At 37.2% G+C, this 72,089-nt stretch overlaps 1 protein-coding gene across 4 annotated transcripts; it reads right to left on the bottom strand.

The window, feature by feature from the left end:
- Positions 1–26,064: 26,064 nt before the first annotated feature.
- CPSF6 (cleavage and polyadenylation specific factor 6) lies at positions 26,065–53,720 on the bottom strand. Of its 4 annotated transcripts, none has more exons than XM_020888738.2 (11): positions 53,509–53,720; positions 45,570–45,779; positions 44,042–44,145; positions 40,560–40,705; positions 39,483–39,656; positions 39,243–39,353; positions 38,286–38,790; positions 36,111–36,226; positions 35,236–35,389; positions 33,193–33,385; positions 26,065–26,491 (listed from the first exon to the last, which is right to left on the bottom strand). In XM_020888738.2, the coding sequence occupies exons 1-10, from the start codon at positions 53,566–53,568 to the stop codon at positions 33,196–33,198; spliced, it is 1,770 nt and encodes a 589-aa protein (XP_020744397.1). In that variant the 5' UTR covers positions 53,569–53,720; the 3' UTR covers positions 26,065–26,491; positions 33,193–33,195. The 4 variants fall into 4 exon arrangements, with proteins under 4 accessions (XP_020744397.1, XP_020744398.1, XP_020744399.1 ...); XM_020888739.2 differs by having other exon boundaries at positions 33,193–33,382; positions 53,509–53,717; XM_020888740.2 differs by lacking the exon at positions 39,243–39,353 and having other exon boundaries at positions 53,509–53,711.
- Positions 53,721–72,089: the final 18,369 nt, after the last annotated feature.

A 72,089-nucleotide genomic window follows, 5' to 3' on the forward strand; every position in this document is an offset into this window, starting at 1 on the left:
CTTAGGAAGCATTACTATATATAAAGCTAGTGGCGATGATGGAATTCCATCTGAGCTATCTAAAATCCTAAAAGATGATGCTTTAAAGTTCTGCACTCAATATGGCAGCAAATTTGGAAAACACAGCAGTGGCCACAGGACTGGAAAAGGTCAGTTTTCATCCCAATTTCAAAGAAGGGCAGTGCCAAAGAATGTTCAAACTACAGTACAATTGTACTTATTTCACATACTAGCAAGGTAATGCTCAAAATCATTTAAGCTAGGCTTCAACGAGATGTGAGTCGAGCAATTTCAGATGTACAAACTAGATTTAGAAAAAGCAGAGGAACCAGAGATCAAATTGCTAACATCTGTAGGATCATAGAAAAAGCAAGGAAATTCCAGAAGAACATCTATTTCTGCTTCAATGAGCACACTAAAGCCTTTGACTGTTTGGATCACAACAAACTGTGGAAAATTCTTAAAGAGATGGGTATACTAGACCACCTTACCTATCTCCTGAGAAACCTGTATGCAGGTCAAGAAGCAACAGTTAGAACTGGACATGGAACAAGGGACTGGTTCAAAATTGGGAAAGGAGTATGTCAAGGCTGTATATTGTCATCCTGCTTATTTAACTTATATGCAGAGTATATCATGTGAAATGCTGGGCTAGATGAAGCTCAAGCTGGAATCAAGATTGCCAGAAGAAATATCAATAAACTCAGATATGTAGATGACACCACCCAATGGCAGAAAGCAAAGAGGAACTAAAGGGACACTTGATGAAGTTGAAAAAGGAGTGAAAAAGTTGCTTAAAAGTCAACATTCAAAAACTAAGATCATGGCATCCTGTCCCATCATGTCATGGCAAATAGATGGGGGGAGAATGGAAACACTGACAGACTTTATTTTCTTGGGCTCCAAAATCACTCCAGATGGTGACTGCAGCCATGAAATTAAAAGATGCTTCTTCCTTGGGAAAAAAGTTATGACAAACCTAGACGGTGTTTTTAAAAGCAGACACATCACTTTGCTTACAAAGGTCTGTCTAATCAAAGCTAAGGTTTTTCCAATAGTCATGTATGGATGTGAGAATTGGACCATAAAGAAGGCTGAGCAATAAAGAATTGATGCATTTGAACTGTTACGCTGGAGAAGACTCTTGAGAGTCCCTTGGACTGCAAGGAGATGAAACCAGTCCATCCTAAAGGAAATCAGTCCTGAATATTCATTGGGAGGACTGATGCTGAAGCTGACGCTCCAATATTTTGGCCATGTGATGCAAAGAGCTGCCTCATTGAAAAAGACCCTGATGCTGGAAAACACTGAGGGCAGGAGGAGAAGGGGATGACAGAGGATGAGATGGTTGGATGGCATCACTGACTCAATGGACAAAAGTTTGAGTAAACTCTGGGACACAGTCAAGGACAGAGATGTCTGGCATGCTGCAGTCCAGTGGGTCACAAAGGGTCAGACATGACTGAGCAACTGAACGACAGCATGGGTCACTATGCACCAGCATCCTGGCAACAGAGAAGAAAAACTCTTCCCCCTGAACAGGGATTCCCACATGCTGCAGCAGCAACTGTCTCCAGGCTGGGTTCTGGAGAAGGACTGAGGCTTAGCAATAGTGACAGCAGCTATGATGAACAGGTCATTTTCTTGAGCTGTCTGCAATGTCCAGTTTCAGGATGAAGTTAGAGTAACTATAGGTACTATGGACTGAGTAATTATCCTTGGATTCTTTTAACTTCAAAGGAAGAAATGTTTAATAAAGAAGATAGAACACAATTTCCTGTTAATGTGGCCAAGTGTGATCTTAATTAGGAAAACATCTCTGAATGGTGAAGCCCAACACTAAGGCAGGCCACCTTTCAGGATATAGAAGTAGCTATAATTCTATTGAGTTATCTACCTGTAACTCAGGTACTGGATAAATATCCTTTCTTTTCAATCTCATCTTACCATGAAGAGGTTATCTGTGGCTGAATTAGCACCATCAGAGTCCACATGTCCTATAAGTGATATAAACTTGGCTCCAGGCACTTTATACATATTTGCCCAAGTAACCTATCTAAGAAAAAAGAAGGAACGATTGAAAAGCTGCACTAATCTCTATGATCCTGGCCAAGATCATTCTCATGAAGTTATACTTTATAAAGTACGTGCTCATGCTCACAATTTATACTCTATGAAGCTCAATCTTTTCCTCTATAAAATGAGAGTATTAATGTTCATTCTGTAGCTTTGTTGAAATCACACCATGAAGATTATAGCAAGATTTAAACAGCCAAGAAAAGACAGCTCCTTTTCTACCTTCTTAGTTCTTTCTCCTCTCTAAACAAGAAAAACTAATTATTATTTTAATACATCACATGCCATAGCATTTACATAGAACACTCTTGACAGTCTCAACAAACCACAAACCCAAAGATAAGTACAAGATGAGAAAATTTTATCATAGTTGATGAATCTTATACTACAATTAGAGTGAGAGAAAACAGAGAAAATTTGTTACCTTCATGGCATTTATTTATTAGTTGATTTTAGAAATGTTTGAGGAAAAATAAACAATAAGAAATACCACCTAGAAAGACCGCTATTAAAAACTTAGCACAGTAATCAAGATAGCATAACATTGAAGGAAGAATAAGACACATAGGTCAATGGAACAGAATAGAAAGCCCAGAAACAGACTCATACAAATATGCCCAGTTAATTTTTTACAAAAGAGCAAAAGCGACTAAATGGAGGATGGATAGCCCTTTCAATAAATAGAGCAGGAGAAATTGAAATTCATCAGAAAAAAAAAAAAACTTGACCTAAAAAATATCACACTTTATGCAAAATTGTACCGAAAACAAATTTTTAATTTAAACTATAAAACTTATAGAAAATAACATAGGAGAAAATCTTTCAGATCTAGAATTAGGTAAAGAATTCTTAGGCTTGACACCAAAAGCATAATTCATAAGAGGAAAAAATAGATAAATTGGTCCTCATCAAAATAAACTTTTGCTCTGCAAAAGACCCTATTCAAAGGATAAAAAGACAAATTAGAGACCAGGGGAAGATTTTGCAAAACTAACTTATCAGACAAAAGTCTTTTGTCTAGAACACATAAAGATCCGTCAAATCTCAACATTTAAAAAATAATAATCTAATTAGAAAACTGGGCATGGACACAGAAAAGACATTCACAGACATTTCTCCAAAAAGGATAGGTATACAGGTGGCAAATAAACAACTGAAAAGACTTTTAACATTATTATCCATTAGATAGATGCTAATTAAAAGTACAATATCCTGTCAAAATTAAAAATGGACTTATTATACAACCTAGCAATCCACTTTTGGGTATTTATCCTAGAGAAATGTCTTCTTTCCACATAAGAACTTGTATATGAATATTCATAGCAACTTTATTCTTAAATAGCCAATAACTGTAAACTATCCAAATTTCCTTGAGGTTCCTTAAGATGTTGTATATATCAACAGTTTGCATCTTTTTTAAAATCACTGAGTAGTATTCCATGGTGTGGACACACCAGTTTGTTTAACCATTCACCCACTCAACGAAATCTTACTAGTTTATGGTTTTTGGCTATTAAGAATGAAGTTGCTATGAATATTCATATACTTCTAAATATCACTTGAGTCAAAGAAGAAATCTCAAGAGAAACGAAAGAATTGTTTACACTAAATGAAAAGAAAAATACAGCTTATGAAAATGTATGCAATACACTGAAAACAGTGCTTACAGAGAAATTTATAGCATTAAATACATATATTAGTAGAGAAGATGTAAAATTAAAAAAAAAACACTAAAAAAAAAAAACAAAACAAACCTAAGATTCTACCTTAGGAAACTAGAAAAAGAAGAACGATTCAAGCCAAATGCACAAGAAAAGATATAATACAAATTAGAGCAGAAATCAATGAAATTGAAAATAGGAAAACAATAGAGAAAATCAACAAAACCAAAATCTGGCTCTTTGAAAAGATCGATAAAATTGATAAACCTCTATCAGGCTAAGAGTACAAGAGAAGACACAAATTACTAAATTCTCATGTATGTGCTGATCAGTCCAAGATGAACTTAGAAAAATTATGCTAAGTGAAAGAAGCCAGTCACCAAGGACTACCTATAATATGATTCCACCCATATAAAATGCCCAGCCCAGGGAAGTACATAGAGACAGAAAGTAGATTAGTGATTGCCAAGTGCTGGGGTTAGGGGTCAGTGGGTGATAACTGAAGGATACTTCATTTCTTTTTGAGGTGATGAAAATGTTCTGAAATCAACTTTGATGACAGGTATATGTATCTGTGAATATATTAAAAACCACCTAAGTGTACACTTTAAATGAGTGAATTGATGGTATGTGAACTATATCTCAATAAAGGCATCCAAGAGAAACAACATAGTGCAAAAAATCATATACAACAGGCTGAATTTTGTAAGAAAAGAATGGGGGGGTGACAAAATATTTCAGAACAAAAAGCTTATCTATGCATAACATTTCAGGGAGGACCCAGGAAACAGAACATATTTATTGCCTCCAAGGAAGAGAACTGGTGACTGAAGGACGTGTTTGGAGGAAACTTTACACTGTGTTATCTTTTTGCATTTTTTGAATTTATATCACGTGCCATATTATTAGACAGATTTACCATGAAACTAATGAAGCTTAAACTTTGGGTCCCTCACCTGCACAGGCTCTTCAGAAGGCCCCAAGAGGGCCCTAAAAACATATTTACCTGTTTGTAAAATTTATGTTCCTATTTGTAACATTTCCAAAAATGAGATGTGTTAACTTACAACAACTCACCATGCTATTTCTTTCCACTCCAAATTCCCCTTCTTTTACTTCTCCTTTTGTGATGTGTGAGGGAAGGAGAAGAATGACTGGCTGCAAACATTTCTGGGAGCCCAAGCCGTGCAACAACAGAAGCCTGAGCACTGCAACTAGAGAGCGGCCCGTGCTCGCTACAACCAGAGAAAGCCCAAGCGTAGCAAGACCCGGTTCAGCCAATAAATAAATAAATGAAAATTTTTAAAAAGAAATGTTTTACCAGTTTTATAGAGGTATAAATGACATACAAAAACTGCATTTTAAAGTATACAATATGATGTGTTTTTATATATGTATACACCCATGAGGCCATCACCACAGTCAAAAAAATGATCATATTCTTCACCTTCAAAAGATTCCTCTTGTTCCTTCATCAAATATGTGCTTTGCAAAGATTTTCTTCCAATATTTTCATTATCTTAGCAGCATCTTTTTATTATTTTTTGTAGCAGCCTCTTTTTAAAAGCAGAAGTTTTATAAATTACATTGAAGTTCAATTTATTTATTTGTCCTTTCCTTGATTGTGCTTTGGTTGTTGTGTCTAACAAACAAGTCACGAGATATTTGCTTATTTTTCTTGTAGGAGTTCTATTGTTTCAGGTTTTTCATTTAGGTCTATAATTCATCTTGAGTTATTTTCCATATGTAGTGTGCAGTGTGGATTCAAGCTCACTTTTTTGCATACCAACATCTAGTTGTTTCAGCACCACTTGTTAAAAGGCCCATCCCTTCTCCACTACATTGCCTTTGTGCCTTTAAAACATTTTTCTGTATTTACAGAAAAGTTGCAAAGTTAGTACTGACAATTCTGTCACTGAGTTTTCCCAATGTCAATTTCTTAGTTTTGCAAATGAACTAGAATTATGTAAGCTGTAGACATTAGTAGATTACTACTAAGTTCTAGGCTTTATTTGATCCCACTAGTTTTCCCACTAATGTTCTTTTTCTCTTCCAGGATCCAACAGGGGATACCACATTATATTTGTTTTCATGTCTTCTTAGGTTTTCTTGGTTTACACAAAAATAAAAATGCACTTAGACCAAAGTCTTCTACAGGGACAAGAAAGAACATTAAATATTTTTCTGAAGTGCTAAGGGTTGTGGCTATTAAGATTTTAATGCAAAAGGGATTTCCCTGGTGGTGCAGTGGTTAAGACTCCATGCTCCAATGCAGGGGGCCCAGGTTTGACCCCTGGGCCAAGAAACTAGATCCTGCATGTTGCAGCTAACAGCCTACATGCCGAATTTAAGGATCCTGGATGCAGCAACTAAGACATATCACAGCCAAAGAAATTTTAAAAGGAAGGGCAACTGTATTAAAAGAAAAGATTTTAAAGCAAAAGAATTTTCTTTCAGAGTTCATAATGAACAGTAGCATTATTAAATAGCAAATATTTCATGGGAATCATCACAATAGCTGCTGCTTTTAATCCACGAGCATTCGGAAAAATGAGAGCATACTAAAATGAGAAAAGCTAATTAATACTTATCCAAAACACTTTATTAAAAATTAATTTTAAGTGGAAAAATATGTATCAAATTAACTGGTAAATAAACAAATCAGACAGCAAGTAATAGTCCATTACTGGAGATTTTACTTCAGATGTAACAGCCCTGATCAATTGTTGATTATTGTGTAATATGGTTATTATAGAAACCCTTATGAGTGATTTTTAACTTATCAACTGAAAACTAGCTATGGCTTTATTCAACAAAGTGGAGCAAGTTCTGGATGACCTGAACCTGTTGTTGAATGATATTTGTAGTCAGTTGTGTGATAAGAAAGTTATAATGAAAGATGTGAATAAAGCATTCTTTTTAGGATTTGTTGAGTTGGACTCAACATTTTGCAACTATCATTTGGGTTCTTTTCAGGTCCATCTGGCAGATGAAGTATTTTAAATATGCATGCCAACTTACATGATCTACCCATGATAAAGCTGTTCAAACGTTTCAATAGGAGTTCAAAAACATACTAAGGTCTCTGAACTATATTTTCAAAGATTTGAAGAAAAAACTGACAATAAAGAAGGTGCAACATGTTTTTTCCTACAAGTTGAAAAAGCTCAAATAAACCATTAAAATTATTAAACAATCATAAATTTATAGGAAAGTTGAAAGAAAACATCATAAAGAACTATTTTCCCTGAGTCATTTGAGAATGAATTGCTGAACTAATACCCATTATTTTAGGTGTACCCTTACAATGACATTCTCCTACATAACCACAATCAAAATCAGAGAATTAACACTGATAGTTTACTACCAATTCAGACCTTATTCAAGTGTTGATAATTATCCCAATAACGTGTTTTAGAGAAGTAGAATCCCATTTACCATCACACATTGACTTTATCATGCCTCTTCGGTCCTTTTAGGCTATAATGTTTCCTTAGTATTTTCCTGACTTTTATAATCTCGACAGTTTTGAAATCATAGTAATTTAGTTTATAGAAATATCATTCAATTTCGGTTTATCTGATTTTTTTCTCATGACTAGATTCAGGTTGTGTATCTTTGTCAGGAATATTACAGATACAAGTCTATATTCCTTTCAATGCATCCTATCAGCACATGGTTTTCACTTGTCCCATTACTGATGATAATCACTTTGATCACTTCAATTAAGGCGGTGTCTACAAGGCACCGTGGAGGAGGGCATGACAACCCACTCCAGTATTCTTGCCTGGAGAATCCCATGGACAGAGGAGCCTGCTGGGCTGCAGTCTGTAGGGTCGCAAAGAGTCCGACACGACTGAGGCGACATCAGCAGCTCCAAGGCACCTCCCGTGTGAAATAATGCTTCCCCTTTATCATTAGTAAGCACTTAGTGCTGAGATGCTTGAAACTATGTAAATATCCCGTTCCTTCTCAGTTCACCCACAAGTTCAATTTGTTTGACGGCAGAGTCTTCCTGCAGTGCGGGAGACCTGGGTTCGATCCCTGCATCGGGAAGATCCCCTGGAGAAGGAAATGGCAACCCACTCCAGTATCCTTGCCTGGAAAATTCCATGGACGAAGGAGCCTGGCTGGTTACCCTCCATGAGGTCGCAAAGAGTCGGACATGACTGAACGACTTCACTTGACTTCATATAAACTCATGTTTATTTTTATAATGTGTTAAAATCTTTTATAATTGTTTGCAGTTTAGAAAATCGTGGTAAAATACATAATATAAATTTTAATCTCTTAACCATTTTTAAGTATACAGTTCAGTAGAGTTAACTGTACTCACAACACTTCCTGTTGTGTAATAGGTCTCTAGAACTTTTTCATTAAGTGAACCTCATATCTACCTGAACACAACTCTCTCTCTCTCCCCGCCCAAGCTCCTAACAACCAACAGAAACTACTTTCTGTTTCCATGATTTTTATGGGAAATTGGCATCATAAGTTTCACTGGGGACTGAAACAGGTGTTTCATGAAAGTGGAATAACACAGTACTTGTCCTTTTGTGACTGACTCATTTAACTCAGCATAACGTCCTCAAGGCTCATTCTTGTTGTAGCATGCATGACAGGATTTCCTTTTTTTAAGACCAAATAATATTTCATTATATGACTAAAACACACTTTCTTCATTTATTGATGGACATTTGGGCTGCTTCTACTCTTGGATATTGTGAATAATGGCGCAGTGAACATGGGTGTGTGAATATTTCTTCAAAATCCTGCCTTTTGTTACTTTTGGAATACATACTCAGAGGAGGGGTTGCCAGATCATACAGTAGTTCTATTTTCAGTTTTTAAAGGAAAAATTACATGCTGATTTCCACAGTAGGTGGAAATCATTTTACAATCCTACCAGCTGTATACAAGGATTCCAAAGTCTCTAAATCCTCACCAACAACCATTTTATTTGTTGTTTTGGGTTTGTTTTTTGTTTTTGTTTTTTTGATAGAGGCCATCCTAGTGGGTACAAGGTGGTATCTCATTGTTGGTTCAATTTGAATTTCTCTACTGTGGAAAATTCCATGAAGGGAGGAGCCTGGCAACCTAGAGTCCATGGGGTCACAAGAGTTGGAAGCAACTGAGCTACTAAACAACATCAGTGATAAGAGATGTTGAGAATCTTTTCATATGTTTATTGGCTATTCTTTGGAGAAATGTATATTCAGGTCCTTTGCCCATTCTTTAAATGGGTTGTTTTGTTGCTGAGCTGTTAAGAATTCTTTACATATCCTAAACATTAACCATTTATCAGATATATTATTTATAATTTTCTCCCATTCCATAGTTATCTTTTCACTCTGTTGATTATTTCTTTTAATGTGCCTAAGTTTTTACGTTTGATGTGGTCCCATTAATTTATGTTTGCTTTTGGTGCCTGTGCTTTTGATATTATAACCAAGAAACTATTGCCAAATTCAGTGTCATCAAGTATTTCTCCTATGTTTTCATCTAGTTTTAAGGTTTTAAGAGGAGAGGAGGATTGAGTATAGTTTTCAGAAGCAATGTGTCTACATTTAAATTTCCAACTTTTAGGCCCAAAACTGTTACTCAATACATTTGTTGTTTTGGGGCTAGGAAACAAATACAGAGGGTGTCTCCCTTACCCCCTTAGTATTATCTCTGGTTTCTAAATAGAAGGTAGAAGGAACTTTGGTTCTGTCACCAACTTCACTGCCCAGTATAATTGGCCACTTTAACAAAAGAATTCTGTTACTAGAACTGCCTACATGATTTCCCAAAAAGATTCTAATTCCATATGCTAACTCACAAATTATCCTGAATAAATAAATATACATAAGGAGTATACAAGCGCACATGCTCCGTCCCTCAGTCGTGTCCGACTCTGCAACCCCCTGGAATGTAGCCCACCAGCCTCCTCTGTTCATGGATTTTTCAGCCAAGAATACTGGAGTAGGTTGCCATTTCCTAGTCCAGGGGATCTTCCCAACCCCTGTACCTGGAGGCAAATGAACTTCTCCAGTGTACGCGTGACTGCAACATGTGAGGCTAGAGTTATGCTGAGAGTTTGTGTCCTTGCCAAGTGCTTGCATTGTCAGAAACAGAGGCTCTTTTTAAGTAGATAGACACCAAATTCTGGTGTTCATTATGCTCTCCAAGTCCCCTATGAGGACACTTGGCTTACTATGTGAGAACAAAATGAAAGTCCATCATTAGGACTGTGGAGGCCTTAATGCGGTCACTATTCCAGAACTTCATATACACTCACTACTCCCTGACCAGCTCATTGGGAGGTGGCTATCTTGTAAAAACGTGGGCTCCTTGGGAGCTTCAACTTTATACCAGGCAACATGTGGAAGATGGCCTTTCAAATGTGGCTTGGCCATTCCTGAATACAACATGACACTCAGATTGTCTAAGACCCCAGACATCCACTGATTAACAACATTTCCTTCCGGTTACTTTCCCATAAAATGATTTCTCCAATCATCCCCTCCTGAATTCAGTCCAATCACCCTTTTATCCTCACCACTCCATTAATATCATTCCACTCAAAGTCACCATGAATTCCAGATGCCAAATCAAAAGGTCAACTCAGTCTTCATTTTATCATAACTGTCAATAGCATGACACACCTCACTCTGTTTTGCCAAACTAAGCTTCCGAGACACCCTCCTTTTCTTTCCCTCGCTCCCTCCTTTTCTTTCCCTCTCCCCCATTTCCTTCCCTCTCTATCCCACACTTCCCCCTTGTCTCCCCACACTTCCATCTCTCTCTCCTCTCCTCTCTTCCTTTCTTCCTTGGTTCTCTTACCTCACGAGCTGCTGCCTATCTTTTTGGTTGCATCATTCTATCTTCCCTATTTCTAGGTATAGGAGCCCCCTTTTCAGGCTGTTGACCTTTCTTCATCCATCATTGTTCTCCTGGTGATCCCACCTGGTCCCACTGCTTTAAATATTATTTAGACACTGATACCTCACACAGCTGTACCTCTAGTCATGAAATCGTCCTAAATTCCAGATATGTACATCCAAATGAGTACCTATCTCCATTTGGCAGCCTAATCGTTGTCTCAAACTCAACATGCCCAACATGAAACTTTTTATTTCTGCTCCCACCAAAAACAGAAAAAAAATTCCCACCCAACCCTCCAGTCTTTATCTCAGTAGAAAATAATTCTATCATTTTCTTTCTACGGTCAAAGACTATAGAGATATGTTTGATTTCTTTCTCTCTCATTCAGCTTTTGTCCATCAACAAAGGAAGTCAGCTCTACTTTTAAAATATACTGCCTTACTGCTTCTTCACTACTGTTGCCTCAATCAAACCACTTCAGTTTCTCACTACACTAATGCAAAATCATTCCAGTTGGTCTGCCTGCTCCCACAACTGCTTCCTGACCATTTCTTCTCCAGATAGTGACCCGTGATAAAAGGGGGATTATGACACTCCTCTACTCATAGCCTTCCATGTTTCCTGTCACACTGTAAAAACTAAAGTCTTTACCATTCCCTATAAAGCCCGACCCAATCATGCCCCCAAACACCTTCCTAAATGCATTTCCAACCATTCTCCTCTTCCCTCATCCTACCATCCTTTGCTGCTTCACTTACCCTTCAGGGCATTTGCTCTTGCTATTCCCTCCACTAGAATGATCTCCTCCTTGATATACACACGGCTGACCCCCTCACTGTCTTTGCATCTCTGTTCAAACTGCATCTTATAAAGGCCTTCCCTGATGAACCTGTATAAAAATACCCTGCTTTACTTCACTTAATAACTTTAACATCAGTTGGTAAATTTGACATTAAAAACAAGCTCCAAGAGAAGAAGGAAAGTTATCCATCACATCCAGAGCTGCATGTCTAGCTCCTAGATCTGTGGTCAACACATTTGTTAAATGAATGACTCTCTCCCACCTGGAGAGAGATGCTGACTTACAAATTCTGATTTTAACACCATATTTGACATCACATAAACCCCTCCTCCCAAGATATCCTAAATATTGCAGCAACACCTCTGTTGGGACTAACCCGGAAACGTGCACATATAAAGACACTCAAAAAGTTAAGTTTCTGAGCTATGTCTTCTTCAGCCAATTTAGCTCCATAATATTCAAAAAGAACTCATTCATAGACAGGAGCCCTCCAAACAGAAGGAAATATACCCACTGCTTCAAAGAAAAATTACCTTTTCATTTCTTCACTAATCTTAAGATGAAGGTGGTGGTGGTTGTTTTTTAATGAGGCCCTAGAAGAATGCCTGGCATCTAGTCAGCACTCAGTAATTGATAATTAAGGCCTTTCAACTGGAAGACATGCTTCACTGCCACCCACACAGCAGCTTCCCTAACCCAGCCTGGCCCGCCACCTGGTGGTAGGTGCTCCCGAAACTTCGCTCGGGCCCCCTTCTGTCTCAGGATGCCTCTAGCTCTGGTTATCTCCACCTTCATTTCTTCAAGAAGCAGACTGCCTCCAGTGTGGGAGTCATTAGCATGAATAGTTGTTTTCAAACAGTTTTTGAAAAAAGGAGGCACCATATCACATAAGGAGGACAGAAATGGCTTGGCACAGGGATGTTACTAAGTACAAGATTTCACCCAGAGTGGCTCTGCTGCTGCCAAGTCGCTTCCGTCGTGTCCGACTCTGTGCGACCCCATAGACGACAGCCCGCCAGGCTCCTCCATCCTGGGATTCTCCAGGCAAGAGTGGCTCTAGGAGGCAGAAAACTCCGGAACAGTCTGCTCAGTGAGGGAGGGTCTGCTCAGTCCACATCCATGTACACCCACTGCATTCCCTCTGAGACAAGGGATACACAGAATATACTTTTGTGTAGCCTCGCATCTGACTCAACGTTCAGAATGTTCACCTTGTTACTGACCATTGTTGGTAACTGCACTTCTCCCAACACCTATGCCCTGGGACGCTGGTCCCCAAGCAGTTGGCTTCCTTTAGCCCATACTGTATTTTAAGGCTGTTCTGAGAGAAAGTATTGTCATGAGCTCACTTTTGATAAATATAAACCTTACGGTGCTGGAAAAGGCTCTTGAGAGTCCCTTGGACCGCAAGGAGATCAATCAATCCTAAAGAAAATCAACCCTGAATATTCACTGGAAGGATCGATGTTAAAGCTCCAAACTGGCCACCTGATGTGAAGATCCAGCCCATTGGAGATGATCTTGATACTTCGGAAAATTGAGGGCAATAGGAGAAAGGGGCAGCAGAGGATGAGATGGTTGGATGGCATTACCGACTCGACAGACATGAGTTTGAGCAAACTGCGGGAGACAGTGAAGGACAGGGAAGCCTGGCGTGCTGCAGTTCATGGGGTCAGAGTCGGACACTGACTTAGCAACTGAACAAAAACAATGCTTTACATTATTTGAAAATTTGAAATAAAACATAAAAGCAATACTAGTTTAAAATACACTTTTCTAGACTATACATGCTTCTTTCTTGTTAAGAATCTGATTAGACCAGGAGACTGGTTATAACATCTGTCTACCATCATTATGCCCTCAACATATTGTGCTAACTCATAACTTCAAGTAAATTGGTACTCAAATGAATCTTCAAACATAAATAGGAAATCAGTTGTTTTAAAGTAGCATTTGCAATGTTTTTGGAGATCTACCTTAAGTATTAAATACTTGTTAGTGGCATTATCTAGGTATGATAGCATGATCTAGAATTCAGCTGGACTTACACCAACAGGTTATTTCTATAATTGCAATCTTATTTTGTATTAAATATATCTAACACATATTTACAGTTCAAACCATACAATTAAATGCAATATGCCACCTCAGGAGCCTCCTGTGGCATGCTGCCTTCACTGTATTCCTCTGTCTCCCTGCCTCCAGTACTATACTAAATGTTGTTCATGACTTCCTTAAATTTTTCTATTGTTTTCCTTGTATCAGAATCTCTAACACATTTTCAAAATTTTGCCTGTTTTGGAACATTATATAAAAAGAATTATACTGTGTGAATGTTTCTGTGACTTCCTTTTTCTACTCAACATAATTTTAAGATTCATTTATGTTGCTGTGTGCAGCTAGAGTTGTCTTTTCAGCCTGAGTAGTATTTTCATTGTACAGATGTCCTACTATTAATCTATTGTTGGTGGACATCTGTGCTGTTTCCAGTTTTTTGCTATCAGAAATAATGTTGCTATATACATTCTTGTAAGAGCCTCCACACACAAACAAGCAAGTTTCCCTGGTATTGCACCATATCCTAGCCAACACTTAGAACTGATCTTTTTTTTTTTCCTGGCCTATATACTACGTGTGAAATGGCACCTGTGATTTCAATATGCGTTTCTCAGATTCCTAATGAAGTTGAACATTTCACATATTTATGGAATATTTGTGTGAAATATTACCTCATGTCTGTTGCCCATTTTCCACTGGATTTTTGTCATTCTGTAATAGAGCTGTAATTTATTATATATTATTGATACTAATCCTTTATTAGTTTTGTGTCAAGTATCTTTTCCCACTTTGTTGTTCAGTCGCTCAGTTGCGTCCGACTCTGCAATCCCTGTCCTTCACCTCCTCCTGGAGCTTGCTCAAACTCATGTCCGAGTCAGCGACGCCATCCAACCATCTCACCCTCTGTTGTTCCCTTCTCCTCCTGCCTTCAATCTTTCCCAGTATGGGGACTTTAGGAAGTCACCACTTTGGGGCTTGTCTTTTCTCTATTAGTATGTCTTTAATGAACAGAAGTTCTTATTCATACTTATCAGTCTTTCCCTTTATGATTTGCACTTATATCTTAAGAAATCCTTGTCTAATCCATGGTCATGAAATTATTTCCTATGTATTTTTTCTTAATAGTCTAGCTTTGTCTGTCCCATTAAATCCACATTTAATCCACCTAGAATTGATGTTTATGTGTAGCATTAGGTAAAGAGTCCATTTTTCTTTTTCAGTAAAATCCTTACAATTTCCATCTTAGCATAAACTCTAGTTTTCATTTATATGTGGTTTCTGATCCCCCTGCATCATTCCATGGCATATTAATTTATTGCTGTATAAAGTTTGCACCATCTTATTACAGGTCTTGGTACATGACAGCAACTCTTCCCTTCCTCTCTTGTTTTTTAAAATTTTTATTAACTAAAAAAAATGTATTTGGCAGCACCAGGTCTCAGTTGCGGCAAGATGGATCTTCTATCTTCATTGTGGCATGCAGGATCTACTTCTCTGACCATGGAACTTAGCTGGGCCCCTTGCATTGAGGACAGAAGTCTTAGCTACTGGACCACCAGGGAAGTCCATATTATTTGCTTTTAATTCCACATAAAGTTTAGAATCAGACTGTAATATACAGGAAAACTTGACAAACCTCTTGAAATTTCAGTTGGATCTGCATTAATGCTAAGTCAATTTGGAGGGAATTGTTATCCTTACACTAAATCTTCTAATTCATGAACATGGGTTTGTCCATTGATTTGAGTTCATATCAAATCAAAAGGACTCAAAAACATTCAAAACTTTCTCCAAAAGGACTTGCACACCTTTTATTAAATTTAATACTACTTAATCTGTTTCTATATTGATGTTCACAGAGCTTCATTATCTTTTGATTCTAATAGCTGTAGTCTTTTATACCATCTCCTATATTCTGTAAGCAATGACCACTAAGTCCCACTGTCACATTCTCTATATTGGCTCTTCTGACCCAAAAGTGGATTACTGTTTTGCCTCTGAATCTTCCTAAATTTGTTTCCTCACCTATAAAATGAGGAACTCCAATGCAACTGATTTCTTAAAAATACATGTGACAGTAGCCAGTAGGTGTCTGTCTCTTCAACTGCCTTCTTCCAGACAGCACATGGTTTTGCATTCGCATGGTATTTTGCACATTGCAGTCATTTTGAATATTCACTGGGTATAAATTATTTCATTTCCTCTGAAAGGGCAAAAAGAATATCCCTTGGCGGGTGGGATGTCTCAAGAGAACAGCATTGAAGCATGTATATTATCTAGGGTGAAATAGATCACCAGCCCAGGTTGGGTGCATGAGACAAGTGCTCGGGCCTGGTGCACTGGGAAGACCCAGAGGGATCGGGTGGAGAGGGAGGTGGGAGGGGGGACTGGGATGGGGAATACATGTAAATCCATGGCTAATTCATTTCAATGTATGACAAAAACTACTGTAATGATGTAAAGTAATTAGCCTCCAACTAATAAAAATAAATGGGAAAAAAAAAATATCCCTTGGCTTATATATCCTTTCTGAATGCCACATATAGCACAGAGTGGACACTCAAATGCTGGAAAAAAAAAAAAAAAAGATAGGCTATTCACCTAGGATTAAAAATAAAACAGGTATTATGTAGTTAAGTCAAATTAAGCCCACTCTCTTACACCTACCCTGAGAATTCTATTCAGAATGACATTAGAATACTGTATACTCTTCAAATAAGTTAAATATATTCTCCAACTAAATAATCTACATGTAAATACAAAATATGTAGGTACAAAATTCCTTCAAGTAACACTTATGTGACTAAATATTTAAATATTTACAATGTAAAGATATAAAATTTTCTTAATGGCTTCCATCAGAATGATCAAGAGTATTATTCTCATCATCGCCTGATCTTTTGGTTTGACTGCACTGCTGTGACTTAACAGGGACAACGGCTTAGAAAAGAATCTTTCAGATCTTGGATGAAAGCTTGGCTTGGATTCTTCAGCTCTTGAGTTTGCTCTTAATTGGTTATATTATTTGGGGTCTGAATGCACACACTTAACTGTTTCCTCAATTATAAGATGAAATTACTAAATTATGACTTACCCTTTTATTTCTTATATAAAATTGTCACTAGATGGCAGCAAACACTAAGATATTTTAAAAACTAAATATTTTAAAATACTGTAAAAAAATCACATTTTTTAAAAAGATACCAATTGTCACCCCTAAAATCAGTAATTTTAAAAGCATTCATTATTCAAAAGGAAATGGAGAAATATCCGTTTTCACATACAGTTGTGGTCAGAGGGCAATTTTATGTGCCAAAAACATCAACTGTTCATATTTATTAAATCAAGCACAAGAAACTACTTTATGGAGAATATGTGCATTTATAATTACTCATAAGAATATTCATTATAGTATCCTTCATACAAGTAAAAAATCTAGTGGAATAACATGAGTGTACCCAATGATAAGAACTGATTAAAATGCCCTCCACCTAACCTAGCTATACAGTCTCTAAAAGTTTCTATCAAAAAGAAAGTCTCTTCCTATACCTTTTTAAGTGGGTGACAATCGGTATCAAGTTGCTGTGGCATTTGGATTTTACTGTATACCTCTAAAGGATTGATATGTCTTGTATTAATGTCATTATTTATAATACTTTACAAAATATTTACAACCAAATAAAATTTTTAAATGTTTCATAAAGAAAAAAAAAACTCATTTACACATTCGTGTAGAAAAAATTCTTACTAATTACACAAGACTCAGTGTGTGTGTTCTGAAACTACACTGATAGTATTTTCTGTGATTTCATGACTTAATATTAGGTAAAGCAACAAAATATGAGTGCAAACACAAGTGGTTCAAAGCAAACTTCATTAAATGCCTTGGAAAGACTGGTTAAACACGAGTCATTTTAAAAATCACAGTTGACAGAGACATTACATAATGAGAAAAGGGTCAATTCTCCAAGACACATAACAACGCTTTATGCCTCTCACAACACTGTCAAACTACATTAGGCAAAAATGATAAAACTCAAGGAAAAATAAAAATAAAAATCACAGTTCACAGTGTCATAGTTCACATCCGAAAGGTGGCTATTATAAGAAAAATGGAAAATAACTTTATTCCAAGATATGGAGAAACTGAAATTCTCATGCATGGCTCATGGAAAATATCAAACAGAGCTGCTGTGGAAAAGCTTCAGGGTTCCTCGAAAAGTTGAATATAGAATTACCTTGTGCCTGTGTGCCCAGCTGTCTTTATCTTTGTGACCCCGTGGACTGTATAACCCACCAGGCTCCTCTGTCCGTGGAATTTTCCAGACAAGAATACTGGAGTGGGTTGCCACTTCTTACGCCAGGGGATCTTCCCAACCCAGGGATAGAACCCATGTCTCTTGAATCTCCAGTATGGGCAAGTAGTATCTTTACCACTGCACCACCTGGGAAGTTATTAGAATTATCATGTGTGTGCATGTTAAGTTGTTTCAGTCGTGCCTGGACTCTTTGCAACCCCAGGCTCCTCTGTCCATGAGATTCTCAAGTAAATACTGGACTGAGCTGCCATGCCCTCCTCCAGAGGATCTTCCCAATCCAGGGACTGAACCCACTTCTCTTACAGCTTCTTCACTGGCAGGTGGGTGGGTTCTTTACCACTAGCACCACCTGGGAACTACTGTAAAATTCAGCAATTCCACTCCCATATATGTATCTAAAAGAACTGCAAGAGATTTAAGCAGATACTTATATACTGATCTTCAAAGCAGCATTATTCATCATAGCCAAAAGGTGGAAACACAAATGGCCACTGACAGATAAACTGATAAACAAAATGTGGTATATACATACAACGTAATTTTGTCTTAAAAGGAATGAAATTTTGATTCACGCTACAACATGCATCCTGAAAACTGTATGCCAAGTGAAATAAGCCAGACAACATATTCTATAATTCTACTTATATAACGTATCTGGAATACACATATTCATAGAAAGCACGGAAGTTGCCAGGGAGGGTCTAGAAGTGGGAGAGGAATGGTCAGTTATTGTTTAGTGGGTACAGGATTTCTTTAGGATGAAGTTCTGGACATGTAGGGCTTCCCTTGTGGCTCAGCTGGTAAAGAATCCAACTGCAATGTGGGAGACCTGGGTTTGACCCCTGGATTGGGAAGATCGCCTGGAGAAGGGAAAGGCAATCCACTCCAGTATTTTGGCCTGGAGAATTCCATGGACTGCAGTCCATCAGGTCACAGAGTAGGACACAACTGAGCGACTTTCACTTTCTGGACATTATAGAGGTAATGGCTGCATTGCACACTGTGAATGTACTTAAGGCCACTAAAATGGTTTAAGTGGCAATTTTCATTATTTTGGGGTGGTTGTTCAGTCCCTAAGTCCTACCCAACTCTTTGCAACCTCAGGGTTGCAAAACCAGGCTCCTCTGTCCCCCACTGTCTCCCAGTTTGCTCAAATTCACGTCCGTTGAATTGTTGATGCCATCTAACCATCTTATCCTCTGCATCCCCTTCTCTTGCCCTCCATCTTTCCCAGTACCAGGGTCTTTTTCAATGAGATGGCTCTACACATCAGGTGGCCAAAATACTGGAGCTTCAGCATCAGTGCTTCCAATGAATATTCAGGGTTGATTTCCTTTAGGAGGGCTTCTCTGATGGCTTAGAAGGTAAGAGTCTGCTTGCAGTGTGGGAGACCCAGGTTCAACCCCTGGGTCAGGAAGATTCCCCTGAAGAAGGAAATGGCAATCCACCCCAGTATCCTTGCCTGGAAAACTCTATGGACGAAGGAGCCTGGCAGGCTACAGTCCATGCAGTAGCAAAGAGCTGGACAGGACTGAACGACTTCACTTCCCTTTCTTCTCCTTTCCTTTAGGACTGACTCGTTTGATGTCCTTCCAGTCCAGGGAATTCTTCTCCAACACCACAACTTGAAAACATCAACTCTTCCACTCAGTAGCCTTTATAGTCCAACTCTCACATCTGGACAGGACTACTGGAAAAACCGTAACTTTGATTATATGGATCTTTGTTGGCAAAGTGGTAACTTTTTAAATACATCTCGGCCTGCACAACTTTCCGAGAAGCAAGGGTCTTAATTTCATGGCTGAAGTGACCATCTGCAGTGATCCTGGAGCCCAAGAAAACAAAATCTGTCACTGCTTCCACTTTTCCCCCTTCTATTTCCCTTGAAGTAATGGTACTGGATGCCATATCTTAAGTTTTTTAAATGTTGAGCTTTACACCAGCTTTTTCACTCTCCTCTGACACCCTCAAGAGGTTCTCGAGTTCCTAACTTTCTGCCATTAGAGTGGTATCATCGGTGTATCTGAGACAACTGGAATGGTTTTGGTCACTGCTTCCTGTGTATCGGTCCACACTTCTTCAGGCCCTCTTGTCTACCAGATCTAATCCCTTCCATCTATTTGTCACCTCAACTGTATTATTGTAAGGGATTTGATTTAGGTCATACTTGAACGGCTTATGTGTTTTTCCTTACTTTCTTCAATTTAAGGCTGAATTTTGCTAAGGATCTCATGATCTGAGCCAGTCAGCTCCAGGTCTTTCTGCCGATAGTACAGAGCTTCTCCATCTTTGGCTGCAAAGAATATAATCAACCTGATTTTGGTACTACTATTTGGTGATGTCCACGTGTAGTCATTTTTTGCATTGTTGGAAGTGTGTGCTTGCCATGACAACTGTTTTCTTGTGTTGTGTACTTTACAATTTGTAAGATGCTGAATTAGCTCTCATCACTGTACTGTCATAAGCTTCAGTTAACAGGATAATGTGGTAGACCTAAACTTTCAGGATATTCATTCATTATTTATTGAACATCTACATGCAATTTGCTTATTTATGTAGGCACTTGGGACTTAGAAGATCCGTGCTTTCATATGCCTTACAGTCTTACACACAACAAACATATTGTGCTAATGATATGTATTTGTTAGCTAAAAAACACTTTAGAAAAAGCAGAATGAAGATAGTAGGTTCCATTCAATAGAAAGGTGAAAATAAACCTCATTAAGATGACACTATCATGCAAAGCATTCCAAGCGAGGAACATGGCCTAAATGCTGAGAGGAACACCCGTGTTGTTGAGTCACCAAGTCGTGTCCGACTTTTTGCGACCCCACGGACTGCAGCACGCCAGACCTCCCTTTCCCTAGCTATCTCCCAGAGTTTGCCCAAGTTCATGTCCATTGAATCAGTGATGCCATCCAACAATCTCATCCTTCGTCACCCTCTTCTCTAAGAATTTTAGAGGAACATGCCTGGACTGAAAAGGGATGCCAGGGGACTTCCCTGGCGGTTCAGTGATTAGGACTCCAGGCTCAATCCCTGGCCAGGGCACTAAGACCCCACAAGGCATGTGATGCGGCCAAAATTAATAAATAAAAGGGAGGGCCAGAACAGCTGGAGGGCAGTGAGCAGGGAGACAGGTACTAGGAGCCAAGTCACAGGAACATTTCAAGGACTGAAGCTTTACTCTTCTAGGGACGGGGAGTCACAGCAGGACTGTGAACAGAGTTACGACAGGAACTCTGACAGCGGTGTCAAGAATAGACTACGGGAGGCAGGAACAGAAAGCATGGAAACCTGTTAGGAATTACTCCAGTGATACAGGGAAAAAATGAAAGTAGTGGGAGTGGTAATTAAGTTGTCAGATTCTAGATATAGTAGACAAAAAGATTTCTTGCTGTACTGGATGTAGGGTGTGAGGAGTCAATAATTTCAAAGTACTTGCCCTAAGCATTTGAAATGATGCTGATGCTAGTTGTTGGGGCTGAGCCAGTGGTGGGGAATGCATGAGGGTAGAAGAATTCAGCCTTGGCATGTTATCTTTGAGATGGCTATCAGACATTCAAGTAGAGATGTCTAGCTGCCAGTTAAGTCTTCAGTTGGAGAAAAACGTCTGATTAAAGTCTAGTAAGGCATCCTTTAAAATTAAACAAATGTTCTCTGAAACTTAGATTTAAAAATAAAGCAGCCTAAAAATCTTTTAGGTTTCTAAATCCTAATTTTAGTCAGGTATCATCTGCTTTTAAGACCATCAAAATGGCAATACACACACAAAAACAAAAACACTATCCAGGAGGGTGGCTTAAAGATAAAATATCAACAGTCCAATTTCTGTTATATTGCATATATATGGATTATTATTCACACCATACACAATGGTTAACAAATCATAAGTCAAACAAAAAAGACAAACTGCAAAGTCTTATAAAAACTGTTTTTATTTTCAATACAAGATAAATACCATGCTCGTTACTAGTGCAGTTTAAAGGCCAACAATGGCCAAATAGCAAACTGCTGAACAGTCACCTAAATGCTAAAGAAAGAAAAGACAGAAAGTAAACATTAAACACAAAATTGCAATTACAATCATTTTAATAAAATGGAATGAGCTTTTTAATAGAAGCTAATATGGAAGTCTATTTCTCATGGACATCAAAAAGATGTGTTTATTTGATCAAATATCACCTTACCTTTTGCAAAGAAATTTTATTGTGAAGTCACCATAGAGTCAATAGCTAAAATTTTAAGACTTTCTTTGGCCTTCTGGTATTAGATAAAATTATTTACAAACCGTGGTTCAGTAATTCACGTATACTGGTAATATGATACAATTTTTTGTTAAGGGCTCTCCATTAAAAATTGTAAAACAACTTTGTAAGGCTGTACAAGGCTGTAAACTACTTTGCTAATATATCATGGAATGAAGAGGAAGGAGGAATAATAGACCTTTTTTTTAAGGCTAAAGTCGTCAATGTTATAGATGCATTCCTTAGAACACATTATGATTTACCCCAAAGGATCTTTTCCCATTAAATACCACCTGAGTACTACAATTTTCAAAGTAAAAAAATAAACATGAATTCACCATTTGAAAATAATTTAACTTACAAATGCTGGGAAGGATTACGCAGTAACAATTAAGACGAAAAGAACACATCTTCAAAATGAAATGTTTCCACTAAATGCAGGGTCTGTCCAATTATGAAACTGATGTAAAACATTTACATCCATGAAGGAGTTTTAGGTTACTCCCATATGAAAAACTCTCTGAAGTATTTACTATCTGCAGATACCGTTTCAAGATTTGTGTGACTTCAATTAAACTCTACTTAATATTTTAAAAAACTCCCATTACAAGAGGCTAATTAATATAGCAGGAAGTCTTTAAAACATTAAAATATATATAAACCTAACCAAGTGTTTATACGTCCCATAAAAAACCATAATAGCTGCACATTCAGAGTGAATACCAACAACCTGAAATTTTAAAGAAATTGGTTAAAACAAACCTAAATCAATCTGAACACAATACAACTGCCTGAATATTGAGTATTTATAAAACTTCGTATTACTTCTTTCTGATTCCAAGAAAGAAGAGTATAAGAACTTTCTCCCAGAAGCCTAGACATTTTAAAACACATTTTCTATTTCAGCTTACAATAAATTGTTTTAATCCTGAATCTTTTGAAATCTCTAAATCAAAATTCTCACATTACAAACACAAGGAATGCTATATGTAAGGCCACATCTTAATAAATTTATAATTTTTGGTTTAGTATTTATTAAAAAATTAGTCTAAGGCTTCTAAGAGTCAAGTTGCTAAAAAAATAAAACAAATACACCAGTGTTTAAACTGAAGGTTAATGTAGAAAACAACAACACAAATACTGTAGAACAGAAAAATAGAATGCTTTGCTACAAAAATCCCACTTAATATATTTCAGCACAAAAATGTCTAATGTGTACAATGGATAAGCATGCACTTAAAAGTACATACAGCTACAGGGCACGTTACAGATGGCCATGGGATGCAAATGAACTTAATGGATAAAATTTAAAAGGCAGCTATATGTAAAACAGCTAGGATCTCAATACTGTGTTCTCAGTAAAGAATCAGAACATAAACTTCCTCTTAAAAAAACAAGCTAATGCTTAAAACACAAAAGTGAGGCCATCTTACAAGATACAGAAAACACAATGATCACTCAGGTATGAAAACCAAAATGTCGAGAGCACTGCAACAGAAAGTCTTGCAGTAGTATCTCATTGTTATAAAACAGTATGTATTTAGGTTATTGGCACATTTTAATACATAAAGGAAAGAAAGTCTTTACCATTCCAACAATTTTCCCCTTTCACTATAAAATGTTATACAACATTGATTAAAACCACCATGTTTAAGAATGGACCATAAGCTAGTAGAAAACAAAGTAATATTCTCCATAGGAGAATTAACTGAAAATAATACCTTAAGCTACAATCCATAAGTTTTTTGTGAACTCCAAATTGTAGTTAACTGCTTAAGAATATTCTAGATAAATGGGCTAAATTATGATCATTAGCCACTGCAACTTACTCCAAATCTTGCTTATGAGAACTGACAAAACACTCACAAATTTATACTGGAATATCCTTTCCAAAACCTATGTCCTTTAGCACATTCAATTCAAAGGGCTGCTTCGGAAGCAATACCATTTAGGTGCTCTATCACTCATTCATAACTTTACCAGCTGAGAGGAATGTGGCTGCATAGCACAAATAAATGCTATGGCTTAAAATTAAACTCAAGTTTGATTTCACAGCCACTATAATTATTATCAGAAAGAAATAAGAAAGATCTCTGGGACTCTCTTTTGGTGTCTATGTAAAGATTAATCTCTTTGGATTGTTTTTAACATTAAAAAAGTTTTCAGTAACATCAGCCCATTAAAAAAGGGGGGGGAGGGGAATGAAGAATAAAACAAAGCTTGCCTTTTCACCCTTACTGCTATATATTCATATATCAGATAAAGACTTTGCAAAAACTGGTCAAATCAAAAAGTTATTCCCTTTTGATGACACTTAAAAATTAACAGACTAACAGCAAACAAGTATAGTACACTCACATTGTCTGCAACAAAAGTGCGTAATGAGATCAGCCAAGCAGGGAGAAGAATGATACAGAATGAGCAATTTAAAGGGTTCCACTGATAAAAAAAATGAAAACATATATGAAGGATTTAATTAGCATAAAACTTCCAGTTTTCATTTCAAGTTCAAGCACAGTTAAGATTTTTATGATTCCATTTTTAAACTTTTCAGAGAAAATTGTATCCTCATGGACATTTACTTACCTTTTAAACTATTAACTAATTCCCTTGTAATATTTATGTCCATACTTCTTCGCACTACGGCATTGTAATATTTAAAAAGCTAAGAAATAATAAAAACTAACAACACCTATACACAAAGCAAGAAAACTGATTTTGATACAACTCTCAAATGTTAAAAAGCCAACTGCATTTTCAACAAGATTAAAAAAAAATCATTTTTGAGAGCAAACAGTTCTGATGAACACCAGTGATTCCATGCATAAACACCCTAATCACAAAACGTTTTAAAATAAAACTGGCAATATTTGGAACAGCTAATTCTGTAAGAGCTAGTATGATAGTGGCCAACATGAAAGTGAAGAACTGCAGTTCTCTGGAGGGCTTCTAAGGTTGCACATTACATAATATCCAGGGTGCTTAAATTAGCATTGTCCTAAAATTTAGCTATACTTTAAAAATGTGTATTATCAGAAGATCTCTCAAAGATTATTAGATTTTAAAAACATTAAAAACAAGCTTAAAGGTTTTAACTCAAATTTTTGAAGCAGTGATTCAGAATGACCTTCCTAAATTGACACTCTGCCTATGCTGATTAAGAATACATGCTAGCCAGGTGCTTTTAATGTGGGCTTATATGCAAGGCAGGTTTGAAAAAAACCTTTGATTAACTAGGTAACTTTAGCATGAATTAAATAGACTGCATGAATACACAGAACTCCTTAAACTGTGGAGACAGGTACACCTATAATCTCCCATTACAAATACAGGAGAATACAACCCAATGTTAATAAGCATCACATCCTTCAGAAGTCTATTTTCTGTAACTGGAAAAGAAAACTAAGGCTTTCTTTACTCACATTTGTCTGCTGCACAGCTGCCTATATTTACATCGCCCATGGCTTCAAAAATAAACCATAAGCACTATCAATATAAAATAGCAAATAACCGCTGCATCAAATCAGAATTGTCAAAATATTTCTTCAATGCTAGCAGTTTACAATTAAGCGTTTCAGTACATGTGTCTTTTAATTAAGCTGCATTACTGTAGCAAATCATGTGTGGGTTTTTTCTAAAATGTTAAAATCACAAAATCTTTGTTGACCCCTAACACAATGACTGGATTGCTATATCGTGAAATTTCAGTTTTTTACAAGTTTACATACCATTCAGCAAAGTCACAAGCTTAACTAGGTAAAAACAGCTAGAAAAGCAGAATATAGAAATATTAAATATCCAGATAATCACCTATTCTAATATCAAAATCAAGGGCAAGAGACACTTAATTAGTATGTTTAATTCACTGAACGCAAGATTAGGTTGATGCATATCCAAAAACGCTATTGCAATGTTGTTTTTTTTTTTTAAACGACAGTATAAATGTCATAGTAACATTATCTTTAGATATTGCTGAACACAAGACTTTCCCTGAGGTGTAAACATCAAATAACTTGAACAGCTTTACACATCAGCCCCATTAAACAGTTTATTACAACACTACATCTATTGTAATCAAAGTGGTGCTGTTTACAGACATTATCATATGAACATTTTTTTAACAAGAACAAACTACTATAAAACAAGCATTTACTTGACGTTTTTTTTCCAATTGCTTGCACATTATAATGGCCAAATGTATATAACCAGTAATAAAGTTGCAAAAGCTTTAACTTTTTAAATCACACAGGTTTCCTTCAAATAAAACAGTTAAGCAACATAAAAAATAAAAGTAGAGCTACTGGTTACCATTTATGCAGATTTGCTTTATTCAGATCTATTCCTGTTCATTTTATCCATGAATCCTTACAGGTTCAGTTCAATCACAAGAAGCAAACTGCTGGACAAGCGTCATTTTTCCAGAAGACTGTTTTGTCTTGGAAGGTGTTCCTCTTCCTTCAGCTGTAATGTGTCAAAATTTATGATGTAGATTTTGCTATTCCCCATAATACACAGAAAAACGCTGGCTTAACTATACATACACAAGTCGTGCATCTACTTCACTGTTACGTATTCTAACACAAAATAAGAATTAACTGAAACAGTAGCTGCCTTTGTGATGGAGAATGCTCCCAATTTATGTGATGATTAAAAGAGACATTCTGATTTTCTTCTTCTTAAGTATTACTGCCTTATAAATTTAATGACTGAAGCAAATGAAAATGTAGCAGCTACTGTTTCTATGAAGATGGAAACATTTATAAGTCATTTTCTATAGTATTCATACTACAAAAATGGAAAATGCCTGTATGATTTTAATGTAAATATTTTTCATTCATCCACATAAATTCTATATAACTCATAAACAAATGAGAACTGAATATAAATGCAATAAATTATTTTACAAATTAGTTGTATTTGACAGTATACAGGAACTTCTCCAAGTATAAATCAAACGGACCTCCATGTTACAAAACTTGTAAATATAAGCTCAGTATGCACATGTAAATAAATATAATGACATTCACGTACAAATCTTTAGACATATACAAATTTATAACAGTACTGTCACTCTATTTCACCTATATCAAAATATCTAATGTATATAAACTAAGTCAAACCAGATAAATGGGAATCTACAAATTTCATTGAAAACTCACAAAAAGAAAAAAAAACCCAATAAATGAGATAAACTAAAATTTTAGGAATACATAAAAATGCAAACTTCAGGTAGAGGTTCACAAAGGAAACATATTCAATTAACGTGATATTAGTGACCACTGAAACACCAGTTATTTGAAATATAAATTCCAAGAGAGCATGTCAATAATAAGATGATGTAAGAGGCAAAAGGGCACAATGTTTAGTAACAGTCTTCCATAAAATTAAGAATACTTTTTACTCTACAATTAAGAATAATTCGTATTCTGTCACAACTAACTATAAATTTTCTTTCAAGTCCTTTCCTCCTCAACTAGGGTGCAAGCATCTTAAGAGCATCAATACACATATTCACATCGCCTAGCAGTTTAAAAACCTAAATTTTACAACTGCAAAAGAGAAAAGCAGATACTATAATCCTGAAACTTTCAAACTTTTTATTTGCCCTTATTTTTCATATAGATACTTAAGCCTTTTTTAATGCTACTTTTTATTGTACTTTATCTTATGTTGATAAAGTTTTTGGTGGAATTATTTCACAGAAAAAATCTAGGAAGATGGCTGGCTTTCACATATCTTTACTACTTTTCAATATACTTAAACAAAAACTGATATTGAAGCATTAAAGAGAGACAAAGCATATATTCTAACCAAAAAAAAAAAAAAATTAATAGGAAATTCACAATTCTTACTGCAAGAGAATGCTACCTCCCTAATTATTCTGTCATACTGGAAGGGTTAATTAAGAAGGAAAAATTAAGTCACAATGAGCAAAACAAAAATAGCCAACGCTTCCAAAAACCATATGGCATATTCTGCAATTTTGTATCATTCCGAATGGAGAAGTTCTACTACTTTATATGTAAAGAATCCTGTTTGTATAATTACAACATATATCTTTAGGATGAATACATTTATTGTTTGCTTTAAAGATAAGACTTTTACTACTAATAAATCTCTAATTTTCACCATACAGACATAAAATCTGGGGGATAATCTGACAGTTTTTGTTTCTATTTCTAAACACTTTACATGTATCCATTTGGAAATACAAATTTTACAATCTCGAAAAAAGGCAAAATTGAAGGCAATACAACCCATTTCCAATAACCCAATTCCATATTATAGTCTCAAATTTCTAGGCAGAAATCTACATAAACAAAGATAAAAAAAAGAAGCTTAAAAGTAACAAATACATTCAGTGGTCATATTTTCAGAATACCATGCAGTCAAATCTATAATGTCAAAGCCACACAATGTCTTGCTTTAGCTATCAGTTATAGGAAGATCTATGTAAACAGATGTTAAAAAAACTGAGACAGATGGAATCTATGGCTCTTTAATGAGTATATAAAGTGATCACTAAGTTAAAATTTCAATACAGAGAAGCACCTGCATTTTGAGATAAGCCCACGAACAATGGTGTGGGTGCCCTATCCCTTCTCCAGGGGATCGTCCCAGCCCAGGGATCAAACAGGGGTCTCCTGTGTTACGGGCAGATTCTTTACCAGCTGAGCTACCAGGGAAGCCCGAGATAATTTAAGATCAAGTCAGCGTTAACAACTCAAATTATGAATGCTTCTGTCAGAAATTTATCCAAGAAAATTTACTGGTATCAGTTACTTCATCTTTCAAGTAAAAGAGTCAAATATATATTAGATATGGATCTCTTACAGGTTTTCACATTAATATATTGAATTTGAAGGATTCTAATTTATTAACTCAGTATAATAAAATTCACTTTTTATCTGAAAATTTCCTGATGAGAGGAATGGAGATGAGGTGGGCAGAAGACAGAGAAGTATCTAAATACAACTCTTTTTAAAATCAACATCCCTTCTTGCATTGACTAAAACACAGTACACAAAATCTTGTTTATGGTAGATATTTACAAAAAACTCCCTTACTACCAAAACATTTTATACTTTCATCTTTCCACTTCTAGAGACAGTACTTACCTCATTTTAACTAAAGAATTTTATTACACTATGAAATAGAATTCATGACTGCTGCGCCAGGCAGTCCACTAAATGGCAGAAATAAACTTCACAAAGAATACTCATCTTTGCTTCAAAATATGACAAAATGGCCATTTCAAAATAAGCTGTGATTTAGATTTCACCGTTGAGAGTTAAAACATGCTACCACCAAGGCATATTACATTAGTAAATCTGGATAGCATACATGACACCTTTACTCCTTTTTTGGTTATTAGGCTTCTTTTAAACAATGCTAATTATTCATTTTAACTAAATATTTATTCAAAACAATCTAATTCACAAACTAAACCAATGGTAGCAAATTTTACACTGAAATGAAGGTGAGAGATCAAAGTGACTCACACTGGTACTGATTTTTTTTTTTAAAGAAACAGACCATTAATTATTTGTAAACAAAACCATATTCTTAAACCACAGTGAGCAAAACACACTACACATACATTCTAGGGATCACTTACTACCCTATTCTCACTGCAATTAACATACCTGTGTAGTCTCACATGTTTTGCTAATAATACTAAAAGCAAGGAAAATTAAAGCAAAAGTGAGAGGTAGCATATCCAAATGAAGCAGTTAGAATACATGGGGAAACCATAAACACAGGGATGGGTAATATTAGTCTGATCTCAGACGACCTAAGAGTTGCAGAAATAATTTTTAAATCTCATCACCACCAGTATCATTTTATCAGATAATTAGAAGTATTTAATTTTCACCTAAGACTCAAAGTAACACTGACTCTTAAGGAGATAAAACATCTTAACATTTAAAAAAGAACATTCGATTCTTTGGGCTTTTTTATTTGTTTTTCCCAAATTAATGCAAAGCTAAAAAACTGAGTAAGGAATGCAAAACACCCTAAATCTTGTACAATGACAACAAAATCTAAGATCATAATATTTATGATAGGAGAAGAGAAACCATATAGCAAAGGAAAGTATAATTATTTAACCTATACCCCATACATGATGCTTAAAAATCTAACAAAGGAATGGATAATGATTTGAGAATGTATCAAGTCATGTGTCGGGCAGAGGAAAAGCATGAATAAAAAGTATTTTTTAAAAATCCTTTCATTACTCTTCAGTACACAAACAAAAGCAGAACCATTAACAGAAATGTGCTGAGTAGTGTTGTTCCCAACAAGTGATAACAGAAAGACGAAAGAAGATAACTATGAAAATAAAATTATTTCTGTAAAAAGCATATAATATTAAAAACACTGAACTACTTTTGTTTTGCTCAGAGTGGTCTGAGAATTGAGGCAAAAATTACAGAATACGAAGCACAATGTATTTACATGCTGAAATTCACAATATTGATATTCTCATTAAAATATTATATATTTGAACTTAGATATTAAATGCTTTTAGAAAAACTAATACATTTTTTAAATGAGAGAATGCAATTAACATTACCAACAGTTCAAACAAAAAAAAAAAATTAAGATGGGACAGACATTAACAGCTTGCCAACATCATTAAGTTTCCAGTTAAATTAAGATCTTGCCCTTTAAGCCATTCATCATCACTTTAATAATAGGTCACATTATTGTTTTATTTGTATACAGACTTAACAGTGACATTCACTTCAGCTTCCAAATTACTCTTATTCCATTTAGTCCATTTAAGGTTTACATGATAGTTCAAAAGGACTCATATTTTAAAACTTCTAAAAAAGGTCAATAGACCTTATTTTGATGGTAATTAAAGGTGCAAATTTTTTTATTTGTTTAAGAAAGTTTTTCACTTGGATATATTTAATCCCAATTCCCCCCACCCCATTTATTCCATGTCTACATCAGCAATAAATACTTTTTGGTATAAATCAAAGGTACAATATTCCAGGTTAACAAAATTTTTTGCACTGGAAATGCTTATGTAAAATTTTGCTTGGGTGAAGGCACATAACAATATTACAACTCAATTCTGATTATAATGTACAAACAAAACATGGGAATTTTGGTATGGTACACATCAGCGATTAAGAAAAAATGCCGACAATATTTAGTTTGCAAGTTAAGAATTCATAGTTAATGTCTGAATGTAATGAAACTCAAACCATGATATAGTTAGGTGTACCCATTACTGGAATGTAATGTTAGTTAATTCAAGGTATTTAATACAATGGACTTTTCAGAAAGAGTTTATCTATTTATGCTAGTTTAACTAAAACCAGTAAGAAAACCTGTTAATTAACTTCGGATATAAACTGGTTCAGAATGCCCCTGATGGGCATGTCCAGTCCTGGAGAAGATTGAAAATGTATGCAAGTTCCATTCTCATGAACTTCAGTAACTAGAAGCTTGTTGATAACTGACAAAGTCTAAGTAAAAATAAAACTTGAAGGACCTGTATCTTGCTTTAAATGAAATGACTGATGAACATTAAGCATTTCACTAAGGTGGCCATAATTTACCTAAAGCAACTGATGGGCACTCGGAGTTTTTTTTTTAAGAGGGGATCAGGCCCATTCAACTTGGGGAGAGGAGGGGGACTACATCTAAAAAATCTAATGTTTATTTTTATATGACACAACATTCAATTCTTACATCCAAAAACAGTATCAATTCCAAAAAGCTTAGTTTTAAAAGTAAAAAAAATTTTGCCTTATATTAAAATAATGTTTTGAAAATTGTATTAAGTTCTATAACACAGTACATGGAGAACTTTTTAAAAATTACAGTTTGATATATATTCAAGATGCATATTCATAATGCAAGGAAAAGTATTAAAACTTGCCTTTCACTCTAAAAAGCTCTTAAAACTGTAAATAATGTAATAACTTATTTGTACACCACAAAAATAAGACTTACATTGCTTATTTCCGAAGTAGTATTACTTAAAAAAGGATCTCATTTGCTAAAATATACCTACTTTACTTAAAGAAACTGCTATTCTGTCATAGAATTACATACAAGTCTTTGGTTTTGCCCATTACAATTTAAACACTACCAATTACTGAATTTTCAGTATTTCCCAATTTTAGTTACGGAAAATAGTCATGTAAAGAGTAGTAACCTATAAGGGATTGGTTTCAGTCTAATTTAATTTGGATATGCCACCAACCTATGAAGAAAAAAAAATCTGTTTACAGAATAACTTCTGTGTCACATGCACAAGCCTTATAGTGCCCTCTTCCCACTCTTCACATGAATAAATGCTGTTCACAAATATAAAAATAAAATTACACGTGAAAATGAAGTATAAACAGACAACTCTTCCCGCTTAATGAAAAATGTACACAATAGTTTTAAAATACAGAAAAAAAAAAAGACACAATGATTATGGTTTATGAATGAAACATCAAAGAAAATTACTTCAAAGTTATTCTAACCTGAGATGTATGATTTGATACAACTTAAAATTCTCTATATGGAATACCTTGAATTCATTTTAACTGAGTAACTTTCTTCTTTGCAAATCAAAGAATACTGTTCCTTTTCTTTTAAAAACAAAGCCCAGATGGCAGGAAAAGTGTCTTTTCTTAAAAAAAAAAAATTTTCTCAATGCTAACAAACCACCTTCCAACTAGCAACAAGTGTCAGATCGTCTTTCAAATTTTTAGGGATAGTTAGTTAGTTCAAGAAGAGAAACTTAAAATTTATTTTTTGAAGTCCAAGCATGTTACAGTAAGAATTAACTCATATTTTATATTTTAAATCACATGCAAACTATGTATGTGATTAAGAGAATTCCAATTTTTAGATTTTAGAAGTAGACAATGAGTCCTCTTGATTATTTTCTTGCTTTCTTAGGATCATTAACAGTCTGAAACCTAAAAGCTGTAACTCAAGCAAGCAGCATTTAAGGATAAGAGGTCAAAATGTTTACCTGTCATTACTCACCTGTCATTTACCTCAGATGATTCCAGAAGATTAAATTCAGAACAAGTAGTTGGATGGTATAAAATGTGGGTATATACTGCATAAACAATAGCCTTGGAGTTATAATCACTATGAACGACAGGCATGCTGGAAGTGACAGGACAAGGAACACCCACCTGCTAACGATGTCGATACTCGCGCTCACGGTCGCGCTCTCGGTCCCGGTCCCTGTCCCGGTCCCGGTGTCTCTCTCGTTCCCGGCTTCTCTCTCTGTAATAATCATCATGACGATCTCTACTGCGGGATTTATGGCGCCGACTCTTTTCTCGTGATCTACTATGATCCCTTTCTCTTGATCGTTCACGTCTTCTAAAAGAAATTACTGGATTAATGCTCTCCATAATTAGCTTTAAAATTTAATATTTTGATGTTTAAAAATACCCAAGGCAAAAAAATAACTTACAAATATAGTTTAGACTAAAATACCCTGAACAGACAATAATGATTTTACCAACTCAGCAACAAGCATGAATTAGAAATCCTATTTTAAAAAACATTCACCTAAAAATTGGGACGCAGACACACCATGGTAATACATCATATATCATCTATTACAACCAGGAGCCTAAAAGAGACATGCGATATTTACTGAATGAAAAGTGGAAAGGTAAAGTAGAGAAAATCTCATAGGACTTGTGTTTTAATCGAACGAAATATATAGAAAAGTAGTTTTTTAGAAGTAAAATTCATGATTATCACTCAATACACAATGAGACTTAAATACTTAAACTTATAACCCATTACTGTAGGTTACCTAAACATATATGTAAGTATCAATCTTACATTTATAACTAGCCAAAATATGGTTCATCGTAAGTGCTACCCTACTAAGAAACTTACTGAAGAAATATACACATATGTATGCTTGGAGGATGGTAGTGCTGAGAAGCATAGTGGCAAGCAAAGAAGAAACTTAGTAAACACGACCACTAAAAAAGATTGAGCAATTCACATTGTTATTTAATAAAGAGAAATGCTGCATGAACTTCCTTTAGAAACAAACAAAATACAGGTACTTTAACCAAAGTATATATCTTAGAAATCCTACTAATCTAAGTTCTGAAATTCACAATTAGGAAATAACTGCTGATTAGTTTAATCTCTATTTTGTATCTCTGCACCGGACAGCTCAACTTAGCAAACATTTTTCTTTTTTAGCAAACATTATTAAGTGTTAAGCTTGTGATCAAGGCAGAAGTTATTATGGACTTAAAAAGTTAAAAGACTATGTAAGATACAGTCTTTAGCTGTGAAAATTTGTTGAGATCCAAAGATCCTTAAACTGGGTCACAAAAGTAATAATTATAAAGGGGACCACGACAAAGACAAGCTCCTTTTCCTAGCTTAATGAAGATGATTCTACCACCTGGTAAGTACACCAAAGACCTAAAAATATCATGTCAAGATTAAGCTTTACTTTTCTAAAATATGTAAAATTTCAACCAAAAAAAGAATTGCCTAATTTTAAAAAAACCCTAAGAAATACATCATAAACTCCCTTGTTCAAGAAATACTTATTTAGCACCCATTCTCTACATCATTACAAACACAGTAATGAACAAGACAGGTAAATAAGACCCCTCCCATTTTTCAATGTGTTCTAGTGAAAAGAAATAAGTAAGAACAATAAGTAACAATACTTAACAATAAGAAAGAACAGATTGCAGGAAGAATTATTAAAGAAATAAACAGAATAATCAGAATAACCTGGGAGAAGACCCCCTCCTAGAAAGATTGAATTGAGAAAAGAATAAGGAACAGCTATGTGAAGAGCCAAGGAAAAAGGCTCCCAGTAGAAGAAATACCAAGTGTTAATACAGAAACAAGAGTTTGATATGTCAAGAGGAAGAAAAGGGAAACCAATATTGATAGAGAATAGTGAGCAAGAGAAGTATATAACGAGGCAAACTGTATCATACTGTTTACAATGTTTATATTTGCATTATTACATTTATTCTAAGAATAAGAATTATAAGAATAACTGAAAGCCTTTGAGGGATTTTAAGTAAGCAAACACCTGACATTTATTAAACAACAACAAAATCACATTAGCTGTGAAATAAACAGTAATAAGTAAAATCAAAGTCCTATAGAGTCCCAAACACATTTCTATTTGCAAAGCCACAATTTTAAATAGACATGAGACAGGAAAGTTTTACCTTGATCCAGAACCATAAGACTTGGATTCAATTCCATGAAGGCAATCTTGCAAAGAGCTAATAAGAACTTTGCAACGATCATCAGCAGATACTTTGGATTGTTTAATTAAAGAAATTGCTGTTACCAATGTCTCAATAGCACTCCCATAATCACCTGTGGGTGGAAGGAGAGAGGTTTAAGTCAAACAAATTTTATTTTCAAAAATATCACCTAACCATTTGAGGCGACCATTTTAAAAAAGCAATGCACTTTAAAATAATTATAGATGACGTCTTCATTTTTTCAGTTTCATCATTTGGGTAATGTACATGAAGTTTGTTATTGTTATAGCAATAACACGTGATCATTTAGTAAATATGGGAATAAACGAGCTGCCTTAAGGCCCCTGAGCCATTAAATGTCAGGGCTAATACTTAAATTTATACCTAAAATGTTTAAATTAGGGGTATTTCACTACACTGTGACATACAGTTCCCTTCAATGCCTTTTAACTAAAGGATAGGTAATGACTGGGAAATATACTACATGTAGATGACCCATCTTCTTTAGGTCATGCCTAGACTTCCCTGGTGGTACAGTGGAAAAGAGTCCGCCTGCCAATGCAGGGGACACAGGTTCGACCACTGGTCCAGGAGGGTCCCACATGCCTCGGAGCACTAAACCCACGCGCCACAATTACCGACCCAGGGTGCTGCAACCGCCGAAGCCTGCGTGCCTAGAGCTTGTGCTCTGCAGAAGAGAGGCCACAGCAATGATGAGCCGGTGCACCGCACCGAGAGTCGCCCCTGCCCACTGCCAAAACTAAAATCACTTTTTAAAAGTTTTACGTCACTCCTAATAACAGAAATATTAATACAGAAAGAAATATACAAACCAGCACTGGCATCAGACACAGCTCTTGAAATAGCACTGCTTGAGATTGCCCTATTTCTATTCATGATTTCTTCAAACTCAGCTTCACTCAGTGGCGTTCTTGCAGTATCCATCTCCCTATAAAATCAAAATAAACCTTCAATCATACTCAAAAGATTTTCTAAATTAGTCATAATAGTGTAATGCAATTCAAACAACTGCTTTTGACAATTGCCTCAGAGCTAATAGTTATTTTCTCATATTGAAATATGCTATTTTTCATACAAACAGAGCAGGTGTATGCAAAATTCCCTTGTACCATTATCTTTCAACTGAAATAAACTAGCAACTTAAAAACCTTATCTTTCTGGAGGTCAGAAATGCTATATTTACATAAAATGCAATAAAATATTTTTTCAGTCATACAAAAACATGTGAAAATTTGTTTTGATGTCTCTCTATATATGTATGTATTATCTAAGCAAAACATGCTGACTGCAAAAAATACAACCCTACACAAGCCAGGGGCAAAATCTGGTTTCATTTATATTTGGATCCTTTAGGCACAGAGCCCAACTCACAACAGAAGAATAATAAATCTCTAACTAATAACATTCCAGGAGGGACAAGATCTTAGACCTATCTTGTATGCCCCACTGAATCCCCAGGATATCTGGCAAATAAAAGATCCTCAGTACCTACAAATATTTACTGAAAAAAAAAAAAAAACCTAACAAAATCCCAAGATTTTCTAAAGCTGCTGGACAACTTAAAAAATTGTGACTGTGTGTAGTACAGAAAAGGTAAATGTTTTGCCATCTTAGTTATTAGTTACTAGGTAGGATGTTGAATCGAGGCAAGCAGAAGCAGTTCATTCAGATGAGATGCGGAAAAGCTAACACAACCTTCTGCATGTTTATAAGGTATTATTGTTATTCTCAAAACTTTATAAACAGTCTAACCAAATTACAAGTTTTTTAACATTCATGTATGATATCAGACAAATTCTGTGACTCATACCCATCCTATTTCCTTAAAAAAAAAAAAAGTAATAAGAGTTTTCTCTCACTTCCAATTAAAATTATTCAATAATAACCAAATACATACACACAAATATTTTTAGAAAAACTGATACTACAGAAATTCAATTATGTTAGAAAAAAGACATGCGATTCAAACTCTAAACTTATCAAACCAAGCCACCTAACCCACCCCCATAACAATGAACACTTAATAGACAGTAGTTCACTGGAATTAAGTTGAACAGAAGAAAAATAGTGCTAACTTCCTAGATGTAACATTTCTCAAAAGAAAACAAAGTATTTCAGGCACTCAAAAGATACAATGTCTATGGATAGATAACTGTCAGAAGACTTTATCTACAACGTGAAATTTATTCCCCTGGCCCTGCACACTTGTGTGAAACTAGGCAGATGCTCAAACGCATCCCTGCAGGACACGGGCAGACAAATTGAAACACAGAGCAACCCAACGGGAGCAGTTAAAGGTCACAAGATCAAACAATATGCTCAGCAAAACCCGAAGGGGACAAATTCGAGTAGTTCTTAAAGATTAACACAGCTCTCCAGATTACGATTTGAGCATGCATAGCTTTAGAAGTACTTTAGTTTCCATGCAGCTCTTCTCTAAGGATTGCCATTAACTATCTTATTTCCCATAAAGCCTGTGTTTTACAAGTCTTTGTCTACCCAAAGATGCTTATAAATTATTTAATGTTCCCACTTTAATTAAAAGTTAGTAATTTTGCTACACAGGACTCCTGATAAGCGTGAGATACTATTTAATAAACTGACCTAATTTCTAAAACAACGAAGAAACTTTAGCTTTCTATGTAGTGTCATCAATAGTAGATGATATTGACTTTAAAATTTTAAAAGTAGCTTGAGGATCCCACTAGCTTGCTTCAGTATCTTTATCAACCTCTTTTAACTTAAAAATGATGGAAATAAAGTGACTTGCCCTAAGATCACAAGGCTGTGTAAGTGGTAGAGCTAGATTATTCCCAACCCTGTTCAGTAGGTTTTTCACCGTATCATACCGCTTCTTGTAAGAGAAAACATACAGAAAACTATATCTGGGGAAAGCTAATTTTTTAAAACTTCACAGACAAGAGTGAAAAATAGCTTTTGCAGATGAACTATACCAAGTCTACTTTTACCCATGCATACTAACTTACCTCCCAGGAGGCCCATAGTCACCCCTATCATATGGTGGAGGCCGGCCATATGGATCTGTTGGTGGTGGGCCTCGGCTATCTGATGTAGGCATGCCGCTGTTAGTTGGTGGAGGAAAGAAAGCTGGGTTCACATGTGGAGCTGGCGGCGGGGCCCCTGGAGGTGGTCCAGGAAGATGCGGAGGAGGAGCGAGTGTAAGGGGTGGCCCAAGAGGGCCAGGTGGGCGAGGTGGAAAGGGGCCTGGAGGCGGAGGTGGTCCCTGTTGTGGAGGTGGTGGACCAGGAGGGGGGCCGTAGCCTGGAACTGGAGGCGGAGGGCCGGGAGGAAGCGGGCCCAGCGGAGGCTGCCCAAAAGGCTGTCCAGGAAACAGGACTGGTGGAGGAGGGCGATCGCCTCGATTAGGAGGCCCAGCTAAAGGAGGCGGCAGAACCTGACCAGGAGGTGGAGGGCCTGGTGGACCGGGCGGGCCTGGAGGACCTAAGGGTGGACGTGGTGGTGTCTGTCCAGCTACAGAATAAAGGGGAGAGAAAGAGAGAAAAAAAAAAAAGAAAAACACTTCAATAAGGTGTTTTAATCTTCATGCCACAATTATACTTTTAAAGCATAACTCAAAGACCAAGACTCTTTCTCTTTAAATGAAACCCATATGGTAAATGCTACACTAACAAGTTACAAAGGTGAAGTATATCCTTACACATTTAACTAGCTCAATTTAATGCTTAAGAAAAACTACTGAAACAACAACTTTAACAGATTACAATGCTTAGAGATAGTTTCCATCTTTCAGCATACACACACTTCTTACAGTGAAATCACCCACCTTATAGTCTACTCTGATGTCAAGCTAGAAAGTGAAACAAGGAAAAATGGTCTTGAAAGGATTTTTTAAGAGGTAAGAAAATAAGACGGATGTAAATATTCTATATATAAGTCAAGCAAGTTTGGAGAAAAATAAAGACCTTTTAGGCCAAAAATGGGTAATTCCTCTATGCTGTGCCCCATATGCCATGGAATCCTAGTTTCCAGGAACAAAGGCCGAGTTCCTTTAACAAGATGCTTGATCAAATTTCCTGGATTCCAAAAATAGCATAACAAGGAGAGTAAGTCACATTAATAATGCATTACTTGAAAAAGAGAGAAAAGGAAAAGAGGTATTAGGTAGACACATTTTATCCATGGCGATTTAAGAAAAACTTTACCTGGAAAAGGTGGAGGTGGCCCTCCTGGTCCTGCTGGCCCAGGAAATCTGTCCCCACCGGGAACAGCCCCTGGGAAACGGCCCCGTCCTCTACCACCTTGTGGGAATGCTGCACGTGAACTGCCTCCCGGAGGACCAGCTTTACCTTCCCCAGACATCTGTCCTGATTGTGTAGCTGCAAACATCCAAATACTCATAAATAGCATTTATTAAAATAGTTCTCTGATATGTAACCACTGTTAGATATTAGAAACAACTCTAAATCAAAGTTTATGTATACTGCTTACTAACTTCCAGATGCCTTGGGCCAGTCCAAACTACATGAGAAGTACCCATTTAGGAAAACATTCACATCTATTTAAATTCTTTTGAAGTCTCAAAAGATCTACACTTAAATGTATTTCTGATAAACAAATAATGAGTTACTTTCAAAATACCAGTATTCTGCAGCAGCCAAGACCAAAATTCTCTAACAGAAATCTAAGTATAAATCATTCAAAGTCTTTAACATTCATCAGTTAAGTTTTAAGTGCTAGAACATTAAGAAAAACAACCACTCAAATTTCTATTAATTACATAATCATCCATTTATCTCTTTAAGTCATAACATTCTTAAGTATATAATGGCAAATCTTTTCTATAGTCACTTTACCAAGTGGTGATAGGTCTTGGTGCCAAGCAGAAAATCAACGAATACTTTCTGGTTATCAGTAGTTTCTCCCCCACCATAACAGACATCCACATAACTTTCCTTCAACCTAAGGATTAGAATGTAGTTTCTTCCTTTCTTTAGGATGGGAATGACAGGATAAGAATGGCAGGGCTATAAAACTTGCACACTGTTGTGTAATGTTGGGTCTGTAACATTTAGAGAAAAATGGGAATAGGTTTCCAGTACACGGAACCAGTCATAATCAGTAATTTAAATCAAACTCAAAGCATGGATTTTCTAAAACGGATTCTCCAATGAACTAAATATAAATATTAAGATGACTTCTCCAATACAACACATAACAAATGCTAACAAGACTGGTTAAAATGCACATCTTTTAATAAAAGCCTCTGAGGGGGTGCTTACTTTTCCTGGACTGCATTTCAAATTGACTCAGGAACTGTTTATTGCATGGAGTTACAACAGGATTCTGACCATGAAGCTCTCTCTTAGGCAACAAATCCATTAACTTTTTTGAGGATGCTTCAGATCCAACACCAACAAGGGCAAACCTAGAAGGTGTTTAAAGGGATGTGGGTAGAAAGTGAGGAGGGATTAACTGTTATTGCTGTTATTAAAAATGAAATGGTTTGAATTTAATTTTACCTACCAAACAAAACAAAATATTTCTTAGACTACAATGGTCACACTTTCATCTTTAACTTCTTTTTATAATAACACATCATATTATTCAAAGTGTACAGAATTCAGTGCTTTCTTTGTTTAGCATACTCAGAGTTTTACCATCATAACCACATCAATTTTAAGAACATTTTCATCACTCAAAAAAAAAAAACCCCATAATTGTTAGCTGTCACTCCATTTCCTCCCATCCTCCAACCCTAAATCTGCAGATTTGCCTATTCTGGACATTTTATTAAATGTGAATAATACAGTGTATGGTCCTTCATGGGGACTAGCTTTTTTCACTTAGCATGATGTTTTCGAGGTTTAATGCATGTTAAAGTATGTGTCAGTGATTAATTCCTTTTCATGACTGAGTAATAACTTCATTATAGAGAGATACCACATTTCCTCAAAATCACCAACCGACAGGCATTTGGGCTGTTTCCACTTTTTAATTACTATGAATAACATCACCATAAAAAGATGCTCAATATCATTAGCTAACAGCAAAATGTAAACCAAAATCGTAATGATACCACTTCACACACTAATCAAAAAGACAATTAACAAGTGCTGGTGAGGATGTGGGATAAACTAGAACCTGCATACATTGCTTGATGAAAAAAATATATAATGGTACAGACACTCTGACAGATATCCCAGCAGCTTCTTAAACGGTTAAATACATTAGGGTTAAAATAGCATCCAATAAATCTCCTGGGAATTCTTTGGTGGTCTAGTGGTTACGAGTTGGGGCTTTCAGAGCCACGGCCCAGGTTCAATCCCTGGTCAGGGAACTGAAATCCTACAAGCCTTACGGCAGGAAAAAAACAGAACACAACTCCTGAATGTACACATGTAGCTAAGAGAACTGACTGCAAACACTATGTTCACACAAACCGGTACATGAGTATAGAGGAGGCGTATTCTTTAGAACAAAATTAGAGATTTTTATAAATGTTGATAAATTCAACTTCTTTCACTAAAGATTTTTCTGTCTATATGAAAGGGTGGCTTTGAAACAGTTGCAAATCATATGGGAACTACAGTGTAATCTATTTAGATAAAAGAAACAATTTCCTTAAAAAAAATGCTGCTAAAACTCATATATGAACATTCACAGGGGCCTTTTTTCATAGCAGCAAAGATGGGAACAACCTAAATGTCCACCAAAGGATGGATGAAATTTTCAGAATTTCTAAATTTTTGAGATTTTAAATGTGGTGCATTCACATAGTGTAATATTTAGTGGAATATTAATATTTGTAAAATATAAGTACTGACACATGTTACATGATGAGACCTGAAAATATTATGCTAAGAGCAAGAAGCTAAGCACATGGGACCACATTCTTCATGATATCATTTCAGAACAGGCAAATCCACAAAGACAGTTGCTAACAGATGCAGGATTTCTTTTGGGGGTGATCAAAACATTCTGGAAATAGACAATAAAAATGGTTATACAACTTTATAAATAAAGTCCACTGATCTGAATGCTTTAAAAGGATGAATTTTATAGTATGTGAATTGTATCTCACTAGAAAAAATAAATTTAGAACAGAAAAAAATGAATGATTGTCAATTCATAAAGTTATACAATATTCTAAATTATTCTCAGAAGGCCTCTTAGGAGCCTTTACTCCCTAGTATTCAAAATGGTCCTTTAATTAGATCCTGGTCAACAAAGTCTGCTGTTTGATTCAAGATTACCTTGGGTCACAACATTTAGAAACAATTTAATTAATTCACTAATTTAAGAAACATTTATTGAGCACCACTCCCTATATGCCAGGCCCCATTCTAGGGTTAGGGAATACAACAGTGAACAAAGCTCTTTTGGAACTTACAATCTAAATACAGTAGAGACAAGACAAATGAATAACATACAATATAAGAAAGGGGGGGGGAGGGGGGGACTGATGACAGCCGAAGATCTTGCACAGTGTGGCCAGAGAAGGGGAACTCAGGCAGAGTCCTGAATGAAGTGAAAGATCCCAAAGGTGGGTATTTTGGGGAAAAGTAAACCAAACAGAAGAAACAATGGAAAGGTCTTAAGTAGAAGTGTGTCTGAGGAACAGCAGACTAATTAATGCAGCTGAAGCAGCATAGCGAAGTAAACAGTAGTAGGAGATGAGGTCGGAGATGTAGTGTGTAAACAGGTCTCAGTGCCTCATAGACCACAGTGAAGACTCTGGGTTTTACTCTGAATAAAATGGATAACCAAAAGAACATTCTGAGGAGACCAATACTGATGTCACTTTTTTTCAACTTCCGCTATGTGTCTGTATAGACTGTAGAGAGTCAGCGTGAAGGCAGGTACACCAGGCAGGACGCTACTGTTCAATGAGGGAACAGTGGCAAGGACAGGCAGTAGACGTGAAGTTCATGAAAAGCAGCCAGACTCTGCACGTGTTTGAAAACACTCCTAGTTACTGCACACTGGATATCATTCTGTAGTTAGCAAATTACCTCTCAGAAAATCCAAAATCTATGCCAAAGATTTAAATAAAGTATTATTTATAATAGACAAAAACTGAAAACTCAAAGAACCAAAAATAAGAACGGTAAAATAAATTACAGTAGCAAAGTATGATGGAAAGAACTAATACATTAGAGAAGATGTATATTTATTGTTAATTTTTTTTACTGTGTTTCAAACACACTATAAAACATAAATTGCAATCCTATTGTTTTTGCAATAAAAATATAAGCACTAGGAAAATACGTTAAAGTATATTCACTAAAATGACAAGAGTAATCACCTACAGATGATGACATTATATTTTTTTACTGTCTTACTTTTGGACATCTGTATTTTATAATGATCCTACCTCATCTGTGTAGTTTAACAGTTAAAAAAATAATGCAAAACATCCATGCTACATTATTCTTCAGTTGCCCATATTCCAATACCTCTTAACCACGGGGATAGTAATGCTTCTTCAAACTGTCATTGTTCAACCATAATGGAGAAAACGCAGGAAAATTGGAAAAGAGACCTAATCTCCCAGCTCCACTAGTTTTAGGTGGATCCACTAGATCACAGGATACATTAAATGAGAATCTTTGCCCAAGAACCTCCTGTCAGTGTAGAAAAGAAACATCCTACACATGTGTAGATAAGTTTTAACTTCAAGTAGTCACCCCTAAAACTGTAATTGCTAGCTACTAAATCCCATTGGGTGAAAAAAAAAAAAGAATTAAAACGAAATTCTTACCCCTTTGACTGGCCATTTGCCCGATTTTCAAAAAACTTTATCTCCAAAATATCATTTACTCCCAAAGAATGAACTGCTTCAGTTAAGTCTTCATCTGTTGTCCACTGCAAGATATTTCCCCCTCATTAACCATCAAAACGTATCTAAGATTTTTATTGTTTCAACTTAGTTTGTAAGGGTAAACTCAGGATAAACAAAAGAAAATTAATCCTTAGTGCAAACTATGTACAATTACTGCCAGTCAGTCTCCAATTTTTAAATAGAACAAAAGTACCTGAAGACATAATTTTGTCCGTTGATAAGAGTTTTGGAAATAGAAGGTACATACCCCCAGAGAGAACACAGAATTTTAAAAAAATAACAAAAAAAACCCCTTAATGTGTTTTTGGTCTCTTCCAGCTTTCAACTGCTATGACTTTAAATTTTCAGTAAACCAATCTCACCTGTCTACTTTTTTTTCTTAAGAGAAATTATTTGGGGAAACAAACTCCACCTTACGTTTCAAAGTATACAAAACAAAATCCTAACATGTATTCAGTGCCTACCATACCCTTTTATCAAATATTTAATTCTCTAAACATAGAAGTCCCATTTTACATATAATTCCTATTTTACACTCTATGCAATAGAGAGGTTAAAGAAGTTGTCCAAGGCTATAAAACATATATAGGAGCCAAGACTCCGCCTTACTTAGCAACCACACTCTTTATATCTACAATGCTACTGTCTCCAACATTATAAAAATTGCTCAAATGATGGGAGATTGGCCAGTTTTTTATATATGTAAACATTTAAAAATACTATTAAGGAAATATACAGTAACAACTCATTTCTAGGCAATTTTTAAATTTTCAACTATGTGTAATAAATGTTTCTAAATAGAGATGCAAAAACTCTACAGGACTATTTTAGTAAATATTTAAGATTCAATTCTAATAAAACACAGATAATAATAATAATACTAAACATTCAGCTAATGAAACTCCAATCAATAAACCTACAGTCTCATAAACCAAATTAAAATGCAATATATAACAGCAGTATTTCTGTAAATCAGATTTCAAATTTAAGAGCAAAAATGAAACTCAGCATGTCTGTAACTATGATTTGGATAATGAAAACTCTTAAAAACAAGACTCATATTGTGTATCTTTCTCTCCTACATTTCTGAATCCTGGTTTGAGACTTTATGTGAGCATTTTCCTTTGTAAACGGGGATAGCTGAAGTGTAGGAGTAGGAAAAGATAAAAAAACTGAACTACACTTAACTGGAATATCTACCACAAGTTGAATGTCTACAAAATTCAGAACTAGAAGATTCTGGTACTTACTATATTTAAAAGGTGCATGTATGTCGTGTTCCCCGCCCCTCCCCCCCCACCCCCCCGCCCCTCCCCCTGTGCATAAGAAAGCATGCAGAACCAATTTAATAACTTGAAGTTCTTATTTTATAAAACTGGAGAAAAAAATTAACTACTGGAATAGCTAAATCAATCACCAAGGATTTAATTCAAATCAAGTCACTTACCCATGTTAGATTCCCAATATACAATGCAATTCTCTTTCCCGTATATGTATAGACAACATTTGGTGCTGCTCCTTTACCCACATCATCACCAACAGTTGGTGGGAGAGTATCCATGTAATCCCGATCTTCTGGGGCATCTCCATTATTTGCAGATGGAGAGATGACATCATCATACAAATCTATCTGATCATGCCCACCATATTCAGCTTCCTGAGATACAGAAATAATGTTCTAGATTATACAACTGTCAGATGACTTCTAAAACAGATTTGAATGCAAATTTATTCAACTATTTTCTTTCAAAAATTTGGTAGAAGACACAGGTCAAAGATCTCAGTACAAATCTTGCACTCTGCCACTTCTTGAACAGTGCCTATAAAGTGAATTTCTACACAATGAATTCTATTTCCCCACTGATACTTATTATAGGAATTAATGTTCCTCTAGGAACAGAATAACATGTAGACAAAATAAAATAATAAACTTTTCATGGAAGCAAAATACTCTAAAAGTACCAACACTGACTACAAATTTTTGATACAAAAATATCACAAACAAAAATCAGAGCCATTATGAATCTTTAATATTTTTAACTGCAGAAAAATACAACTATTATTTTCTATAGTATTCAGGATCATGCTTCCCAATTCTGTGGAAGCCGTTTTAGAAAAATCATAGTAAGCTAAGCCACAGGAAAGGGATAAAGAAATGTGGCTATGTAAATGATTCTATATGTCACAACAAATGAACAGGGGAAAGAGAAACAAAGTACAGGTTAAACTATCCAAATTAGTATCCATTAATAGTTTTATTATTCTCAGTCAACAAAGAGTTAATGCTTACCTGACTTCTTATATAGTCAATTAGCAAAACATATCTACATGGTCAAGAGAAAAGGGACATGAACAAGGAAGAATCTAGTAAAGTTCTGCCTTCAAGTGTCACCAGCAGAATTAAAACAAGGCTAGTAGATGCCACTTACATGCCTAAGTGATATGCAAGTAAGAGGAAAATGAAAAATAAGCAAATATGTGAACAGGAGAAAAACAGAAAAATAAGAGTTCAACCTGTAAACAAGCACAAGAAAAGTGAAATGCAGGTATTGGCAGACACTGAGCATCATTTACAGCCTTCGGTAACAGTTCCCGGGCCACTGGCTTGACTAGCCAGTAGCAGAGGGCAAGCTCTATTTTTATCTTCCTTTCCACCTCAAAGTACCTAAATAGATGTGAACCATTTCATTCTGAAAAGTGAAAGTGAAGTTACTCAGTCCTGTCCGACTCCTTGCAACCCCAGGGACTGTTGCCCACCAGGCTCCTCTGTCGAAGTAATGAGCGTGGCAATTACACTTAGAAAACGAGTATAATTCCTGTCTTCTCCATCAATACAACTCAGCAAGAACGAATACAAATGGCAGGTAAGGAGAAGCTGATAGTTTTAGGTATTAACCATTTTAGGGATAAAGAATGACACTGAAAAGGCATTAGTAACATGACTATGAACAGATCAACAAAATACTGTTATAGGAAGAGTCCCAAGGAAACATGGCTCTTGTTTTGCTATTCAGAAGGAAGCCAGAAAAAGATTTTTTTAAAAAGAAACAGAAAAAGAAAAAAAAATCTAGAAGGGGAAATACCACTTATATAGCGTTTCAGGTAATCTTCTGCATAATGAAGTTATTCAATTTGCTGATTATACAACAGAATCTCTACATAACAATATTGTTATGAGGCTGAATGTACGTAACTTATTTAATAACGGACAAGATCTTAAGGTAAGTCAGAAAAGAAAGACCTCTTTAGCAACGGGCAGAAACTAAGACCACAAATCACTGAATAATGCCATAATTTTGTTTCCACAGCAATACCAAAATAACCTTTGAGAACTGAGTTTTTTGAAACCAAGGAACACGATCAAACTGCAGTGACAGTAAAAATTAGAAAAAAGAAGGGTGAGTTTTCTTAAGAAGTTTCAGTGTAGCTAAAGCTTCAGGCGGCATAGCTGCAGCCGTGCTTCCACAAACTTGAGATACCAACAAGTGTCCCGCAAGGGGCGGTGGGCACTGCGAAATCGGCTGCAATCCAGTTTTGTGCATCAGTACAATTATTGTTACTATTATTCAAAAGGAGTTGTTTCCATCCTCCTGAGCAGACTATAATCACAATATATGGTTTGAAGGAGAGTAAAACAGAATGCAAAGGTTATTAATAGCAGCACTAAAAGTATTTCAATTTATATTTTCATGAAATATTTGATTTTTCACTAGTTATAAATCTAGGAAAATGTTCACATAAGTAGACAATAATTTACAGGCATAATAACTGCAGCTACACTAACCTGATGAATCACAACTTACTATTTTTGTCCATCCACGAATTCCTATGTTGACAACAACCAATTTTCAATACTGATGTGATTCTGCCAATATTTACGATCAGTCACTTGGTCTGGTAGTTGGACTGCTTCCAACTGATTGAAATATGATGCTAATTGAGACCACAGTCCTGGGGTTTGATCTCCAAGTAGACTAGTTAGCTTTGCTCAGTTCCAAGGCCACAGCCTGTACTTTTAGCCCCATGGTATGCATTTGGACTTGGTGGAAAAATATTAATGAATTTGAATACATTACCACCATTACTAAGAGACAACTCAAAACACACACTCTTCGGTAGTATCAGTAACCTTCCTTTTCAGCTTCACCATATCACACCTACCCTCCAGATTAAAAAAATAATTATATACAGAACACATCCTACTTTCTGTTCCCATTCTAAAAGGGGGAAAATCATACACATTCTAAAATTATGTAAAATGAATATCACAAGTCACGGCTTCCCTGGGTCAATCCCTGGGTCAGGAAGATCCCCAGAAGGAAATGGCAACCCACTCCAGTATTCTTGCCTGGAGAGTTCCATGGACAGAGGAGCCTGTCCTCCGTAGACAGAGGCTACAGTCCATGGGGTCCCAAAAGAGCTGGGCATGACTTAGGGACTAAACAACAACAGTATTACAGAGCACATATAAAGAAGGTGAGCTCTCAAAGTCTATTGGACAAACTTTGTCAAAGAAAAAGAGTCAACAGTGTCAAGTTCTATATGCAGTCTTTTCAATTATTACCACTGGGAAATTTTAATGGTACTCAAAAACAAAAAATAATCAATATTACCCCTCTAATTATTTTAGATTACCAAATATTGCCCTATTTGTTCATAGCAACTAATAACCAATAGAACTATACAATATATATAACTTCCAGTAGGCAACAGCTCTTAGGGTTTGTTAAAAAAAAAATCCACTATTTCATTCCCTACATTTAATTACGATAATCATTTTAAAGGCAAGGTAGACTTTCAAGATTCTGCATCTCAAGATCATGTTCCTTATGACACATAAGCAGCTGCAGCCAGGTCAGAGACAACAGTCAAATTAAGACGGATAGTAAAATAACCAAATTTCAATTCGCTCCTCTTAAAAGCAATGTTTCTCAACCGCTTTTTCATTACCACCATGCCATTGCTCTGAAGAGGGACACACTTTTGCTCATCACCTCCCATATGATTTCAATGTCAGATACACTGTACATCGGTGAGATGACTGGGGTAGCTGTCCTATACTCTTCCTGACAGGCACGACACTACTTTTGGTGTTCCTAAAACTGTATCAATGCCACTCCTGCATTATATGTTACCACCACTATTGTCACAGCAAAAGCCACTTGTTCAAAGTTCCTCTATTGGGGGGAAAAAAAATTCCATTTAGAGAAATATAAGCAAAATATAATTTTGCACTTATAAAATGTTTTCTATACCATGGAAAAGAACACACTAACACACAAAATCCACAAAACAGATAATCTAATATATAACTATCTTTTTAGAAAATATTTCACTTTCTGATTTTGTTTACATTTCAAGCAGATATTAAAATCAGTCTGCAATCCCTGTTAAAAGCTCAACTAATGGTAAGGAAGCCAATTTGGTACTAAAAATATGGCACATAAACCACAAAGTGACCAACAGAATGAACTACTTATAAATAATTAAATAATTAAGAGTTCCAGCTCCCCTCAACATTTCTACCCAAGTTTCTGAATCAGTCTCTACCTACCTCAGTTTCCATCTTACATGCCTTATCTTAGAGGGTTCTCTATTCAATATAAATTTGGTAGAAATAAGATATCACAGATATTTGCCCAACAAAACTTATTTTCCAAAATTAGCCAAACATTGGCTATAGTAGATACACAATAACTAAATGTAAATTATGAGTCATTATAAAAGACAAGAACACTTATAAGGATGTCTAAGTCTGTAACTTCCGAATGAATTTTTTCCCACTACCGACATACATTTTCATTTTAAAGTTTGATTGTCAGATCACTGAATGAGCACTGCTCTCAGCGACGTACTACCAGGTACATCAAAAACTAAATTCTACATGAAGGGTTTTGCTCCCCAAACAAGCAAAATACACACTACTTCAGTGCACCCAGTATAAGCTTTCCTGAAGTTCAGAATTTGGCTTCCCTCTCCTCTTGGAGAAGGAAGTGGCAACCCACTCCAGTGTTCTTGCCTGGAGAATCCCAGGGACGGCAGAGCCTGGTGGGCTGCCGTCTATGGGGTCGCACAGAGTCGGACACGACTGAAGCGACTTAGCAGCAGCAGGAGCAGCCCCTCTCCTCCGCCAACAAAAATCTTTCACATAAAGATAGACACAAAAGAGTGGTTTCTGTAACACACGACCTGTCAGAGTGTCATATTTCTTACATAATCCCACTACACTGCACTTAGTCTAGACACTATCTAAACTTTGTATCCTTCCTTGTTGGCATACAAAATACTTAAGAAATGTATACTGAACAACTGAGTTAAAAAAAATTTAGTTTAGTTTAGGTCAAAATAAAAGTCTGTAACTATTAAATATGAGGCTAGTAATTACTACCTTCAAGTACAAATTCCAGTTCAAACTGAACTGATACACACTATCAATTCAGTTGATAGTGTGAGACTGAAACCAACAGCTTTCTTTTCAACTCCAGATCCAAGGAGTATAGAGGTTTGGAAGGAGTCCAAATACTTCCACTTGAGCAACTGTTCCCAATTTGGTTCCATCCAAAGATCTTCAATTTAAGAACTAAAGAGCAGCTATAAAGGATAACTGAGGTCCTTGTGCCTTATTCCCTTCTCCAATTTTATTCTCCATTCTAAATTCATCTGGTGAAGAAAGGAGCTGTTCTATAGTATAGCTTCAGTAACTTTTTTCTCACACCATCTCCAAAATAAAGTTTCTAAGACAGTTGAATATCTCACTTTTTGAGACAGGTTTACACTGCTCTTTACCAAAATACACACATGAAATAAACATCATACAAGTATAACTACTTAAAACAGAAAAAATAAAAAACACATATATTACAAAGAATTTCAATGCAATTAAAACTACAGCTCACATTGAAGAGATCTTTTAAATGTTTACAGCAGTTTAGAAGCCGAAATAAAACCTGTTATACTTAGCAAAACACTACTTGACTACAACAAAATAAAGTCAGTTTAGCAACCAGTAGAAGTAATGTCACCAGCTAATAAGAATGCAAATTAAATCAACCAACAACAATTTTGTAGTTGCTTCTAATTCTGATAAAAATTTCAGGTAAATATTCCAATACTAGTAACATTTTTAAAAATTAAGAACGAACCTTAAAAAACCATCAACTACCCTTTTATGGCCATAATGTGAACAGGAATTATCAGAGCAAGCAGTAGATTACAAAGGCCAATGATACACAAAATAATAACAAAAACATAGCCTCTATTTAATGCCATTAATTGACTCAAAAGTATAAAGATCCTAGAGGCAAAAAACCATTCAGATACATGTGCAATATAATGCTATAGGTAAAATCCACAAAAAGTTATTTTTAAAAGAACTATATAAAGCAGTTCATCAAGGCTACCAAACTCTAATCTCTTCTTACCTCCTGTTCGGTCAGCACTAGCTGGTGCACAGAGATAAGCAAGTATCACTCCATCCAGCTATACAGATAAGAAAAATGCCCATCCCAAATTAAGTATGCAAAAACCTAAAAAGTATTTCATTAAAAGGCTGTAAACGACGCTCAATTCTAAAATTGTAGTCCAGTTCTTCCTTTACTGTGACCAGAAAGACAAAAGGAAATATATTTTCTTGGAAGAGAACTAATGAAGACTGCCTTGAACATTTGTTTTTTTACTTGCAGATATGGACCTCCTGTAGAGGGAATGTTACACTCATTTGATAAATAAAAGGAAAAGAAATTTCCCAGAGGTCTTTGTTTACTGACCTTAAAAAAGCCTTAGAATCCGACTGTGTTTAGCACTCAAGGTAACTTTAGAAAGTGTCACTGACACAACTTAGGCACAGCAAAAAAAATTTAAGCGCAACACAATAAAGATTTTAAAACTTAACATTTGATAACAATGAGTTATGTTTTAACATACTCTCTTTTTTAATAGAGTAGAAAACATTTAAAGCTAATTGAACTTTTCTTCTAATATTTAAACTTAAGGGCACCATCATCCATCACAAAAAAAAAAAAAAAAAACCCAGATTTCTAGTTTTCCCTATTTAAAAAAATCCTTAACTCCTAGCACAAATAAAATCCTTAATGGAGGGGGAAAAACCCCCACAAAAACACATTAACCAGAATTTTACTAAGCTTCTCACATGGACCTGGGCAATGTAAGAAAGCTATTAGGAACACTGCAGTTAAACACAATTTGCTTTTTTTATAAAGACAGCAGATGTGACCAGAATTGCTTACAGCTGAAACGTCACTGCTCTAGTAACAACCTTTTGCAAGGATGCACATCAGACATCATAGCTCCGCGGCTAGTCCTAGGCAACTGTGGCCTGTGAGATACCGGAAAAACCTTGCATTCTCACTTTCTCCAGCCTTTCCAAACCCCTCGGAGAACAGTAAACATTTTGCTTTCGGAAATCGGCAAACAGCTATAACCCTTTATTTTAAAACTAACAAACACCATGTGAATTTCGGGTGGGATTCTTTAATCATTACTCTAATCTCGTCTCTTGGTGAGCTACCATCTTTTTTGTTCCATCCAACCCTCGCCCTTCCAAGTCTTCCTTTTGGCCCGGGCCACCGATCTTCACTGATATTTTCATCACAAAGACCTAGAACGACTGGGCCTCAGAGGCACTGCAAGCCCTCGACCACCGAGGTAGGGGGCCAGTGCACCGACTTTTTAAACACGATCCATGGGTCCGAAAGTCAAAGGACTTGTTGCAAACGTGCCCGCACCGAAGCCTTCTTCCCAAAGAGTGAGAGAAGGAGCGGGATGGCGCCACGCCGAAACCTGTCGCAAACGCGGGCAGGGGAGCTCAGGAAGCTAGGCGCGCGGGATACAAAGGGCCGTGAACGCGGCCTTCCATGAGACGACCGAGCGCCGACAGAGACACAAAATGGAGCGACCGAAGAAATCGGAGCCCGAGCAGCAGGGCCAGGGGCGAGAAGGCCGGCGCGCGCCGCGCCGGGCTTCCTCCTCGATCTAGCCGCGGGGGAGGGGGCGCAGGGGCGGCCCGTTCTCCCCGCCGCGCACACGCCGCCCCGCTGCCCAGGCCTAGCGAGGCGGGAAGCGCTCGCCGGCCTCCACCAACAATGGAGAGCGAGGCGGCGGCGAGGGAGGAGCCGGCGGCGGCTGCACAGGGGCCGGCGTCCGCGCTCGGGGCCCCGCGGAGGGTGGCGGCGCCCGCCGCCCACGAAACGACGCGGTAGAACGAGGGGCGAGGGGGGCGCCGCGCCGGGATCGGGCGGCGCGGCCCATAGGCGCCAAGGGCGCACGGTCTGCAGCCGCGCCGGCTCGTGGCCCGCAGCGGGCCCGAGGTCGGCGTCCCGGCCGCAGCGCCGCCCACTTCGGCGGCGTGAGCCCGGGCCCACACGTACCTGGTTGAACTCTTCGCCCACATCCGCGTAAATGTCTATATGGTCCACACCGTCCGCCATCTTCCCTCGGCCTCGGCCGCCGCCGCCGCCTCCTGCAGGTCCGCCCGCCGCGGCAGCAGCAGCGGATCTAGCGGCGGGGCGGGGCGCGCTGCGTCACTTCCGAGGCCCGAGGGCCGAGGCGGGGGCAGCCGGGGGCGCGGGTCTCCGCCGCCGCCTGCTCGGCGGGCGGAGAAGAGAAACTGCACCTCGGAGGGCGCTGGCGGTTTCTTTTGTGTGTCTGGATGAGGCTTGGGGGGGGCGGGGCGGGGGTGGTCCCAGTCGTCTCCAGACAGTTTCCACGTTGCCTTTGGCACACTTAAGCACTTTGCGATATTTTCATTTCTCAGTTTTTCTTACTTTTCTCACAGCCAGGGCTTTTAGGGAGGTGGAAGTTTTATATCTAGATGAAACACCAAAAGTGTAGCGAGATTTTCCTTGAGCGCCTCCAGAGGATGTCTTACCTCTGCATCCTCAAAGACCAGCAGAATTCCGTCTGCCCTGTAAATGCTAGTTACCGGTCGATGGTTTTCTTGAGTTATTTGCATGCTATTTATGTCATTTGCATACCGTTTATCTTTCCATCTGGATCTTCTGCATCGTCTCCTTTCATCTCCTCCCCCGGCCCCCTTTTCATCGCCCGTCATCTTTAACCTCCTTTGAGCTGCAGTTGGTTGTTCCTGGGACAGTTTAAATGCCTCAAACTTGAATGCGGTCCCCGTTGGGGCCACCCTATAAAGTAGAGGTATCTTCAAACGAGGGGATATTCTCCTCTCATAGAATGTCAGAGAAGGAAGGGAACTGGAAAAGATGACTTTAGGTCCGGACATCTCATTTTACAGATCAGCAAGGGAACTGAGGCCTAAAGAATCTTAAGTGTCTTAACAGGAGTCACGTGGTTAATAAAGAAAGCATTTGCCAGCCAATGTAGCAGTCTGTCCTGAAAGAGAGTTTCAGTTGCCTGGGGTCAACTGCAGTCCAAAAATGTTCAATGGAAAATTCCAGAAATAGTTCCTAAGTTTTAAGTAGCTGTAGTTTTGAGTAGCATCCAAGAAATCTTTAGCCATCCTACACCAACGAGCCCTGGAAATGAATCATCTTTTTGTCTAGCACCTTTTATACAGTACCTGTTAGTCCAGAAAAAAGACTTGGTATATTTAGGTTTGGGTACTACTGCAGTGTCAGGCATCCACTAGGGGTCTTGGATATTCTTAACCACTAGCCACCTGGGAAGCCCCAACTGGGGACTGCTCCACTTTAATTCAAAGGTGTCTCTCCAGTTTGAAACCTCCTATTCTTTTTCGTCCTTTTAAAAACCCACCAAGTTAGAGTGTGTTTATAAGATACATCCTACCCAGAAATTACTCATACAATGGTAAGCAAAAGTGATAACTGTACTTGAAATGGTGGAAAACCTTGGTTGAAGTTTTAGAGACGGGTCTGGTGATCTGGATACAAATTTCTAGTGAGTTACTTTACCAGCTAGATGACCTCAGTCAAGATACCTACCCGCTCTCAGGTTCAGTCTCAGAAAATCTTTAAAATTGGGGTAGTAATGTTTACCACATCAAGGGTGAAGGTTGATAGTGGTTTAATGTATGAAAAAATGCCTATCCACTTTTGCTTCTTGGAAAAACTTGATTTCCTCTTTTTCCAAAAGCCTTTATAGGAATAAAGAACCACTCCTGATAAAAGGCAAGAGCACTTTTTAGACTCGTAATGTGGTAGGTACCATAATGGCCTGTCATAGAGGTCCACATCCCAATTCCTAGAATCTGGGACTCTGTTACCTTACATTCCAAAACAGACTTTGCAGCTATGATCAAGTTACGGACCTTGAAACAAGAACCTTGAATTCTGGATTTCCTGGGGGTGGCCCAAAGGAATCCCAGGAGTCCTTACAAGTGAAAGAGAAAGGCAAAAGTCTGAAGAGACCGTGAGGATGACAGTAGTTTCTGTTCTTTCAGTAAGCTGAAAAATCATTTCAAGATTCTGACTTCTACTGCTACCTGTGAAACGCCAGCTCTTAGTGTGACTGTTCTTTTGAAAGTCGTTGGAGCTCTTTTCCCCTTTAGCTGCTTTAAAGATTTTTTTTCTGTTAGACTTTGGTTTTCCGCCCTTTTACTATGTATGTCTGGAAGTGTATTTCTTTTTATTTATGATGCCTTGAATTCATTGGGCCTTTTGAATATATTGATTGATGCCTTTCCTGAGTTCTGAAACGTTTTCGGATATTACCTATTTAATATTGTTTCTGCCCCACTCTTTCTTCTCTCATATAACTCCACTTAAATATTCGTTAGATCTTTTCTATCCACTATTTCTCTTACCTTCTCTCTTTTATTTTCTACATCTTTATCTCCTTATGCTTCATTTTGAATAGCTTTTTCCTTTTCTTCTGGGTTACTAATTCTTTCTTCCTATGGTGTTAAATTCATCTACTGAACTGTAATTTAGTTTTTAAATTTTTTTTTAAATTTTAGGTTCTTGAACTTCTATTTGATTCTTTTTTTAAACTTAGATTCATTTTAATGGCATCAATTTTTTTTTTTTTTGCTCAAACTGTCAATCTTAGGTTTTATCTCTTTGTGTATAATGGGCATCACTGGTATACGGTTTTGGTCTCTGATAACTCCATTACCTGGAGTCTTGTTGTATCTGTTATTGCTTCATTGTTCTAGTTATTTATTCTTCATTGTGCTGATTCTCACTCATGTTGTCTTGTTACCTGAATGTAAGCTGGGCATCATAATTGAAACATTTGAAGAAATAATGTGAGATGTATATGATTTTCTTCCATGATTGGAAGATAATTTTCATTTTCTTTGAGGAATGGTGCAGCAGCAACAAAGAGGATCACCCTAACCCAGGTGATTGGGGACCTCGGGGAGACTGCTTTAGTTTGGCTGGCCTTACTTCCCAGAGTACTGCCCTTGTGAAGACCAGCCCAAAACGTAGTATACCAAAATCATCACTTTAAATATATGTATATATGTATTTATTTATTTATTTGGCTGCATCAGGTTGGCGCACATAGTTGCAGCACATCGGCTTAGTTGCTTCATAGCTCGTAGAATCTCAGCTCCTCAAGCGGGGATTAAGCCCTCGTCCCCTGGCCTGCAAGGCAGATCCCCAACCACTGGACACCAGGGAAGTCCCGAAAATCACCCACTGTTGACGGGTCCAGAATTACACTTTTGACAGATCCAAGACTCCATATTTTGTTCTTCTAGTTGTCAAAAGTGGAGTTCAACCTCTCAGTCATCTGTTTTGAATCTAAAAATGCCCCCCAGGGGAGAATGCATACATATATATATATGGCTGAGTTGCTCCTGCCATGCACCTGAAACTATCTCAACATTGTTAACTAGTTATACTCCAATATAAAATTAAAAGTTTTTAAAGATTTTGAAAAAGAAGAAATAAAAGAAAAAAGAAGAAATAAAGAAAAAAAAAGAAACAAAAATTAAGTTAAAATGCCCCCTAAGACAAAATCACTGTGAATATATAGACACTATTCCCTTCTGCTTCTTAGTCAGGTAATTCCTAACTCACTTCTTGGTTAGCTTTTTGATTATTTTATTTTTAAATATAATTTTTATACAGTTTTTTTTCTTAATTTTAATTTTTTTGGCCATGCTGAGTGGCTTGCAGGATCTTAGTTCCCCGATCAGAGATTGAACCCTCGTCCTTAGCAGTGAAAGTGAGGCATCCTAACCACTGAACTGCCAGGGAATTTTCATATACAGCTTTTAAAGGTTACTTCCCATTTACAGTTATTACAAAGCATTGGCTATATTCCCTGTGCTTTAAAATACATCCTCAAGCCTATCTTACACCCAGGAATTTGCATCTCACATTCCCCCAACTTTTTGATGATTTTAAAATGTTGTTCCAGGGTACTTCCTTATTTGGCCACAAAATGGCATTATAGTGAATTACAAAGGAAAATGCATAATAATAATGACAGCAGAGACAAACTCTGTGGCTTATTGAGTATCTTCTACATAACAGTCTCTTTGTTAGGCATCTTACAGTTGTTAATGTACACAGATGAAAGATAGGAGACTTGGGTTCTTATACTGCCTTTACAACTGATTAGCCAAGTAACCTTAGACAAGTCCTTTCCCTCAAATTCTCCATGAAAGTCCCTCTCAGTTCTAAATTTCCATTGCTTAAAGCTACAGAGAATTCTCTGGAAGTTCAAGGTGCCTTGTGGCAATCGTATATTAAATATTGTAGAGGAGTTTCCTACTAGCCCACCTGCATTAGTTTCCTGTTGCTGCTTTCTGTAACAAGTTACCATACATCGAGTGACTTGAAGCAACACAAGTATATTATCTTACAGTTTTGAAGATCAGAAGTCTAAAATGTATCTCACTGGGCTAAAATTAAGGTGTTGGCAGGCCTGCATTCCAGAAGGCTCTAGAGCAGCGTTCCCCAGTCTTTTTGGCATCAGGGACCGGTTTTGTTGAAGACAGTGTGTCTGGTGGGGGTGGGATGGAGATGGCTTCAGGATGATTCAAGCACATTACTTTCATTGTACACTTTATTTCTATTATTATTTCATTGTGAGAATGAAGTAGTATGAGTGAGGGGGAGCGGCTCTAAGTGCAGATGAAGCTTCGCTCACTCTCCCAACTGCTCACCTGCTGATGTGCAGCCCAATTTCTAACAGGTAACAAGTAACCTGTCTGTTGCCCAGGAGTTGATGTTGCCCAGGAGTTGAGGACCCTGCCTTAGAGGAAAATTCAGTTTCTTGCTTGATCCATCTCCTAGAGGCTGCCCACATGCTTTCTTTATGACCCCCTTCCCACAGTCTCATCACTCTAATAATATAAATAATATAACATTGAAATATTTAAGATTAGCAAAGAGATTAGAAGAGAGGTCATGTTCTAAGCTTCCCTGTACACCTGCTTTTTCTCTGTATGGGAGAACCTTCTCTCCTTTTCCATGCACATGGTCTTGCAACAATGGCCACCTCAGCTGCAGATTTCAAATAACCATTATTCAAGAAAATGGCCATCTGTCTTAGTTTCAATTCTAAAACCTAAGGAGAAAGCAACTGTTTAGCACCACTTTGATAGAAGTCTAACTCCTACTCCAGCCAAGTTTATCTAAGGCAGTGGGGTCCCAGAGTAACAACTTGGCTTACAATTTCTACTGCGTGAGTTAGGGAGTTGTGGAGTCTTGTGAGTGAAAGATGGTCATTTTGAACCGAGCAGACACTCCAGTTGTTATCTGACACCTTCCTCTTATTGAATGACATCACACAGACAAAAGCCTGATGGTAAGGGACAGCAAATCCAATCCATAAATACTTAACACAGGCCATCATTCTCACTTACCCCAAATAAGTCAAGGCCACAACCTCTACAGGAACGTGATTTTGGTTCTAACATACTATACAGGTCATAGTTTAGCCCTGTGGTCCTCAAACTTTTAAAAACACCTACCCCTATCAGTATATTTTAAAACATGCAGCCATAATATATGAAAATATAAATATTATTTTATTGAGACATGTTATATTGACATGAGACTTAAATTGAAGAAAGTGGGGGAAACCACTGGACCATTCAGGTATGACCTGAATCAAATCCCTTATGACTATACAGTGGAAGTGAGAAATAGATTTAAGGGACTAGATCTGATAGACAGAGTGCCTGATGAACTATGGACGGAGGTTCGTGACATTGTCCAGGAGACAGGGATCAAGACCATCCCCAAGAAAAAGAAATGCAAAAAGGCAAAATGGCTGCTGAGGAGGCCTTACAAATAGCTGTGAAAAGAAGAGAAGCAAAAAGCAAAGGAGCAAAGGAAACATATACCCATTTGAATGCAGAGTTCCAAAAAATAGCAAGGAGAGATAAAAAAGCCTTCCTCAGGGATCAATGCAAAGAAATAGAGGAAAACAATAGAATGGGAAAGACTAGAGATCTCTTCAAGAAAATTAGAGATACCAAGGAAACATTTCATGCAAAGATGGGCTCAATAAAGGACAGAAATGTTAGAGACCTAACAGAAGCAGAAGATATTAAGAAGAGGTGGCAAGAATACACAGAAGAACTGCACAAAAAAGATCTTCATGACCCAATTAATCACGATGGTGTGCTCACTCACCTAAAGTCAGACATCCTAGAATGTGAAGTCAAGTGGGCCTTAGGAAGCCTCATTACGAACAAAGCTAGTGGAAGCAACGGAATTCCAGTTGAGCTATTTCAGATCCTGAAAGATAATGCTGTGAAAGTGCTGCACTCAATATGCCAGCAAATTTGGAAAACTCAGCAGTGGCCACAGGACTGGAAAAGGTCAGTTTTCATTGCAATCCCAAAGAAAGGCAATCCCAAAGAATACTCAAACTACCGCACAATTGCACTCATTTCACACGCTAGTAAAGTAATGCTTAAAATTCTCCAAGCCAGGCTTTAGCAATATGTGAATCGTGAACTTCCAGATGTTCAAGCTGGTTTTAGAAAAGGCAGAAGAACCAGAGATCAAATTGCCAACATCCGCTGGATCATGAAAAAGCAAGAGAGTTCCAGAAAAACATCTATTTCTGCTTTATTGACTATGCCAAAGCCTTTGATTGTATGGATCACAATAAACTGTGGAAAATTCTGAAAGAGATGGGAATACCAGATCACCTGACCTGCCTCTTGAGAAACCTGTGTGCAGGTCAGGAAGCAACAGTTAGAATTGGACATGGAACAACAGACTTGTTCCAAATAGGAAAAGGAGTATGTCAAGGCTGTATATTGTCACCCTGCTTATTTAACTTATGTGCAGAGTACATCATGAGAAACACTGGGCTGTAAGAAACACAAGCTGTAATCAAGATTGCCAAGAGAAATATCAATAACCTCAGATATGCAGATGACACCACCCTTATGGCAGAAAGTGAAGAGGAACTAAAAAGCCTCTTGATGAAAGTTAAAGAGGAGAGTGAAAAAGTTGGCTTAAAGCTCAACATTAATAAAACTAAGATCATGGCATATGGTCCCATCACTTCATGGCAAATAGATGGGGAAACAGTGGCTGACTTTATTTTTTGGGGCTCCAATATCACTGCAGATGGTGATTGCAGCCATGAAATTAAAAGACGCTTACTCCTTGGAAGGAAAGTTATGACCAACCTAGACAGCATATTAAAAAGCACAGAGACATTACTTTCTCAACAAAAGTCCATCTAGTCAAGGCTACGGTTTTCCCAGTAGTCATGTATGGATGTGAGAGTTGGACTATGAGGAAAGCTGAGTGCCTAAGAATTGATGCTTTTGAACTGTGGTGTTGGAGAAGACTCTTGAGAGTCCCTTGGACTGCAAGGAGATCCAACCAGTCCATCCTAAAGGAGATCAGACCTGGGTGTTCATTGGAAGGACTGATGCTGAAGCTGAAACTCCAATACTTTGGCCACCTGATGTGAAGAGCTGACTCATTGGAAAAGACCCTGGTGATGGGAAAGATTGAGGGCGGGATGAGAAGGGGATGGAAGAGGATGAGATGGCTGGATGGCATCACTGACTTTATGGACATGAGTTTGAGTAAACTCCGGGAGTTGGTGATGGACAGGGAGGCCTGGCGTGCTGCAGTTCATGGGGTCACAAAGAGTCAGACATGACTGAGTGCCTGAACTGAACTGAACTGATATTGACATTTTAATGCCAAGAACATATATACAAAAAATTCTAGAGGATGAAATAAACAAGATTTTTATATGTCTTGCTAATCATAATGCTAATATCATTAGTGGGATGTTAAACCACATTTTAAATCTTCTTGAAATTTGGGGTTTACTATTATCAAATCTGATTGCGTCTTCACTGTTTTCATCTATTAGGTACTTGACAAGTGTTCGTATTAGAAGTAGATAAGTGTTGGTTCTGCCATTTTCTTGTTTTTCGCTTGTACTTTCCTTGTTAGTACTAACCGTGAACCATGGTTTCTTAGGATTGTTTTTAAGATGCTTAGGCATTTTTTTATGGTTAGTTTAGTTAATACTAGAGAATATAATTTGTAAGTCTTTGTAACTGGGCTCTCATAAACTGCCATATATCATAATACACTGCGAGCCCATGGATGTAGCCTGCCAGGCTCCTCTGTCCCTGGGATTCTCCAGGCAAGAATACTGGAGTGGGTTGCCATTCCCTTCTCCAGGGGATCTTCCCAACCCAGGGACTGAACCCAGGTCTTCTGCACTGCAGGTGCATTCTAACCATCTGAGCCACCAGGGAAGCCAAGAGAATATAATTTGTGAGTCTGTGTAACTGGGCTCTCATAAACTGCCATGTATCATAATACACTGCAAGTGAAGCGTATTAAGTGCCTGTGTAGGGAATCTTTTTAGAATCCTCTGTGTTGAAGATGAAATTCCCCTCTTTCCTCAGGATTGCCTCCAATAGGAGGGATGATGTAGGAAGAAAAGAAATCAGTTACTCAAAGCTCTTCACTCTCAAGGGCCCATTCCGATTCAAGACCACTATTCCTTTCCACTCCATTTTCCTTTCTGTCTGTCATACAACCCCTCCTCATGCTGGGTGGGGTTTGGAGTGGCAGTGGGCATCTGTTTTAATCTAAGTGGAAATTGAATGATGGGGTACATTTAGTTTGGGGTTAAAAGAAAATATTTATGTGTAAATTATTGCTAGCCATACTGATATAGGAATGCTTTCCAGGAATATTTTTTTAACTTTTTGTGTTATTTTTTAACTTTTTAAAATTTATTTTTAATTAGAAGATAATTGCTTTCAGTGTTGTGTTGGTTTCTGACATACAGCAACGTGAATCAGCCATATGAATCCACACGTCCCTCCTTCCTGAGCCTCACTCCCACCTCTACCCTATCCCATCTCCGGGTTTTCACAGAGTACCAGGTTTAGTTCCCTGTGCTATACTGCCATTTCCCATGAACTATCTGTTTTACATTTGGTAATGTACATGTTTTGATGCTACTGTCTCAATTCATCCCCCCCTCGCCTTCCCCCATTGTGTCCACAAGTCTGTTCTCTATGTGTGTGTCTCTATTCCTGCTGCGTAAATAGGTTCATCAGTACCATTTTTCTAGATTCCATATATATGCATTCATATACAATATTTGTTTTTCTCTTTCTGATTTACTTCACTCTGTATAACAGACTCTAGCTTCATCTACCTCAGTAGAACTAACTCTGAATGCTTTCCTTCTTATGGTTGAGTAATGTTTCACTGTGTATATATGCCACAACTTCTTTATCTATCCATTTGTCAATGGACATCTAGGTGGATTCCTTGTCCCAGCCATTGCAAATAGTGCTGCAAGGAACATTGAGGTAAATGTATATTTTTCAATTATGGTTTTCTCAGGGTATATGCCCAGTAGTAGGGTTGCTGGCCCATGATCCAGGAATATTTTTATTGTTATTGTGCCAACTTATCCAGCTTCTGTGACACAAAGATACAAGGCCAGATGTCATACTGTGATCTGGGTGTGTTCAAATGTGCTAGGCTTTAGAAGTGTTAGAAGTGAGTAGGAGCTTTAGAAGTGACTAGTGGAGGAGAAACAAAGTCTGAAATGTATGAAATTAGATACTATTCTTTTAATCTAAAAGACATACAAAATGTAAATGGAGGATTTGGTTCTCACAGATGCCCAGTCAAAATGAAAGTCTCTACTGGCAGAAATACACCAAAAATGAAGCATAAAAATTTATTGACTCACTATACATTTTTTTTTCACTTTATGAGAAAAATCACATGAAATGGAAATTCCTGTGTTTGTTTTCTTCTAAATAACAATTTGCGATGGCTGCTTATCCAAAAGTCTACAAACAATAAATGCTGGAGAGGGTGTGGAGAAAAGGGAACCCTCTTACACTGTTGGTGGGAATGCAAACTAGTACAGCTGCTATGGAAAACAGTGTGGAGATTTCTTTAAAAACTGGAAATAGAACTGCCATATGAACCAGCAATCCCACTTCTGGGCATACACACTAAGGAAACCAGATCTGAAAGAGACACGTGCACCCCAGTGTTCATCGCAGCACTGTTTATAATAGCCAGGACATGGAAGCAAACTAGGTGCCCATCAGCAGATGAATGGATAAGGAAGCTGTGGTACATATACACCATGGAATATTACTCAGCCATTAAAAAGAATTCATTTGAATCAGTTCTAATGAGATGGATGAAACTGGAGCCCATTATACAGAGTGAAGTAAGACAGAAAGATAAAGACCATTACAGTATACTAACACATATATATGGAATTTAGAAAGATGGTAACGATAACCCTATATGCAAAACAGAAAAAGAGACTCAGAGGTATAGAACAGACTTTTGGACTCTGTGGGAGAAGGCGAGGGTGGGATGTTTCAAGAGAACAGCATCGAAACGTGTATATTATCTAGGGTGAAACAGATCACCAGCCCAGGTTGGATGCATGAGACAAGTGCTTAGGGCTGGTGCACTGGGAAGACCCAGAGGGACGGGATGGAGAGGGAGGTGGGAGGGGGGATCGGGATGGGGAATACATGTAAATCCATGGCTAATTCATGTCAATGTATGACAAAAACCACTACAATATTGTAAAGTAATTAGCCTCCTACTAATAAAAATAAATGAAAAAAAAATTTGCTTTCATCTCTTGTTTTGTTTCCATAATCTTTTTGTTCCTTTCCTTTAAGAAAGCTCCCTAAGTATAGACATATCAGGCCCCAGAAAACCTCAGTTCATGCCTTCCACCTACCTTAGTGACATAAAGCCATTTAACATATGAATTGAGTGAAGATACTAGTGTCAACTCATATATTAAAATTAGTTCAGCCTAATTTGTTAATTTTTAAAATAAAAATTATAACAGTACTTTTCTATATCCCAATGAACAGATTTGTATACTCCACTTCAGGGCCAGATGATTAAACCAGCTATTTTGCTATGGCTAAATAAGCAAGACCTATCACAAGTCCAGAAATGTGGGGAACATTCCCTCCTTGAATCAGTCATTTACACATTTCAAACCCTGCACTTCCTGTTAGCCAAATTCTGCTAGACTGAACCACATAAAATTGCAGTTTCTATAGGCCAACAATGGTCTAACATTGGTAAGCTCATAAGTTCACTCTCATATATCCTTTAAGAGGTACTCAGCCTTAAGTTGCATTGTTGCTACTAGATAATTGCTGTTGCTCTGCCGGAATCCACCTTTAAAGGTTGCTTCTTGCTAGACTTCCATACCTTTGACTGAGCTGCAGCCACCTCGCACCTATTCTGTTGTTTATTTATTTATTTTTGTACATTCCCGCAAGATTCAAAGTCCAGGCTGGAACATTCAACCTATAGCAAAGGATCTTGTCCTCACTGCCAGGATGATAGATACTGGCCAAAATAAAAAGTTCATCTCAAGTATAGTATAGACAAAATACTGGCTACAGACTCACCTGAATGTTAATATCATTTTCGGGCAATGGATTCTGAATATTTCTAGTTTCTTATTTATTTACACATTTCTGTTTTCATTATTGCTACAATAGCTATCTGTGTGTGTGTTAGTCACTCAGTGGTGTCTGGCTTTTTGTGACCCCATGTGCTGTAGCTCACCAGGCTCCTCTGTCCATGGAATTCACCAGACAAGAATACTAGAGTGGGTAGCCATTTCTTTCTTCAGGGGATCTTGCCAACCCAGGGATCGAACCCAGGTCTCCTGCATTGCAGGAAGATTCTTTACTGTCTGAGCCACCAGAGGAGCCCTAATATCTATCTATTAACTTTATCATCCAGAGAATTTTAAACTTTAGTTTTTAAAATGAACAAGGCATAGAATTAAGATTTTATTATGCAGTGTTGCTATTCATTTGGACTCAGGACGGAGCTTGACATTTAGAAACTTGTAATCCTAATGAGTTACATACCAGATTAAAAAATAAAAGCATCTGAAGGCTCCACTGTAGTTTGCATAGCCTACTTTTCAACATTTGTGTATGGCAGAAAGTGAACAAGATCTAAAGAGCCTCTTGATGAAAGTAAAAGAGGAGAGTGAAAAAGTTGGTTTAAAACTCAACGTGCAGAAAACTAAGATCATGGCATCCGGTCCCATCACTTCATGGCAAATAGATGGGGAAACAATGGAAATGAGAGACTTTATTTGGGGAGGGGGGGCTCTAAAATCACTGCAGATGGTGACTGCAGCCATGAAATTAAAAGATGTTTGCTACTTGGAAGAAAAGATATGACCAACCTAGACAGCATTTGAAAAAGCAGAGACATTACTTTACCAACAAGGTCCGTCTAGTCAAAGCTATGGTTTTTCCAGTAGTCATGTATGGATGTGAGTTGGACTATAAAGAAAGCTGAGTGCCGAAGAATTGGTGCTTTTGAACTGTGGTGTTAGAGAAGACTCTTGTGGTGTTGAAGAAGATCTTGTGGTGTTGAAGAAGACTCTTGAGAGTCTCTTGGACTGCAAGGAGATCCAACCAATCCATCCTAAAGGAAATCAGTCCTGAATATTCATTGGAAGGACTGATGCTAAAGCTGAAACTCCAATACTCTGGCCTCTTGATGTGACGAACCAACTCATTGGAAAAGATCCTGATGCTGGGAAAGATTGAAGGTGGGAGAAGGGGATGGCAGAGGATGAGATGGTTGGATGGCATCACCGACACAATGGACTTGAGTTTGAGTAGGCTCTGGGAGTTGGTGATGGACAGGGAATCCTGGCATGCTGCAGTCCATGGGGTCACAAAGAGTCGGACATGACTGAGCGACTGAACTGAACTGAACTGAATGTTTAAAAAAATAAAAAGTTTCTCTCTGTGACTTTAAAGTGTATTGTTTGTTACAATTAGTCTTATTTTGTGCTTTCTAAAATGTATTTGTCTTTGTGTTTTGTTTGTTTCTGGAAATTACTGGAGGTGAAACGGAAATATAAAATCCATATGAAGAATTTTACTTCAATGAAATACAATAATATTAATGTGAATGGAAGTATTTTTCAACATCAAAAATCACTTTTTATGGAGTAATGGGGCTCAAAGTTAGTAATCATACTGTTTATTTTTTTCCTACAAATTCTATGGCAACTAAACAACTGTATAATGTTAATGTTAATCACTCAGTCTTGTCCAACTCTTTGCGACCCCATGGACTATAGCCCACCAGGCTCTTCTGTCCATGGAAATCTCCAAGCAAGAGTAGTGGAGTGGGTTGCCATCCCCTTCTCCAGGCATCTTCCCAATGCAGGGACTGAACCCAGGTCTCCTGCATTGCGGGCAGATTCTTCACTGTCTGAGCCGACAGGGAACCCCAAGAGTCTGTGTTTTCATTGCTGATGGCCAAGGTTCAATCCCTGGTCCGGGAACCAAGATTCTGAAAGAGACAAGATAAAAAAAAAGAGAGAGAAAATTGAATAATGGAACGAATAAATTCTACATAGTGTACAATTATTATTCTATTAAATTATTCTATTAATTCTAATACATTCCATTATTCAACACATTTCTTTTTTCTTTTTTTGTCTGGCATCTTGTGAGATCTTAGTTCCCAGACCAGGGATTGAATCTGGGCCCTCAGCAGTGAAAGCACAAAGTCCTAACCACTGGATCACCAGGGTATTCCCTCAACACATATTTTTAATGCAACTACTGTTTGGGAACCACTGTAGTAGGTGGTAACAAGTGTTATAAATGTAAATAAAATTCCATCGTGATGTAGTAAGAAGTGGCATGGTAGCCTTCAATGTGACAGATCTTGGTTTGACACCCAGCTCTGTCATTTGAGACCCAACTGTGACAATTTAGGCAAAAGTTACTTAACCTCAATGAGATCTGTTGAAAACAATAAGGATAATATTAGTACTATCTACCTCAAATGGAGTTCTATGTTAAAGACATGAGAAATGGGAAAGAGCCAACAATTACTGAGCATATAGTAATATGTGCCAGCCCCTGAGATGAATGCTTTGTAAGCATCCACTCAAATTAGAAAGTATATGCACAGTGTGGGGTGGGGGAGCTGGTAATCCTTAGAAGCACAGTTATTCCTTTGGAATTCTCTGGGAATATATGCCAGTCAGAACCCAGCAGGAAAGGGATGCCACACTCACTGGGGAAAATAGAGAATTTAATTGAGCAATCATTTATGAGAGCATGGGCAGGGATAAGAGAAACTAATTAAGGATGATGAAGCACTGTAGGCCAACCCTGAAGGGACAAAGAGAGCAATCAGTTGCTAAAACTCATGGAGAAATCCGTAACTTTTAAGAGAAGACTGCTTGCCTAGGCTATAGCCTTCAGTAGAGGCACACAGCAGAAACAGCCTAGGAAGTAAATACCCGTTATTTCTCCTCTCTTGACTTTGGATCTCCTGGTAGGGCCTCTCATTGAGTGAAGCCAGCCGGGGGGGTGGAAGATGTACTGTAAAGGGGTAGAGAGCAGGGTGCAACATGGCAGAAAGTGGATCTGGAGGGACCAAGAAGAATGTGCAGCACAGAACATACAGAAACGAGGAAGTGTTACCTCCTATGTTCGTTCACTTGTGGGATCAAAAAACTTTAATCCAACTTTTTGGAGACTGGGACTTCAGAAAAGGGATCTTTCAAGGCTAATGTTACTTCACATCTTGCGTTGTTCTAAATTCTAGCCTAAGAGTAATGAGATTACAATGTATTAGTCAACAGCTCTCACTGCCCGAGATGTGGGTTCGATCCCTGGTCAGGGAGCTAAGATTCCACAAGTCTCAAAGCATAGCCATAAAGAAAAAAAAAGTAAGAACAGGTTAGTCAAATATGGCTAAGCCCTCCACACGACCAATTCAGTGATTTAATTCTTCACTAGTGAGCACTTATACCAGTTTCGTTTTTTTTCAAATGTCTCCTCTTCACTCAAAATCAAGAAGAAACGTTTCATCTCAGGAGTTAAGAAAGCTATTATGGAATTTGAGTTCTAACTAACAAGCTAGTGGGTCTTCAGTTCCACCTCATTTTCATGGATCCTTCCAAAAGAAAGCTAATCCTGCCACCCACTCCTTTTTCTGTGTGCTGTCTCCCTTCTTCAAGAAGCAATCCCAGGGACTTCCCTGGTGGTCTAGGGGTTAAAAATCTGCCTTAAAATTCAGGGGACATGGGTTCCACTCCTGGATGGGGAACTAGGATCCCACATGCAGGGGAGCAGCTAAGCCTGTAAGATACAACTGGAGTCTGTGAGCCTGGCAGCCCACTCCAGTATTCTTGCCTGGGAAATCCCATGAATGGAGGAGCCCAGCGGGCTACAGTCCATGGGGTCGCAAAGAGTTGGACACAACTTAGTGGCTAAACAACAACAGGGATGGAAATACCTAGAGTGAAGGTATGAATACCTACAAACTATCTCTGCATTAGGCTACAACAATGTTAAGACTGACCTTGGAAGCAAGAAGGCCTGAAGAAAAGAACATTGGCATTGATGATGATGATGATAAACCCTAATGTCATACTTACAATACTGTGAATTTCTTGAGGTCAAGGAACATATTTCACTCATTTTTATATTTTGACAGCATCTGGAAGAATGTCTTAGTTGTTAAAGGTATTAAATGAATGCTGGCTGAATTGACTTCTTGAAAAAGAACCAAGAAATTTCAGAGCTAAGAAGGATGTATGAATCCAAGCTCCCCCCTTTTTTAATGGAAGAGAAAATTTAATCCTAAACAGGTTGGTGGTAGAGAGATTATTCAAGTTTTTGAATAAACAAGTAAAAGAAATTAGAAATAAGATATAGATTTTTTACTAGGTAATGTTGAAAAAAGGAAAAGAAAAAAAAGTAAATTATTGAAAAGCCTGGGCTCATTCAGTCTCAAACCTATTGAATTTTTCTTTAACTATTTTTCAAATATTTTCCATTCCTTTGTTGTTATTATTATTATTTTGCCCCAGGCCTTCATCACCAACAAAGATAATCTAATACAATGTGCTGATTTTACAATGAAGAAAGGTGACTTGCTCCAGATCATAATTAGAAGGAATGCATTTTGTTCCCTTTTTAAAAACCATTATCAAGTTTTACAAAGTGGAGATTGAATCCTAATCTATCAACACATACTTTGTTGCCTTAGTTTTCCTAACTTCCTTTCTAGCTAGGGACTTGGTTCTGGCCAGTGCAAACTGCTTGGAATTCTGCTAGCAGCATGTGAGAAAAATTATGGTTTCTTAATGAATAGGATAGATATAACCTTTTTCTTCACTGCCAATCTTTCCTCCTTTTTTCTGCCTTGAATGTAAACTTGGTATCAAATGGAGTCATGGCAACAGTATTGTAACCACGAGGCAGTAAACATATAAACAAAAGCCAGCACAATAATGATGTCAGAATACAATAGCTTGTGCTAAGGTTCTGTTCTGCATTATGATAGAACTATTGAAAAACTTCAGACAAAGGTAGATACAGATTATATGTTATATTGTTATATATGTTAAATAGGTTACACAGAAAATTAAAGGTAACCCCCAAAATCAGAGTTCAGGAGGTCAGAAGGCTGAAATGGATCTCACTGGGCTAAAATCAAAGTGTTGGCAGGACTGTATTCCTTTTGGAGGCTTCAGGGGAGAATCTGTTTCCATTCCCTTTCGATAAAAGACCAGTCTTCAGCTTAAAAAAAAATATCCAGCAAAAAAAAAAAAAAAAAATCTAGCAGAAACCTTTGACTGTGTAATTATGTGCACAATAGCCCCCAAGCCTGTAGCACAGATATTCCTTTTAAAAACTAAGCAGCCCCAAATATAGCACATTCTACAAAGACTACTTTAGATGTAACTAGAGACAAGAATGGACAGAAAGAACCTCCCATAGGGTAAAATTTGGGTCACGGAGAGTAAAGGGCAAGGATTCAGAAGAGAGATTTCCACATCCCCCAGGCAGAAATAATAGCAACTGCCATATGGGATAACCTAAGGACTCACTCCAATACCAGGGCAGGGAATCTCTGCAATTACTGATCTGCAGGATTTGATGGTTGCAATGAACCAGAAGCTGCTGTGTCTTTCCCTCTTTCCCATTCTTCTCTTTACTCATTCTTCTCTCTCTCTCTCTCTCTCTCTATATATATATATATATATATATATATATATATATGCATACATATATATAATAGGCAATCCTATTCCTGTTTTACAATTTATAACAGGATGATTGGAGGCAGGTGACTTTATTTTAGTTTAGAGGCTACCAGACTATAAGGAATTATAGGTGGATATTATAAATAGGAATGAGAATTAACCAGAGATTGTGAACTTTGAGCTGGATGCAGAAACTAGATGGGACTTTGGTGGTTTCTGCCTCCAGAGAGGGAGTAAATGTATAAGAAGAAGGGTGCATGTGGATATTTGGGTGACTTGAGGGACAGAATGGGCCAAAGACTATTAGTTGCCCCTCAGTATGCCCCTCAGAGAAGTCTTTCTTAATATTAGAATTCTTTAGTTTGGCACATGGCTACCCAGGAAGATGGTATATTTCCCTGCCTGCTTACAGCTAATTTATTAAGACCTCGGTAATGGGATCTGAGAGGAAGTGATGTTTGTGACTTCTAGGTTGCACTCTTAAAAGGAGTGGCATACTCCCTTCCTCTTTTCTTTCTTGTTGGTTGAAATGTGATATGATATTGCATCTGGGACCATGAAGTCCAAGAGACCACCATAGGGATAGGGAAAGAATAAGATAGAAGAAACTTGGGCCCCTGACACTGTGGAGTGATGTATCAGACTTTTACATGAAAGAGAAATACTTTTTCTCCTGTGAAGTCACTGTTATTTGAAGTCTTCTTTGTATGGCTGAAACCATATTTTAACTTTCATATGCATGTTGAGTTTGAGGTACCTTTAAAATTTCTTATGAAAAGTGTCATACATATGCAAAGTAGAAAGAATAGTAGGTCGTGTCATGGATACTTAACTTTAACTTCAACAACAACCACTTCATCTATCTGATTTAAGCTAAACTCACACATCCGCCTCTTTCCACTGGAATATTTTGAAGCAAACTCCAAATATTGTATCATTTCTTCTATAAATATTTTAGCATGTTTCTCTAAAACACATGGATTTTTTAAAAAGAAGGGTTTCAAATGCTTTTGAGTAAAAAAATGTGGATATCTAGTAGACAGTTGGGCATATCTCTTTAACATTCAAGAGAAAGGTCTGGCCTGAAGGTACTACTTTAAGAGGTATCTTCACAGAGGTTATTTAAGGCATTGGCATTAGATGAGATAACTCATGGAAGATGACCCCCTGAGTAGAAAGGAGAAAAATTTTATCAGTTTAGAGAAGCAAAGATTTCTTTACTTGGTGTCAGGTAGCATGAAAATTGTAGAAGATAGGATAAATGCACATGAGTAAGATACTTGCATAGACTTTGTTTTCACTGCCCCAAATCCATTTCACATCTTGATTTCCTTTGGGGTAGAAGCTCCAATCTTATTTCCTAGGTACCAGGTATTTGTTCAGGGATGGTCATATATCTTAGTCACAGCTGATGAGATCCAAGGAATATATGCCGGGCTTCTAAGAAATCCTCTCAGTTCTTCAGGAACTACTTGCATCTGCT

The sequence above is a fragment of the Odocoileus virginianus genome, chromosome 24 (assembly GCF_023699985.2).
Source record: "Odocoileus virginianus isolate 20LAN1187 ecotype Illinois chromosome 24, Ovbor_1.2, whole genome shotgun sequence".
In the NCBI taxonomy this organism is placed as follows: Eukaryota; Metazoa; Chordata; class Mammalia; order Artiodactyla; family Cervidae; genus Odocoileus; species Odocoileus virginianus.

Coding starts and splice junctions, on each gene's coding strand:
- CPSF6 (XM_020888738.2), bottom strand. CDS start 53,568: ATGGCGGACGGTGTGGACCATATAGACATTTACGCGGATGTGGGCGAA. Junction 44,146..45,569: donor ATATTGGGAATCTAACATGG/GTAAGTGACTTG, acceptor AATATCTTGCAG/TGGACAACAGATGAAGACTT. Junction 36,227..38,285: donor GACTATGGGCCTCCTGGGAG/GTAAGTTAGTAT, acceptor TTGATTTTATAG/GGAGATGGATACTGCAAGAA.